The sequence below is a fragment of the Aedes aegypti genome, chromosome 3, assembly GCF_002204515.2.
Source record: "Aedes aegypti strain LVP_AGWG chromosome 3, AaegL5.0 Primary Assembly, whole genome shotgun sequence".
Taxonomy (NCBI): Eukaryota; Metazoa; Arthropoda; class Insecta; order Diptera; family Culicidae; genus Aedes; species Aedes aegypti.
Genome location: NC_035109.1, coordinates 149,641,803 through 149,703,381, shown reverse-complemented (window position 1 = coordinate 149,703,381; position 61,579 = coordinate 149,641,803). Strand labels below are relative to the sequence as shown.

The following is a 61,579-nucleotide window of genomic DNA, read 5'->3' as shown; positions in this document are numbered from 1 at the left end:
CCAATTTACTTAACCTAACTTTTGCCTGAAATTTTTAATTATTTTATTTGACATTTGTTCCAATGTTTCAACATTGGATATTCTATGTATTTCATTGGTACTATACCAGGAAGGAAGCTTCAGAATCATTTTCAAATTTTTATTCTGAATTATCTGCTTTCTTCCTGGTATTACAACAGCTAGTCCATATTGGTACAGCATACAACAATGCTGGCCTGAAAATTTGTTTGAATATCAAAAGCTTGTTCTTAAGACAAAGTTTTGATTTTCTATTAATAAGGGGATAGAGACACATTTTACATATTTATTACGTTTGGCATGAATACCCTCAATGTGATTTTTGAATGTTAAATTCTTATCTACATGAGCCCTAGATACTTAACTTCATCTGACCAATTTATTGGAACCCCTCTCATCGTAACAACATGTCTACTTGAAGGTTTCAAATAAAGAGCTTTTGGTTTATGTGGTAATAAAATTAGTTGAGTTTTGGAAGCATTGGGAGAAATCCATATCCAAACTTTTTTGCAATCGACTACAGATGACACGCAGGCTTCGTCCTTTGACAGAGAGGCCTGTGTCATCCGTAAACAAGGATTTTTGACATCCCTGAGGTAACTCAGGTAAGTCAGATGTGAAAATATTGTATAATATTGGTCCCAAAATGCTGCCTTGAGGAACACCAGCTCTTACAGGAAGTCTTTCAGATCTGGAGTTCTGATTGTTGAGAAACTGGCAACCCCACCAGGGCGAACAACAGCGAGCGAATTGATGACGGATCGACAGAACGACGAGTCATACGTCAAGCAGAGACAGAACAAAAGTGCCTCAATGAAGCAATAGCGCGTGTGATCAGTTAAAACCAAATTTAATATCCTTTGTTATTACGGCCAGAATTTAAATTATTTGGGACCTGCGCTTAGTGTAGGCGGTAGAAGGGCTTGACGCAGATGAGGCCCGTGTAATGTGTAATGACTCCATTTAGCTTTTTCTAGGTTTTAGCCGCATATCCAGCGAAAGGTTAACCCTCATTTATCCCTGCTCCAAGGCCCTAATAATAAATATTTAGATTGTTCTGGAAGTAAGCATAACCACATTTAGTAGTTTCATATTTTCATATTTATTTATCTTCAGATAGTTTGGTTTACAAGAATTCACAAATTGTTACAAAAAAAAATATATATATATACAAAAATTCATAATTTATCATCTTAATCTATGCTTATTTTAATCCATACAGAACATTTTCGTTTAAATTCATTAACAGTTCTTACATTTCTTACATCCAATGGCAACTGATTTGTGGTCATTGTGAACGGCACAACACGCAAATCGTCAATATGTCTTGTCCTGTACTGGTGTAAATTTCTCCCTCTTACAACAATATTACACAAGTAATCTGGCAAAAGATTGTTCGTCAGTTTATATATCAGTACAAGCACATTGAAAATAATACGTTGCTTAATAGACTGCCATTGCAATGTCTCTAACATAGTTCGAACAGGGGTATACTTATTACAACATAAAATAAATCTCATAAATTGGTTTTGCAATTTTTGTAGTCTTTTCAGGTGTATGTCACTAGCGAGGTATAAAACCGATGAGCAATAGTCTATGTGTGGCGCAACTAATGTTTTATATAGAAATATTTTACTCCAGAATGTTAACTGACTTTTCAGACGCACCAACATACCATATTTTCTAGCTACTTTTTTAACTAAACTTTCTATATGAACTTTGAATGTCAATTTCTGGTCAATATAAATCCCTAAATACTTAAATACTTCTACTCTTTCGATTTCAGCGCCGTCAATTTCGAGTTTAAATTCTTCGATATTAATTTGTTTTCTATTCGTTATAATCATAAATTTGGTCTTTTGTACGTTTAATTTTAACTTTTTGAATTTTAGCCATTTTGCCAACGTTTCAATATCCTCTCTTATTTTCCATATTGCTGTCGAAGGATCTTTTTCTCCAATGAATAAAACAGTGTCGTCTGCAAACAGATTGATATCACAATATTTGATTCCTTTTTTCATGTCATTTATGTACATTATAAATAATTAATTTACGAACTTAGAACCCGTTGAATTTACTAAAATAGGTCATTTGTACTGCCAGCTGAAAGTTATTGTTTGGGAACAGGATTGAACTATAATCGAACTGAAATTGTAAGTTAGCCAGCCTTATACTACAAAGAAATTTATTCACTCAAATATAATCCTTCTAGCTTGAAGCAATTTGCTATCCAAGATTCAGTGGCGTTTTACTGGTTCCCCAATAATTTCTTCAAGAATTTCATTATGAGTCGAGTGGGAGAGCAATCGACCATAGGGGACAATGATGAAACCACCAGCCACGTAGAGAGCTTGGGCTCAGCCTCTACCAGTGCTAGTCGGCGAGCCAGGCTGCAAATACATTTACAGCGGCTCGAAGAGGAGCAAGCCATCCAGAAGAAAAAGGCAGCACTCGAAATCGAAGCAGAGTATACCAGGAAGAAGTTCGAGGTTCTGGAGGCGTCTATAGCGGACGATGCAGCTAGGGTCCGCAGCAAAATTAGTAGAGGAAAATCTGACCAGCAGATACGTGATTGGATGGAAAACCTCAACATTCCATTGGGTGACGGCAATCAAGTTGCCTCAAACGTCCACGGAGAGCAGGAAGGCGCGGTCGGTGGGGAGATTGGAAATACGGGTCCCGAGAAGGATCAAGCTAAGACCAACACTCTACCTCCAGCAGCAAAAATGCCAGTGTACTTCGAAAGCTTGAAGAGAGAAGAAGACCCAGGAATGCGCCCGTTAGACCAGACCTCGACCGCCAAAGACGTAGAGGACTTACGACGAATGCTTGAGCATTACAAGACGCTTTATCTCACAGAGACGGAGAAAAACCGACGGCAACCATCGGCACCGGACCGGATCGCCGGAAGCAAAGGAGCCTATCCAAAAACTGTGGAAGTTTCCAAGCATTTTAGCGGTCGTCCTTCATCAACTCCGAAACTAGCAGGAGAAACTCAGAATCGTCCCGAATACCAACAGCAAGCGGCAGCGTACTCAGCAACCGATGGAATTAGCGAGCGCGTCGAAAACGTTCTAGGGCAAACTACTGAAGCTGAACGTGGATCAAGGCAAGAAATCTTAACCTGCAACACCGGTCACGGCAGCGTAACATTCGCCGCAGACATTCGGAACAATGCACTCCACAATGAAGAGCTGCCTGTCGAAAATGTCCGTTTTCAAGACGAAATTCGGATGCAGCCAGAAGCTCCCATGTTTCCGGTATCACTCGGACCCACACCTCAGCAACTTGCAGCACGACAAATTTTTCCACGTGACTTGCCACACTTCGCTGGGAATCCAGCAGATTGGCCGGTGTTTATAAGCCAGTACACCTATACCACATCCACGTTCCGACACACCGTCCTGTCCGGTTGTCACTGTGCGCGCTTTCGAATTTAACGAGGTATTATTCCCTAGTTTTTCGCGGTCGAAACGTGCACGGATTAGTGCGTGAAGTGCTAAAGAAGCGATACGTAGTGAAAGTTTTGAGAAAATTGGTGCGAAAACGGCTGAAAAAAGTGATTTTGTGTGTGCTCTACTTGTCGAGATAGAGCAAAACAAATCCCCGTCGGTCGGCTGCTGGCCGGTTTTCATTCACCGTTTCGGTGGTGTGGGACACAATTTAAAAGAAAAATAAAAGTGCCGAAAAGTTTTGAAAACTTCGAAATTTTCGAAATTGTGAAAAGTGGTTGACTTTCAGTTTGGACGTACTACAGTGCGATTCGTGTTAACGTACTTACAGTGCGGCACGAAATTGTCTGTACACCAAATTTTTTTCACGTTGAAGGAGCAAAAAAGGTAGGATCCCTCTATTTTCGACTTCTTATTTGTTAATTTGGGGTAGGTAACGGGTGACCGTTGCCAGAGGAAGTAAATCCAACGTGAGCCAAAATGGCGGCCGCTAGCAGCGGCGACCCAGGCGGGTCTGCTAGACGAAGATTGCCGGAATATATGGATCCGACCAATCAATTCGGCGAATTAACATTTCTGCAATTGACGGGGAAGAATGGTGCTGCTCTACCGATCAATCCGTTCATCACAGGAAAATCGGTTGAGGCATGTGCTGGTGGTGCTATCGAAAGTGCGAAGTCGGAAGCTCAAGGTACAAAGTACACGTTGAGAGTACGTGACCCGGCTCAAGTCGCCAAGCTGCTGAAGCTGATAAGACTTATCGACGGAACCGAGGTAGAAGTTATCCCTCATCCGAATTTGAACGTCAGTAGGTGCGTTATCAGTTGCTTTGACCTGATTCAAATGGAGGAGAAGGATATCTTACAAGAGATGACCAGCGAGAAAGTTATCCGTGTACAACGGATCACTCGTAATGAAGGAGGCAAAAGAGTTAACACTCCGGCTTTGATTCTTGCCTTTTGTAAGACTACATACCCAGAATATCTCAAAGTTGGCTTGCTGCGCGTTCCAACCCGTCCGTATTTCCCCAACCCAATGTTGTGCTACGGATGCTTCAGCTATGGTCACACCCGCATCCGATGTCCAGGACCCCAACGCTGCGTCGCCCAGTGTATAAGAAAGAAGTGGAAGTTATCAAAATGAAGGTGAGCGAAAACCTGAGTTTTCCGGAAGCGAGGAAGCGAGTGGAGCAACAGTCCGGTAGCTACGCCCAAGTAGCCGCCCAACAAAGTGTGTTCGAGAGAAAACTTAAGGAGCTGGAAGCGGCTATGCTTGCTAAAGATAAAGAGATCGCCAAACTGCAAGAAGAGAGCAAGCGAAAGGACGAGAGGATCGAACAGATGGTGGCCTTCATCAAACAAGTGAAGCAGCAGTCAAACCCAGAGCGAATACACCATGCCAGTGAAACTATCGTCACAGAGAAGCCTTGTCATAGCCGAGAGCAACAAACTACCCACAACACAACTGGCCCAGTGACTCGGTCAAGGAACAGCTCTCCGGCCGTTCAGGAGACGAAACGCGGAAGATCTGCGAAGTTCAATTTCGCCAAACCGACCACCTCACCCGACATCAGTCCCCCACCACCAAAGAAAACCGCAACAAGCACACACGACCTAACGCAAATGGAGTACTCCGGCGAAGAGTCTGAGGTATCAGAGACACCCCCTAACCAGCGTCTTCGATAGTTCTACTCTCCGAAACCTTTTGGACGACATTGACAACCCTCGCACGAATATGGACAACGATATTAATCAGTTCGGAAGCAGGGAAAGTGTAGTACCTCTTCCGACGCAAGTACGGCAGGCTGAAGGAGTCATCCGGGACGTCTTACCCCAACCCGTTGATGACGAATTCTCCTCCGTAGCCGATGGAACCTTAGATCACACCACGACATCTGAAATCCACGGAAACATCATCCATCCTACATCAAAACCAACCAGCAGCATCGAAAGCAACAACGAGAACACCGAAGATACTACACTAAGTCTTTCCCCAGTGCCGGCTGTTGCCGGTGTTTCTGGAAGCAGTCGTGTAGTAGTTTCGGCAACGGCTGGCACTGTGGGACAAGACGTCCCACAGGTCAGTGCTCTCAATTTTCAACCAAAAACAGGTACTGCCTCGCCTGTATTATTTTCAGATACAAACCAAACCACACTTATATTCGCAAAACTTGATCAACAAGCTTCTCCATCAACCAATCGCCTCGCTACCAACAACCAACCCACTGACGATACTACACAAAGCCTTTCCCCAGTGCCGGCTGTTGCCGGTAGTTTTGGAGGGAATCGTGTAGTAGTTTCGGCAATAGCCGGCACTGTGGGGCAAGACGTCCCACAGGTCAGTTCTCAGATACAGCAACCACGAACAAATACCGCCGCGCCTGATATTCTTCCAGGTCATCCCACGTTACTTCTATCTCCCGGAGAAGGTCCTTCCGGTATCCATCGAGTGAACATTACACAACGCTCTTCCCCAGTGCCGGCTGTTGTCGGTATTGGTGAATCTAGTGTAATGGTTTCGACAGCAGCTGGCACTGTGGGGCAAAGCGTCCCACAGGCAAGTTGTATTCCCTTTCAATCCCTACCAGAAGTTACTGCGGCGCCCTTTTCTTCTCCAGCTGATTCGCCCACGCGGAGAACATCAATTTCATCGTCCAGCTCTCGTTCAAACATTGATTGTCGCTCCGACGGCTGCTTTGCCCTTCAATGGAATCTTCGTGGTCTCAGGGCCAACATCAGTGAACTGAAGCTCCTTATCGCTAACTTCGAACCTTGCGTGATAGCTCTACAAGAAACCAAAGTCGGTCAGCACGTGGTACCTCCCGACTTCATCGGCAAGCAATATACACTGTTGCTAGCATCGAACACCGTACACTACTGGCAACACGGGGTAGGACTTGGTATCCGTGAAGGTATACCCTTCGAGCGTGTACAGATCGACACCATCCTGCATCTCGTCGCTGCACGTATCTTCGCACCGATCCAAGTGACCGTGGTTTCGGTGTATATCCCACCGAGTGCAACCCAATGCCAAACCGCTTTGGGAGAACTGTTTGAGCAGCTAGAAGGCCCGGTTCTTCTCCTGGGAGACTTTAACGCGCATCATCTCGCATGGGGGTCTCACCAGTCGAACGCGCTTGGCCGATTCATTGCCGAAACAACGTTGGACAAACAACTGGTGACCTTGAACGACGGCTCCCCTACTCGTATCGACCCGGCAACGGGCAACACCTCAGCAATCGACGTTACAATATGCTCTGAGAGTCTGGCGCGAAGGTTCACCTGGCGGACCTTGTCGGACACCCACAACAGCGACCGCTTACCAATAACGGTGTCCATACCCGGATGGTCCAATCGTCGAACGACACGACAGAAATGGCTGTACGACCAAGCTGACTGGTCGTTGTATGAACGCCTCACAGCGGAAACCATTCTTCCAGATGTCGAGTGGGACGTAGAGACCTTCACGGCGAAGATAATAGCAGCAGCGAAGAGGTCCATACCACGGACTAGTGGCCGTATTGGACCGAAATCGGTCCCGTGGTGGTGCGCTGAAGTAAAGGCGGCAATTTGAAGGCGAAGAAAGTGTTTGTGATCTCTTCGACGTCTTCAACAGCGCGATCCGAGCCAACCCGAAGCATTGGCGAGCTTCCAGGAAGCTAAAGCAGCGGCGAAAAAAGCGGTAATCCAAGCAAAGCAGCAGTCATGGGAAGATTTCGTAGCGAAAATATCGCCTAGCAGCACGACGACCGAACTGTGGCGCACGGTCAACACACTGCGTGGCAACCGACAACAGCGACCGGTGGTACTCAAGAAGGCATACGGATTTACAGACAATCCCGAAGAAGCGGCGGAAGAACTGGCAATGTACTACAGCGAAAGATCAGCGACTTCAAGCTACCCTCCATCTTTCCAAAAGACGAAATCAGCAGCTGAACGAAAGTCCATAGATTTTTCGCCCAACACCGGCGACGTGTATAACACCGACATCACATTAGCCGAGCTTCTGTGGGCTCTCGACAAAGGGCGAGGTGTCTCTACAGGTGCCGATTCAATAGGGTACCCTCTGCTTCAACGACTTCCTTTGTCTGTGAAGATGACACTTCTTGAGCTACTCAACAAAATCTGGCGAAATGGCGAGTGTACCCATCCCGAAACCGAATTGCCAGGATTCCGGACCAGCTGCTTTCCGGCCAATCTCTCTCACCAGTTGCATGGCGAAGGTTTTCGAGCGCATCATCAACCGCCGTTTGATTACGGAGCTAGAGTCGAGTGGACGCCTTGATAAGCGCCAACACGCTTTTCGTACGGGACATGGTACCGACACCTACTTTGCCGAGCTGGAGAAATCGCTGCCAAACATCGACGAGCATTGCCTTAGACTTGTCGAAGGCGTACGACACGACCTGGCGGCACGGAATATTGCGCACCTTAAAGTCTTGGCGAATACGTGGTCGAATGATCAACATGCTGCAAAGCTTCCTCTCGGAGCGAACGTTTCAGGTGGCTGTAGGGGGACAATTGTCCCTCGAACATCAACTGGAGAATGGAGAATGGGGTGCCACAGGGTTCCGTGTTATCAGTAACACTCTTCCTCGTCGCAATGCATCCCATTTTCTGAATTATACCGACTGGAGTAAAAGTTCTTCTGTACGCCGACGACATCCCCTTTGTTGTTTGTGGGCCGAAAAACGAAGGGTTGCACCGAAAACTTCAAGCCGCCGTGAAAGCGGTTGACAAATGGGTTTCGCTATATCTGCGACGAAATCAAACTGTTTCTATTGCAGCCCGAATGCACGCCGACAGCCGGCAAAAGAGATCACCATTGATCGAACCGCCGTTCCGAAAACCAACCGTCTGAGGATCCTGGGCCTAACTCTGGATCGAACGCTCACATTCAAGCCCCACTGCCAGGCGGTAAAGAAAGCGTGTGAGTCGCGACTGCGGATTCTACAAATGATCGGCGCCAAACTTCCCCGTGGCAATCGCTCTACTTTGCTGCAGGTTGGCTCGGCACTGATCACCTCAAAGCTGATGTACGGCATCGGATTAGTGAGCCGAGGAGGACTAGCATCTCTGCAGACCCTCGCCCCGGCATATAACATTCCTTTCGAATTCTTAGCAACACAATCAACAGCGCGAACCACCATTCGAATAGCGTCAAAAACTCGAGAAAACAACAATCTTCCCTTGATTCGGCGCACTTCAGATAGTCTGATCGAACTAACAGGAACAGCGCTCCCTGAAGTCGGTCATCTTAGTAGACCGAGCGATCGTGTGTGGCATGAACGAAAGCCGTCCATAATATGGGATGTAAAAAGAAATATTCGAGCCGGTGATCCACCGGAAAAAGTTCGTCCCGTTGTGCAACATTTGCTATCGACCCGCTTTCAACGATCAACCGTCGTGTACACCGATGGGTCCAAAGTTGGAGACACTGTGGGTGCCGCTTTCTATACTGTTGGACTGGAAGGTACGTACAGCCTTCCAAAAGAATGTACCGTAAAATCGGGTGTAATTGATCAGAAGGGTGAAATTGATCATCGTATCACACAAATTTATTTATTCGTAATGGAGAACAAATATCAATTTAAGCTGCAGTAAATGAACGTTGTTTGTCGTAACTATTGTCAAATTGTGTGTTGTGAAGTTTTTTGTGTTAAAAAATGTTTATTACTATGAAAATAATGTAAAATTTCAAAAACATGCACGGTGCAGTATTGACAAACGCCTATGAACTTCTATTTATAAGCAAGGATTTGAACATGGTATAAACCTGAAAGTTTGTGAGGATGCTTGAGATATATCCCCAAACTAGATTTCATCACTAAAACTCGTACCAATTAGCTCATATGGTTGAAATAATTGAATTTCTGTTAGATATCATTGAATTCCTTAGGAAATTGCATACATTTAGGCGTTTCCCGCGTAATTCTTGAAATGTAACTATTCGTTATTTATATAAATATTGCATTGTTAAGAATTTGACAAGCATATTCGGATCCAGGGAGCTCAAATTTATCATGTAGAGTTGCTTTGAAAACTAACAATAATGGCATTTACAAGTGATCAATTTCACCCCGAAATGAGATCCTCTGATTTTTTTATTTTAGAGATATTTGTCAACACTAAAATGACATTTGTTAGAAAATTTCGGCACATAAGTCGATGAGGCTCACCTTCGTACTTGTTTTCCTGCATTTAGTTGTTTGGCATTGTTAACACTATAGAAAACAGACTAGAAAAACCGTGAAAAATGATCAATTTCACTCGAAATTACGGTAGTGTATTTTCAGCGGAGGCTTACGCTATTATGATGGCAGTTTCGATACTCAGTGTGCATCGTGAAATTGTGATACTGACGGACTCAGCAAGTTGCCTACTGGCCCTTGAAGCAGGTAAATCCAAACACCCTTGGATCCAAGAGATTGAGTGTGTAGCGAGGACCAAACCAGTCCAATTCTGCTGGATCCCTGGACATGCAGGCGTCAGCGGAAACAGTGAAGCCTACTGACTAGCCAACGAGGCTAGAAGACATCCGGTCATCGAGATCAACCTTCCTGGCGAAGACGCAATGAGAACCATAAAGAAAACAATACGTCACCAGTGGGATAGACAATGGCACGAAACCAGAGACGCGAAGTTGAGGGAAGTCAAAGACGAAACGCTTCGGTGGGCAGATCAGAGTAGCGCAGCCGATCAGCGTGTTCTAACGCGGCTAAGAATCGGCCACACGCGACTCACGCACACTATTCTTTAGAAGAAAGAATTTCCACCGATCTGTGAATGCTGTGGAACGACAGTAAACGTCCTTCTAGAGTGCCGAAAATATGAAACAGAACGACGAGAGAACGATATCGATGCAACAAGTCTGCGAAATGTGCTCGAAAATGAAGAAACAAAAACAAAAAATCTGTTAAAATTTTTGCACGCTACCAATTTGTACAAACAATTGTAATGTAGATTGAAGAACACTAACACACTAATAGAATGTAAACTCAAACCCGACGCCGACACGAATGCACCCTTCTGGTGTAAAGTGTCGTAAATACAAAAAAAAAAACACCTATACCACGCAAGCTTGTGGATACAGTGACGGCGAGAACATGATTCGGTTGCAGCGCTGTTTGAAAGGTGTGGCCTGAGAAGCTACTCGAAGTCGCCTAATTCTGCCTGTTTGTGTACTCCATGTGATTGAAGCACTCCGCATGCGCTATGGACGATCTGAACTGCTGATAGAGTCGCTGATCGAGAGAGTTAGAAGTACGCCGAGTCCCAAGGCTGATAAGCTGGACACCATAATCGAGTATGGAACAAAAATTCAAACTCTGTGTGACCATATCACCGCCGCCAATTTATTGGATCACCTGGGCAACCCAACCCTATTGAAAGATTTAATTGAGAAGCTTCCTGCAGAGTAATGCGTTGGGCATCGTACCGGAAGAATCGACCTCTGGTTAAACTTCAAACGTTCGGCGAGTATATGGAAGAAGTCGTCGCTGATATGCGTGCAGCGTATCGTCTTATGGGGGGAGTGAAATTGAATGATTAACAAAACGCGAAAAAGGAAAGGCACCCGACTGGAGCTTTATGCATTCCGATGCTGGGGCAACTAGCAGTACATTTGCGAAGAGTAGCATGAATCGACCAGCAGATTCCAGCAACAATTTTGATTGTTCGGTCTGCAAGAAAACTGGACATCGTGTGAGGGACTGTACGGTTTTCAAGGCACTATCAACCGATGAACGTTGGAAAAGAGTTCAAAGCCTCGGCCTTTGTTGCACCTGCTTGTACAACCATGGCCGACGATCCTGTAGAATCAGCAACAGATGTGGAGTGAATGGTTGCTTAACACGTCACCATCCACTTCTTCATTCCAATGCGAAGGAAGCACCGACTTCCAGTGCACCGGCACCACTTGATCACCATTTCCACAACAGAGACATTCCATCTTTGTTATTCCGTATAACTCCCGTCGTTTTGTACAGTGGACCAAATAAGGTCACTGCATACGCCTTCCTCGATGAAGGCTCCAATATTTCGATAATCGAGCGGGAATTGGCAGCGACGCTTAAAGTGACGGGCTACCGACATCCGCTGTGTCTCAAATGGTCTGGCAATGTGACAAGAGAAGAGAATGGTTTGCATCGAGTAGAATTTGAAATCTCTGGTATTGATGAACAAGCACCGAGGTACATTATGTCAGAGATAGGAACTGTGGACTCGCTCGAATTGCTCTGACAAAGTTTGCCGATCGAGCAGCTAGCTGATGAATTTGGACATTTGCGAGGCCTACCCATACAAGAGTACCACAACGTGACACCTCAGTTGCTAATCGGTGTCGATAACCTTGTTGGCCGTTCCACTAAAGGTTAAGGAAGGGTGCGAAGGTGGTCCAACAGCCGTCAAGACAAGGCTTGGTTGGTGCGTATACGGAGGCCATCGTGATGCAGGACAACTCTCGGCTAACTACCATGTATGCGAGTGTTCTGAAGGTGATAATTTGGACCGAACGTTGGAAGCATATTTTTCGCTAGAAGAAGTTGGAATACAACCGCCCGACGCCGGAATCTCCCGGACGAGGAACGTGCCCTTCGAATCCTCGAGCAAACAACAAAACGGATGGATCAACGTTATGAGTCGGGTCTGTTATGGAAATATGATGATTTCGAATTTCCCGACAGCTATCCAATTGCTGTCAAACGGCTTCAATGCCTGGAGCGAAGGCTGGCGAAGGATCCAACGCTCAACGAGAATGTTCGAAAGCAGATTTATGAGTACGAGCAGAAAGGCTACGCACATCGTGCGTCACCCGAGCGGTGATATTTGTGTTCAGTCGAGGATAGATTACCAACTGGTGAGTTCGTTTCATGCTTATGATAACACATTTTTTCTTGAATGCGTAACTTTTATGTAATATTAAAACAAACTTTGTATGGTTCGTCACTATAAGTGTCGGCATTTTTCTCTTTTTTATACAATTTCAATATACATATATTTTTCTCTTTTTGACATTATTAAAAATATCTTCTGAAGTGTTCGACATTGTGAATGTTGACGTATTTTTTAAAACTTCTACCATCTCGAGACAAAAAATGCACAGTAATACTCATATGTAATTTTCAAACAAAATATGTATGGTTCGTCACTACAAGAGTCGGCATTATTCCTGTTTCATATAATTTAAAATATATACATGTAATTTTCAGTTTTCGCCTTTAATAAAAACTTCTTTTGAGTTGTTCCAAATTATAGATGTTGACGAGTTTTTTAAATCTTCTACCAAAACCTTCTTGAGACAAAAATACAAAACTAGGTGATTATAAATCGAAGCCAAACTTTGAATTTTCAAGTGCACAAGACGAGAGAATCTGACAACAGTTTGCGTTAAAAAACCAATCAATTTGCTTGCTTGCTGGTGGTGACCAATGGGATAGATTTTCAGCGCGGAGCGCTGTTTGGTTCTCAAGTCTTGTGCTCTTGAAAATTTGAGGTGTGGCTTTGTTTTATAATCACCTTAAATATAAGTTGTATATTTCCCCCTTGTCCATGGATCGCATCACCGATCAAAGGTGACTCCCAGATCTTTTCCTCCCTCACTAATAAACACCCTTCTCGTGGTGATTGTGGAGATGCAGAGGTATTCTCGGTCTCTAGAAGCAACAATCATTGCATCCTAACATTCCTTCTCCATCCCAACTGACTGTAAGGACTTGGCCAGCGCCGTTATTGATCAACAATATTAGATCTTCTAAAATTGCACTTCAAGAGTAAGCGGAAACTCCCATCCCTTATTCATTTGGATCGTAGTGCAATTCTTACCAGTTCCGATCAATCACGGAGTAGCAACCATTGTCAGGTACAGTCAGTCTATGCTATGCTATGCTATACCACCCATTAATTCATAGATTCGCCCTTCCTTTTGTTCATGAATGCAAATATGTTTAGTGAGAAAACGAAAGAAGACGTGACCTCCTAAGAGGTATTTTCCCAAGACGGTGTCCAAGAAGGATTACCACCGCTAGCTTTCACTAACGGGTCCAACGAAAAATCGAAGGCACGGATAAGGATAAGGATAAGGATCGTGAAAAGATCAATAGTAGAGAAAATAGTTCTGAAAAGTACTGTTCTAGTTGCTCTTAAAAGTGCTTTTTTTATTTTAACGCTGAAAAGTACTGTTTTGTAGCACTTAGAAGTACTGTTTTATTGCTTTAGATAGTTTAAAAAAAAAACTTCCACGAGCAGAGAGAATTCGTGTACGCACAGCACGAAAGTACGATGCGCACTACATCTATCTTCTTCTTTTTTTCAGTATTTCGAGATATAGCAAATTCTAGAAAATTTGTTGTTTGCCTTATTAGAATGAATTTATAATTTAATTTGTCACTGCCGAATGATCCTTGATCTGCTGAACAATTTTGTTCAGCACTCATGCACTTCAGGATCTTACAATACCGAATATTGATGAAAATTTGTCACTAGTACCAGCCAGTGGATACATTTCAAATTTAATTTGTTATTGCTAGATAGCCCTTGATCCACTAAATCACTTTGCCGAAGACACTAATCTTCTAGCTCATCTAGGTCTTGAGATATCCATTGAATGGATGATTTGGCCAATTTTCGTACCCCAAGACAATCCGGAATAACTCCGGAACCACTTGGACCATATTCCCGGATCATAAACTAGAATAGTTTTTCATGAAGTTCTGAAAATTATTTATGCACATGCACTTCCAGCATGTGAAAAATATGTTGGCTGGATAAAGGTTAAAGAACGAATATCCTAATTAAAATTGTTCAAATTGTTTGGCTCTATTAGAGAAACGTAATCCGATAACAATTTCATTAATAAATTTCACACCAACTTGCACAGCTTAGAAAACAAGGTATGTTTATTCATCGTAATATTTGGAAAATGTCATAACTTCAAGTGAAAATTTGTAAACAAAAATCAAAAATGTTTTTATCAAAATACCAATGAAGTAAGATTAACTCATTGCCTTTCGATTGCGAAAGTTTCAATTAGACGTGTAATTCCAGAGCTATGGACAAAATTCTTTTGTGTGTTTTACGGGGTGACCCCAAACTTTTGCACGAGAGTGCAGATACAGGAGATAGGCAAAATGATTGAGATAGGCAAAATTTTGCCTAAATTCAAATGCTCATAACTTTATGAAAAATTGATGAAATTGGATGCATCTAGAAGCAGTCGACGGCAAATTTGGTCTACTTTCAGGAACTTGCTTGGCCATGCATATTGGCCACTGGACACCGGAGATGTTCCGGATTTTCCGAGGTCATGTCTAAATGTCATTTTTTCTGTCACTTGTATTTTTGTGCGGTGTAAAGTTGGATAGATGTTTACTATTTTCCTAGAAACTAGAACTAATAGGAAGTCGAATGCCGTCGGACGCATCAAGATTGGTTGGAAATCTTCAAAAATATGACCATTTCCGTAAAATGGTTCCGGAAAACATGGTCAGTCATGTGTGTATTTCCAATTATGTAAATATTAACCAGAACTATATCCAAGTGGGCAACAACCTTAAAAATAATGTTTCCAGCAGCATATTCAAAACCATTAGATACGTAGACCACTCGACAGAAGGTTCCAGGTGCCCTGGGGAAAGTGGTCAATTAGGAACATATTTGGGAACCATATCAATATGGGCATTAAACTTCATGGTTTTCAAAGCTTATGCTATCCGAAGCATTTCCAGCACCACCGGCTGCCATGACTACTTAATTGTAGGTTCCAGGTGCCCCAGGGGATTTGTCCAATTTGGCCGTTCACCTGTTAAGAATCACCTTCTACCATGAACAGTAGGATCCATGTGGATGTGGAGCATTTTCAGAATCACAAGATTAAATAACCACTCTATAGTAGATTCCATGGGCTCCTAGAGATGTGGCCAATTTGGAACATAACCACATCCCCAGGGCCCATGGAAACTATTACACAGTGCAGTGGTTATATAAATATGTTGCACTGTAAATGCTTCTAGTAGCATAGCCTTCAAAAAACTTGATGTTTATACCCATACTGATGTGTTTTCAGGCATGTTTTGAATTGGCCACATGCCCGGGGGCACCTGGAACCTACTATAGAGTCGTCATGGCAGCCGGTGGAGCTGGAAATGCTTCGGAAAGCATAACCTTTGAAAATCATGAAGTTTATTGCCCATATTGATATGGTTCCAGATATGTTCCTAATTGACCACTTCCCCCAGGGCACCTGGAACCTTCTATAAAGTGGTCTATACATCCAATGGTTCTGAATATGCTGCTGGAAACATCATTTTAAAGGTTGATGCCCACTTGGATATAGTTCCGGATAGTATTTACATAATTGGGATTAAAAACATGACTGACCATGTTTTCCGGAACCATTTTACGGAAATGGTCATATTTCTGAAGATTTCCAACCAATCTTGATGCGTCCGGCGGCATTCAACTTCCTATTAGTTCTAGTTTCTAGGAAAATAGTAAACATCTATCCAACTTTACACCGCACAAAAATACAAGTGACAGAAAAAATGACATTTAGACATGACCTCGGAAAATCCGGAACATCTCCGGTGTCCAGTGGCCAATATGCATGGCCAAGCAAGTTCCTGAAAGTAGACCAAATTTGCCGTCGACTGCTTCTAGATGCATCCAATTTCATCAATTTTTCATAAAGTTATGAGCATTTGAATTTAGGCAAAATTTTGCCTATCTCAATCATTTTGCCTATCCCCTGTATAAGAAATATAGATATTGTGTTTGAAATGATATCAACAAAAACCCCGACATTATCTAGTGCATGATTCGACCCATCTACAAAGTTTAGTGGGTTCTAGACTTTTGATTCTGTTTACAGAAGATTGGAAAATGCTGGCTGGGTTGCACCTTGATTAAATTTTCGAATCATCTAACTACCCGCCACAGTTTGCCAGGCTTCTTCTAATAAAATTTCCATTATTTCAAGCACCATCCATTCGACGCACTGCTACAGCATCCAAGGGCAACAGATCGGATTCCATATTCTCGATAGACTCCGCCCCCCACAAGGAGCACATTCCGACGAGCTGACAGCCAATGGCGAAACGTGTTCACCACCCGTGTGCCTTGTGAAGCGCAGACGGTGCGACGTCGTTGCAATATGGTTCAGCTATCCTTGGCGATTGGTGTTTGGTTGTGTGAGTTTTTGTAATGTGCGTTAGGATGGTATCGGGCGGGGATGAAAGCTATGAAATTAAGGTGAAAGCTGATATTATTCATTGTTTGAAAAGAAATTAAAACCTCACCACAAAAAGTAAGTGTCTTGAAGTGATCTAACAGGTAATAATAATCAGATTATAATTAGAAAGAACATACTTTTAATTAGTACTAGATTGAAAACTGCTCTGTTGTCAGGAAAGTAGGAAAAATAATATACAATCACACGTCATTTCGTGTTCCTACATTATATAGAATCGCAAAAATCTTGTCTAGTACCTATTCTTTGATATTGGGCAAATCGACATATGAAGAAAAAATCAGGAATGAAAATCACATCGAGATATGGAGAAATCTAGATAAGGAGGATATCGAGGAATGGAGAGGGAAATTGTATGGAGAATAGTCCCTTCAGTTCCTTTCCCAGAAATCATCGACATAGGGAGACATATCAATATGTAGAACATCTCGATATGGAGAGTCGACTGTAGTTGAACTGTTCATTTCGACATGATGCTTCTGATCTGCTTTTAATTTTAATTTATGATACTTTATATCGTTGATATGCTCCTTAAATCTAAATGAATTTAAATTTAAAGCAGCTCACGGTTTAAATAATGTATCGAACTTCAGTTCACATAAAGTTTATTTAATAGCTTAAATAGAATGATGTTTACCATAAAGTAGGACACTTGCGACTCTAACTTGTTCTGATCATTCTTGTTTCTAATAAGTACATGAGTTACTTTTTCGAGTATGTATTATTTCAAATAAACAATCAATATCTTATTCAACAGTGCGAAAGTCGGTTTGGAAAAGAATTGTTTGACATCGGTTTGTATCAGCAACATTCACTATAAAACTGGCAAAATTGCAGGTTCCCACTAGGGTTCCTAGTACCGACCCCTTTTGACCAGTACCGGTTCTACGGTACTGTAACTCTCAGTACCGGTAGTACCGGTAAAATACCGGTAGCATACCGGTAAAATGCCGTAAAGCATACAGTATTGGACAAACAATTCACAACTTTTTCAAATTCGTCAATTAATACAAGTTTGCTGGAGCTTATTGTCTATTTTTATGAAAATTGATCTTAGAATAATTATGAGTTAACTTATGAATTAAACAAAAATATGTGTTGAAATGCAAGCTTTGTTTAGCGTGGTGGACCATATTCATTCAAATCTATCCTTCAACCATCCACAGTTGTCCGTTTTATAGGAAATTAAAAAAAGCTGCTGATGTCATGCGTAATAATGTATATGGTGCGATTTTGATTTTCCGTTCAAAATTAATAATTTATGGACTATTTTCATGTTATCGCCATGCTTTTCATTCATGAAGTAGGAGTAAAAAATGTAAAGCATGTTCAAATTTCAACGTTAACAAAACTTAACAAAACTTCAGGCATGGAGAAAGCTCTTTCTGGATCCATTTGGAAGTTGCTCGAATTGTTGCCCAATGCCCATGCTTCGTGAAATGTCAATAAATATTTTGCTTTGAATTTGGCAGACTCGTAATACACAAACGAATTATCCCGAACAATTTCTATCAATCTTTGTGCCTTATTGAAGCACCTTTAAATGCTTCAGTATCCTGAAATCATCGATAATTCGTGCTTTTATGCAAGGAGATAAACCATGATAAGTGCTGAAAGGGTAAAAGTTAGAATAAACCTTTATGTAATACGTCCCTTGATTGACCTAAGAAGTTCGTCGTACACGAACTTTACCAAAATTACGATCCATTTATGGTGGATAAATTCATTGATTCAAACGAATAAACGATTAGATTTTTCATCAGTACCGAAAGTACCGGTACTCAATGCTTTCGAGTACCGGTATCTCGGTACCAAAAATTGGTCGGTAATACCGGCACTTTCGGTACCGGTACTCCCGGTACCAAAACCGTAGTTCCCACTCCAACACTTAATACGACGGAAATTAGCACATTACCCTAATCGTGTCCCAAGCTACTATGTAGGCCATTCTACTCTACACAATATCAAAGTATAGAAGTTTGATATCAGATCAAAATAAATAACGATTTGGTAACCCTATACCTCAACAAAAAAAAAACAGCGTCATATTGTGCCCTGTTATCCTTGGCATAGTGCGGGAAATTCGCAAAAAAAGGGTGGTGGCTTGGGCGCAGCATCACACAAGGGATGAAACATTCGAACAACCTGACGTCCATTCATTGGCGCATCCCGGCCTGATGGTCCTTGCTTGTTGCTATGTGTGAGTGCGAGCAGCCTGTGTGCCGAATCGGGCCAAGCGCAGATGGGACGATATTAAAATTATATTATTGAGCACTGCGGGGATGAGGGTGGTTTTGGAAATCTGGGATAAGATTTAATATCGCAACAACCGTCTAGTGCAGCATCCTGCGAATCATGAGGTGCCAGAACAGAATGAAACATTTAGTCCTTCCGCATACTTTGAACCGTTAGGAACAGTTTTCGATTGGGAAATTCGTCGCCGACGATTTTATATCAGTAGTGCAACAGGGAAAAGTGATGACCACGTTCCCCAGTGATCCGCATCATCATTGGGAGAGTGCTAATGGAGTATGTGATCAGAAATTACTCCTTTTTTGAGTGCATGTTTTCGTGAATCGCAAAATATCAAGTGTCACAAACAGTGCAATAACCAAACTACAAATAAATTTATATCTATTTCACCATCCTGGATTAATTCTGACTGAAGCATATGGAGCCACCATTCCCGCCGGAGGTATCACCGTTTACGCCAATTTGGGGACAAGAAAATCCCTCGCCGATGGTACATTATCCTGAACTAATGGCCGCCGGATTTCCATGTGCAGATTTAGGTAATGTATTTCACAATATTAGAGAGTATAGCGAACATTAAAAAAAATAGAGCTTACAGTTTCTCGAAATGCGTTTACTTTTTTGTATTTCACGGATTTAATTGAATGAATTGCATTCAAAGGAATAGTACAATTTAATCGAAGTCATATACTGCCCATAACTGCATATTTGTAACATTCGACAAAAGTACCTAGGCATTGAGTAAATTAATTTTTATGCTTTATTAGAGACACTTTACCACATATATGAGTGGCATTCGTGTCTGTGTTGAGTAAATGGAATACCAAGTTTGCATTTTTTTAAATTAAATTTCTAAAAATTATCAAGAACTTAAAAGTGCTTATTTGAGGTTGAAATTTTGTACAGCTCATAACGCATACTGGGTGAATAGTCAGAAAATAATTCTGATAGATATTTCATTGCTGTTTCATTACGAGGCTCATGAATAATCTCAATTATTATTATTATTATTATCTTTATTTACGAGATTTGCAGCCCGAGGACTATAATCTCAATGTGACTGTTTTGCGGTTACAATTACCAATGTGACAAAACAACTTGGTATTTATTTCGTATTTCCTAGAACAACCTCACATATTTTAGTAAGTTAATCGAAAGTATATATCATTTGATGACACTCCCCGGTATTGATTCGAAAATGTCAAAAATGTCGAATGTGACAAATATGCAGCTATGGTCAGTATAGCACTTAATTGAATCTAATTTGATTTTTCTTGTGAACCTCATAAGTTCTTGTAAACCTACTGTAGCCTAGAATTTCTCTAGATGAGTATCAACATCAATGAAAGTTGCCAATAATCGTAAAATATAGACTATCAATATTGTTGACTGAATGGGCAAAATTTTAGCTGGATTTGGATTATCTTCAATTTAGCGTCAGCTTTTCAAAATTTGTATGGGATTTACTATGGTGAAACTTACTTTTACGAAGAAAAAACGTCAGAGGCCATTCAATCGTAGACCTCGTTAGGTAATTTTACAACGAAAAACATCACTGTAGATCGCGAAGTAATCCGAAACTACCGGCAATGTAAAATCACCTATCGGAGTGTGTGATAAGATATTTTTTATGGAGTTCAGTGGGTAAACCCCTGCATTTTTTTTTGTAAATGTGAGTTATTATAGTGAATCCCACACACCAAAAAATCTTAGATTTACACGTAACGTTATTTTAGTTTCAATCATGTAAAGCCATCTCTCATGTATTCTTCAATGATAAAACCTATAAACACATCTATTATATACAACATTGTTACCAAATTCCTTAATATTGAACACGAAACGTCTTCTCTCAAAGAATGTTGCTTGCAAAACGGCACGGTTTACATGATTTTCTCGCTGAAAATTCAATAATAAATAATGCACATGGAATGACAAGCCGTCGATCCATCCATGTGCATTATTTTTGGTAGAATATTCAGCGTGGAATCATGTAAACTGAGCGATGTTGTTTTCAATTTCACTTTCAAGATGCAGGAAAGTATGCAATATTGGCGAATGTTGGATGAAAGATCATGAAATGTTTCAGTTTCACTCAAGATTGCAAGCATTTTCGAATGCAATGAGACAGTTTACATTATTTATCGTTGAACATTCAGTTATAACTCGTTTAACATGATTATCATGGAAGTTTACGTGCCATGTAAATTTAAGATTTTTTTTGCTTAATGGTCGGAAATAATTTGCTCGGTGGGAAATTTATCCTTCTTTGAAAATAGCTTTTCAACCCTTTGTCCCTCCTTTTTTGTTCTTGGAACTTATGTCCATTCAACCTTTTGTCTTTCGACCTTTTGTCCTTTCAACCTTTTGTCAAAGATTCAAATTGATTACTGAAGCAACTTTGATCACGTGGGAACCAAAAGGTTCTAATCCTTTCAAGGATATTAGTTATTTCGTAGGCATCATGGGGTATATATGTTTTCTAATTTTTAGGTGTCTGCTAACGGTTTTGAGTCATTTTGTAAAAAACGCTTTCCTTAGAAATATTCACACTTGAAAGTAGAAGCAAAACTATTGGAAAGATTATTATTAAACAATCCGCTGACGCTCAGCCTACATGCGATTTTTGAGATTTATGAAGAAATAAATCCGTTCTCGTATCCGTGAACAGCAGTCATGAACTCGTCAACAAGCAAAATACACCGTGAACTAGATCATGTTTAAAAGAACGCTTTGCCTTGTTCCGAGAACGTTCATGTAAACATGACGGTAGTTCACGGTGTATTATTGACAGTTCTCGTTTTCGAGAACTTTTTTAAGCGTGCAGTACCATATCAATCAAGATCCCGAGTTTCCCAATTTTCACAACCGCTTTTCAGATAGTAGATCAACAATTTTCTGCATTATTTGATAGTTATTACTAGATACACTCCAACCTCTTTTTACAACCGTTTTTTTTACCAACTGTTCTTTTTACGACCGAAATTCAGATTAACGACCGTTTTTATAAATGATCAATAACTTAAAAAGTATTCAAAATAGAGAGCATGGACATATAATGGTCATTGAATTGCGTAATTCTGCCAATAGGTGGCGCTAGTGAGCATGGAATCTTTGTTTTGCGAATATCTTAGGATCTTGGCCACTTAGAGAGATGGCGCCTTCGGCAAAGTTGTTCAGTAGCTCAAGCGCTATTATTATGAAAGCTATGAGATTCAAAATTTTGCCACCAGGCGGCGCTAGGGGCATCGTATTGTTATCTTTAAAAATTTTTGGTATATGCATATCACACTCCCATAAAATTGGTTCTTTTGTTCACAATAGAGCAGTGTTGCCATCTATTACCAAAATATGAAAAATTGAACGGCCATTTTGAAAAGTTCTCTACCCATGCTTCAACTTTGCCGAATATCTCGAATTTGCTCTGGCAACCCTGCCGCGAACAAGCTGTTTTGTTTCTGTGCTCCACTTTAAATCGAATATTTCGCAGTGAAATCACTAAACATCACTAACGATTTTTTGTGAACCAATATTTATGGTGCCGCTGTGTCATTTGACATATTCTGCTAAACATTGTGAGTAGAATTGCTACAGTGCTGATGAAGCAAAAACCACTCTGCTGTTGTTGCTTCAACCGACATTGCCTGTAAAATTGCCACCACCTCCGACCGCCCGCCCACCACCGACCGCCCGCCCACCTTAACCGCCGCTCGCTCCAAAAGTCGTATGTAAACATTACTATAAAACTGCTGCTGCTGCTGTTGCACCTGAGAAAGCCTGATACCAGAGAAAGCCTATATCGAACCAAATCTTAAGGAGCTCATACCTACTCCAAATTGTAACTGCATAGCTGCAATAAACAAACATTCTGCTGGTTGTTTTATTCATCCCACCGCCGAACGATTGCCCCCTCACCTGCGTGCCCCCTGCTGACCTGCCATCTATTGCTGCCCTATCTTTGAAATTGCCGCTTCGCACCAACCGCATACTGAGATCATCGCTAATTGTGCTGCATCCACAACGAGCCAGATTGTGTGAGTAAGAAAAACATTATTCTCTCACGTCGATAGAAATCGTTGTATTGAACCACAGAGAACAGACATGGAGGCTCGAACAAAATTCCATCAACATCATGTGTAAAGGTTCGAGTCAATCATCAGCGCCGCCAACGCAGACAGCGCGACATACAAACTCGTTTCGACCACATGATGGCACTAGTGAACGTCAACATACATTGGCACACTAGGCAACGCTAGCGACAAGTGGCAATTTTTGATGGTGACACTAGCGCCAAAGCGTAAAAAGCGGCAAAATTGATGCTCCTATATTCTGATGACAGCGCCGCGTAACAGGAGCATAACGACTTACTTTGAAATGACCAGTACAAAGATTTACACACGCTGACAATTTAAGATGAACGTCTGTTCTCTGTGATTGAACGGCAAAGCCGCACGTTCCTCTGTTTCTCTGAAGCGCCATCTATTGGCCGGTACTAGAAGCATGGCGCCTTCATCACGCGTAACGATGAAAGAGTTGCCAGATTTTATTTCGAAAGCATTAATTGAACAGTCAAATAGGTTTTTTGCAAGTATTGAGCATAGCCAACAATTCTTGTCGACTAAGTTGGATGAGTTCAGTGATCAAATCCTGAAACTCAAATCAGAGGTCGTTAAGCTTAGGGCAGAGAATGACTATTTGAAAAAATCTTTGGCGGACCTCTCATCGAAAACAAATACAGTAACTAAAGCTGTCCATAAACAGGAGGCTGAAATAGACCTACAGCGAAGATCTGAATTATCTTGCAATGCTATCGTGTTGGGCGTACCCCGTATACCGAACGAGGACATCAAAGCGCTAGTCAATATTACATGTAAAACTATTGGTTTTAACGACGAGAACAGCTCTATCGTATCATGTATCAGACTCCCTTCAACCAAAGCAGACAAAAACCCTATACGAATCACGTTCAACAACATCCATGCTAAAGAAATCTTTATTGCCAAGAAAAAGCAATTCGGCTCCTTGACAGCATCCATGATAGCTGGAATACGTTGGCCCTTCGGTTGGACAAACAAGGTCTTCATAAGAGACGAGCTATCTCCCCTTAGCCTGGATATATTTCATGAGCTTAAGGCGCAACAATCACTGCTCAAATTTCGTTATATTTGGCCTGGACGGAACGGAGTTATCTTTGTGAAATATTCTGATAAATCCCAACCAATCGCAGTACGATCGCGATGCGATGTACAAAAAATCATTTCGAGTGCACAGCAATACCGTTAAAAACTATTATGCTGTCTGTACTTGACTTTTAAGAGCAATGAATTCATTAAACTTCGCAAAAAACCTACGTCAGCCCTCGTTTGTAAACACCAATGATACGTTGGGCTTGATAATGATGCAGCTCAATATTCGTGGGATGAACCGAACTGAAAAATTAGATTCTCTTTGTATCATTCTGCAAAATCTCACTGTTGCTGTCGATGTTCTTGTAATTGGAGAGACGTGGTTAAAAGAGGAAAGATCCAAATACTGCAACATTCAGGGATTCAAAAGTGTACATTCGTGCCGAAGTAGCTCATCTGGTGGCCTGGCCATATTTGTTAGAGACGGATTGAACGTTGAAGTTAAGAAGGTCACCACAGAACACGGTTTTCATCACATAGAGATTGACGTACGTCTTGCTAAATCTATTGTCAAAGTCCACGGTATATATCGTCCACCTGGTTACGATATCAATCAGTTCCTTTCGTTTTTGGAGAATTCGATATCAACATTAGACGCTGCAGCCCCTTGCTTTTTTCTTGGAGACATTAACCTCGCCGTAAATAATATGGAATCACGTGGTGTCCAGCAATACCTACAATTGCTAGCGTCCTACAACTTGGTTGTAACAAACACCTACAGTACCCGTCCCGTGAGCAATAATGTATTAGATCACGTTGTGTGTCACATCGATACATCTGACCGCATTACAAACTACACTGTTGATTGTGACCTGAGTGATCACTGTATCGTCTTGACGCATTTCAAGACCACGATTGCGAATGTCAAAAGAACCTTGAAGAAAACCTGGGTGGATTATCGTCAGTTGAACGCACATTTTCGATCGTTTCTGGATTCTCACGATTTCGCATCGCTGCAACCTAATGAAAGACTGGTAGCCATTACTGACTCCTATGCGCGACTCAAGCAGGTTTTTTCGAAGACGTATACGGTTAAAGTTAAAGTGAAGGCGAATTATTGTCCTTGGTTTAACTTCGATATCTGGAAGCTAGGAAAAATTTCAAACAGTATTTTTCAAACTTGGAAACGAAATCGTCAGAACCAACGGATCAAAGATCTGCTAACCCACGCAAACAAAAAGCTGTCTGAAGCCAAGCGACGTGCTAAATCTGTCTATTACCAACAATTATTCTCCTCGCGTAACCCTAAGCAATTATGGAGTAGAATTAATGACATGATGGGAAAAGGAGCTGGTGAACAAAAACAATATAAACTTGAAGTAGATGGGACATTAGTTAGCAGATCCGATGCAGTTGGAAACGCCTTTAATAACTTTTTTTCGTCGATTGGAGCAAACATCGCCAGCAACCTACATTCGGATGGCAATATAAATAAATTCCGTACCATGGAGACATCGGGCAGATCCATTTTTATCAGACCTGCTGTTCAATCGGAAGTGTTGAACGTCATCAATAGGCTAGATGACTCAAAAGCCATTGGATTTGACGGTTTCCCAATAACTGCACTCAAACAACATGGTTTGGTCCTTTCGCACATAATTTGTTCCTGTTTCAATGACAGCATCAGTGAAGGAATTTATCCTGAATGTTTGAAAATAGCGCTTGTTCATCCGATCTTTAAAGGAGGAGATCCTGCAAATCCAACTAATTATAGACCCATATCAGTACTACCAGCGGTCAACAAGGTATTCGAAAAACTGTTATACACACGTCTATTTTGCTTTTTGGAGAGCACTAAACTACTCAATCAGCGCCAATTTGGTTTTCGACAAGGATCATCTACTGAAGTGGCTGTTTTGGATCTTGTTGATGACCTGGCACAATCGGTGGATCAGAAGATGATTGCTGGAGTTATGTTCTTAGACCTTTCAAAAGCTTTCAACACTATCAATCACAAAATTCTGTTGAAAAAGCTAGACGCGTATGGAATCCGGGGTATTGCCAATGACCTATTGGGTAGCTACTTGCTTGATAGACAACAACAAGTTATAATTGCAGGAACAAGAAGTCAATATTGTACTATCAATTGTGGCGTACCGCAGGGTAGCAATCTCGGTCCCTTCTTGTTCCTTATCTATGTAAATGACGTCGCAAACCTGCAAATCGTAGGTCAACCTAGATTATTTGCTGATGACACTGCAATATCATACAAATGCCATACTGTATCCGATCTCTATCAAACTATGTCAGAAGACCTGCATCTTATGATGAGCTATCTTGAACAAAATCTTCTCTCGTTGAATTTGAAAAAAACGAAGATAATGCTATTGGGAGCCAAGGATGAACAAGCTTTGCCGTACCCGATTCTGACGATAAATGGAGAAATTATCGAGAAGGTGTCTAGCTTTAAATATCTGGGTGTACATATAGACGAAAAACTACGCTGGGACGTACACATACGTGAACTGGTAACAAACTGTTCATCGTTATGTGGAGTTCTATGGAAACTTTCACGGTTTGTACCGAAGCAAGTGCTACTCAAAATATATTTTGCATTTGTGCACAGTCGGTATCAATACGGCATTGCGACCTGGGGTGCGTCGTACAATACATTTTTGAAGGAGTTACAGATTCAACAAAACCGATGTCTGAAAGCAGTTTTCAGTCTACCGTTCCTGTATCCTACCAGCGAGCTGTATAATACCATGGAGCATAATATTTTGCCAATCGGAGGGCTCTTCACCTACAGAATATGCATGACTATGTTTAAAATACTGAATACCTTCAATCTTCACCACAATTGGTCCTTCAACGCAGCTGTACACCAACATCTAACCCGAAACGCCCACCTGTTACAACGCAGTAGCTTCAGGACAGAGATAGGAAGGAGAAGATTTTCGAATATAGGACCTCATTTGTTCAATCAACTGCCAGAGGATATTAAAAATACTCAGACAATCAGTAGCTTCAAACGCAATTTAATAAGGTACATCAAAAACAATATTTATAGATTTATTGTGCGTTAGTGTTGTGATGTTTTCTTTTTTTCTTGGTTTATGAAGCTAGTCTAATATTGTACTATAGATCGATAAGATAATATCTCCAACAACCCTTTAGAAGAACATTAGTTCATTGGGGTTTGTAGCTGTAACCATTAATTGTATACATTCGGAAATAAATTGAATTGAATTGAATTAGTATTTCCGCATCTAGACGTTGCATTTTTCAAAAACATAATTATAACCCTGATTTTTTTACGACCGATTTTTTTTACGACCCCCCGATTACGGTCGTAAAAAGAGGTTGGTTTTGAATGATTTTTATAAGCTTTATGCACATGCCAACACATATAGGCCATGTAAAATCAATGATCGCATGAGTGGCCTTTATTCTAGAACTGCACATTTCTTTGAAACTGTGTAAGAATACAAATAAAAATCAAATATATCACTCTATTTTTTCAAAGACGTATTTACAAAAAACTCTGGGTTTTACAAAACTACATGAGTTTATTAAATTATTGAACATTAAAATTCAGCTCAAATTTAAGGCTCTCGTGTAAAATTTGACAAAATTCGGTAAGTTTGAATGGCTTCTTTAATGTATGTTTCTGACATAGTAAAGCATCTCATAACGAATAAACAGCAGCCAAAAGGGCAAACATAAACAGCTATATCTCATGATCCATAAATGCGACCCGTAATTTCGTAGAATACACAAATGTTTAGAAGTTGAGCATGATATATGCTATAAACCTGCATTATAAAATCAAAGGAAATTTACAGGATCCACCTACTGGTAGACTCAAGTGGACTGGTCGCACAACATGGATTCCTTAGAGGTGCCCTGATAGCCGTAGCGGTAAACGCGCAGCTATTCAGCATGACCATGCTGAGGGTCGTGGGTTCAAATCCCACTGGTCGAGGATCTTTTCGTAAAGGAAATTTTCTCGATTCCCAGGGCATAGAAGTATCTTCGTACCTGCCACACGATATACACATGCAAAAATAGTCAATCGGCAAAGAAAGCTCTCAGTTAATAACTGTGGAAGTGCTCATAAGAACACTTATCTGAAAAGCAGGCTTTGTCCCAGTTGGAACGTAACGCCAGAAAGAAGAAGAAGAAGAAAAGAGGTTAGTCTCCAGTTGAAATACTGGTGCAGATTAATGACCTAATGAAACGTTGCGAATGCATGACCAATGACCATCCCCAACTAAATAAGCGCGTATTCTTAGTAGTTGGTACGATTTGGGGGAATATCGACGAAGATGGAGTTCTGGGATGAAGTCGGTGTGATGCTGACCTGTTATTCAAATGATATATACAAAAACTAACAAATTTTAATGGTATTGAAAAAACAAATTTTAATGGTATTCAAATTGTTGCCAAAAACGTATTTATTTTGTTGCCGAAATCGGGGGTGCCAAAAACGTAATCCTACTGTACTTAATTTAAGCTCACTGTATCCGAATATGCTTGCAAAACTCAAAACAATACAATATTTATTGAAATAATAAGTAATTAAATTTTAAGAATGCCGCGAAAATGCCTAAACGTAGAAAATTTCTATAGAAAATTTGTAATATCTAACAGAAATTCAATTATTTTAACAAAATGAGCAAATTGAGACGAATATTGATGATGAAATCTGTTTTGGGAACTGTTTATTCATCCGTACAAACTTTCAGGCTTGAATTCCTTATTTAAAACTTGAAGTTTATAGATGTCTGGCAATACCACACCGAACTTAATTCTAGAATTTTACATTTTTTTATATATATAACAACTCCTTAACACACAAAAATCATGCCATTAGACAATAGTTAAGACAAACAAAATATTAGCTGGAAATAAAATCGTGTAACACGGTGATCAATTTCACCCGAAGTTATGGTACATATCTTAGGGTACAGAATTTTACTCATGTTCGATCATCCACTTTTACAACCCAAATAGGTACACCGAAGCAAGTTAGAACGGTTGAAAAATATGAAATGCTGAGTTTTGAATATAATGTTTTTAAATGTGAGTAGATGTTTCGTCCAGAATATTAGGTGTTATTAGTTAATTAACTTTACTTTGATGAGAGTCTGTTGTGAAAAAATTAAGCAATTTGGTGCGTTTTAGAGTTATGTGCATGTACGTATCTGGTCATCAAAAGATCTTAAAAACTTCAATAAGCATTATTTTGTATTTTTAAAATTTCTGAATTCGCAGGCCCCTTTTCTTTATACATTTTTAAGCTGTTCATTACATTGTGATAAATTGATTTCAGATGAAAACTGTGGTCAGTTGGATGGATGGATGGATGGATGGATGGATGGATGGAAGGATAATAACTATCGCATAACACAAAAAGCACTGAAAAAGTCCATTCAACTGACGATAAATTACACCAATTGCTTAGACGGGGTGTATAGCCTTTCTCCCTACCGTGAATCGCATATTTCGCGATATTTGTGCCTTCAAAGTTTAGGTACCATAATTTCGGGTGAAATTGATCATTTTTAACGGTTTTTCTAGTCTGTTTTCTATAATGTTAACAATGCCAGACAACTAAATGCAGGAAAACAAGTACGAAGGTGAGCCTTATCGACTTATGTACCGTCATTTTCTAACAAATGTCATTTTAGTGTTAACAAATACCTCTAAAATAAATCACTAAAATGATCACTTGTCAATGCCATTATTGTTAGTTTCCAAAACAACTCTATATGATAAATTTGAGCTCCCTGAATCCGAATATGTTTGTAAAATTCTTAACAATGCAATATTTATATAAATAACGAATGGTTAAATTTCAAGAATTACGCGGAAAACGCCTAAATGTATGCAATTTCCTAAGAAATTCAATGATATCTAGAGTAGGTGTACCAATTATGGATGCAATATGTCAACAGTAGTGATAAAAATCAAGTTGTAACCGCGTTTCTAAAACGCAAGCATGACTTGTTGGTGTCAATTACTAGTTTAAAGCCTTGCGAATCTGTTGATTTAAACAGTTTTAGTACTAAATTGACTTTAAGCTTCTAAAAATGGATTTTAAAAAGCGTTGTCTTTGTACCAATTATGGCAATAGCGTTCCTAGCTTTCGACATAAAAGTGTACCAATTATGGACTATCGAATATTTGCACGAAATGAACTCAAACGCCATGAAGAGCGAATGATAATGTAACGCTAATAAGTAATGAAGATATCGTCCATAAAATTTTCCAAAAAATTTGGGTTAAATAGATGATAAATCAATTTTTTGCAATGGGTTCATGGGAGAAAATTAATTTTCGAAAAAGAAGTTAAAATGTAGTGTAAATGCAAATTATGATACAAAACAGCATTAATGATCTCACTTAACCTTTCCAGTGCCAATTTTTAACGAAAAAAGAGAGAAAATTCAAAAATCGAGTGTCGCTGAAAACCCCTCTCTACATGAAATTAGCATCTTCCGCTTGCGAACGTTTTCGAACGTGTGATTGAAAAATCTTTGTAATTGAGTACAAAACATGAAGATAATGCCTTACCGAACCGTCCCGTCGTGGAAGTCACCCGTAAAATAGCTTTACTTCTTTTATTTCACTAATCAAAAAATGTAAACAAACCGCCTCCAGAGTATTGCCATAATTGGGCTCTCATATACTCTTTGTACCAGTTATCGACATAGTGGAAATAACACGATTTCCAACTTTAAACAGTAGAATTGATTGCATACCAGCTAAATTTATTCATTTGTTCTCACTAGGCAACATACATTCATCGGTTGAAACAGTTTATCAGGATGAAAACATACATTTCGTAACGGAAGTCCCTTAGCCAACTGCTAAGAAGGTGACATATATGTGAGGCAAAATTTTCAAATGTTCATTTTTCGAAGTTTATTGCACGAATGTTCTTTTCAAGGTTTAGTTACCATCAAAAACAAATAGTTTAATCATTCCTGTGAATATAAGCCATTATAGTCTAGTGAAACAATAAGAGAAATCTCTTTTTGTTCCCACTATTGCCATAATTGGTACTATAGCCATAATTGGTACTTCTACCCTATAGATTTGTTGGATACTGAACCGATTCAATGCTCGAAAAGTAGAAGTCAAACATAATTGTGCACTAAAATGCGTTCCCATAGGCTTGGCATAGATGTTTAGATACAAATTGACCACTTTATTGTAAATTTGAAGCGTTTCGGGACCCAAAAATGGTCCTTTGTATTATCCCAGACAACCAGAATGTAGGCATAACGAAATCACCTTTTGCGTTATGCGATGTTTATATGCGCAAAGTTTTACGTATAAGATGTTGCGAAAAGGCCTTATACGTACAAAAGTGGAGGCGATATACGTGCATATTTTAAATACTGAAAAATAACATGCAATGCGAGTGTGTAAATTTTATTGCGAACTAGTCTGTACTCTTATGCGACTTAATTTGTGATAACAATGTTGATTTGACAGCTGCTACGGATTGACCCGACTTACTTTGTATGGGTATATGGAACGAAACGAAATGTACGTATGAACTCATAAAACAGCGTTTTATGCGAGGAAACTCATCGGTCGAACGATAGCATCCACCATGTAATGCGGGTGTAATGAAATTTGTGTAACTAAACGACTTTGTTCGTTAACTGTTATGCGACTTCTGGTTGTCTGGGATCATTCACATGCAGGACCCATAGTTATCCAATTAAATCGTTTCTCAAAAGGTTTACACTGATGCAATTTTCTTAAAATTCCATGATATAGTGGCCACATTATTGCCGATTTTGGAAATTATCTGTGACTTGAAATTTGCCTACTTCCAGGGGCACAAACGGGCACTACCCTTTTCACCCGACCTGACCCAGTGACCCACCGGAATAACTCTGGCCACAGGAATATTTCCGACTTCCTCTGGCCACTTCTAGAAACTAGATATGTGGGCCAGTATACTGACAAAAAATCATTTGAATCCGTTAGGAATATGCGGAACGGTGAGGGTTTTAGTATTTTTGCTTTCACTCAGGCCTATACGGGTTAAAAGGTGGTACCTATTTGCTTCTTATTTAATAAATACAAGAAAGACTGACCAGGGGCTACAGGATTTGGTTAGTGTGGACAACCATGATTGAAGGGAGCAGACGAATTGAGAATCGTTTGTTGTATTGTGATTTTACAATGAAAGTGATTGAGTTGGCAATGAACCATTATGCCTGAAGGTATAAATATGAGACACTTCAAGAGTAAGTAATATACAGGAGATAATCGTTTAGCATTGTTACCAATTATGGCGTTACGTTCCTATTGGAACTGGAACTTTGTCTCAGTTTGGTGTTCAATAGAACAGTGTGGGCCTCCTCAGCCGAGTGGTTAGAGTTCGCGACTACAAAGCAAAGCCATGCCATGTCCATGATCTTTTAGTAATGGAAATTTCTTTGACTTTCCTGGGCATAGAGTATCATCGTATCTGCCACACGATATACGAATACGAAAATGGGAACTAAGGCAAAGAAATTTTTCAGTTAATGAGTATGGAAGTGCTCATAAGAACATTAAGCTGATAAGCAGGCTCTGTCCCAGTGGAGTCGTAATGCCAAGAAAGAAGAAGAAGAATAGAGTGGGGAAAAAGTTTCTTTTTGAGATTTCTAGCTGAATTCCAAACATTTATGTTTACATTCAAATGGTGCAAATTATTCAGGTATGATATATTACCTAAAAAACTTAAGATTTCGGTTGAGATTTGCATAAGTTCATTTGCTGTTTTTTTATTTTGAACCTAGCTTCCATCGTTTGGGACAAAATAAACGTAAGGCGTAAGGTTGTGATGCCTATATTATATATGATCTGAGGTGTATTAGATTTTGCAAAAAAATGTTTGGCAACCATTTTTAGCTCATCTTTGGACAAAAGTTCGAGCCAAAGTTATCCCATGGGAAAAGTTGAAAATTGTTAAGATCAGGGTTGTTAACGTTAATCAACGATTAACGCCGTTTCGTTAATTCGTTGACGTTAACCTGTAACGGTCAACGAAGCATGCGTTGAAATATGATTTAACGATAACGTCAAAGTACAGCATTGATTTAACGTCAACGACTTCGTTATTTCTAGCGTTAACGTTTTAAAAATTCTAATATTTGAAAAAAAAACCGTCTTATTATTGGTCGTCTTATTCGATAGATTAATAGAAAAGTAAATGTAGAAAACCAGAAAATGATTCAGTTAACATAATAATAACGAGTGAACAATTTATTACAACATTAGAACAAGATAATTACGAATTGTGAGGGCAGTTTCAACGGTTTCAACTTAGGCACTAAAACATGCCATGTTCATAAACGATTTTTAGAAGAAAATAAATGCATAATCTCAATGCAGTTTTTTATGGAATGTTAACTGACTTTCTCTCAGTCGGATCTGGTGGTTTATAGTAAATGATGTTTATAGTAGAAGTGCACAGTCACGGAAGTGGGAAAATCTGCTCTATTACCATTGCCACTTTTGATTGAAAACTTTTGTCTGCTATGGTATGATAGGGTAGTATGGCAACTTGTACTTGAAAATGCGAAATCGGGTCATCCTGGGGGCGGTCACTCAGAAACATCTTAGTTGTTGGAAGGGAAGAAAAAAGGACGCCGTGCGCTGGCTGGAAGCAAAGAAAGGCGCTCTTCGGTAACGATTTCAGCTCATTGTTGTGGGTTGCTGTAACGGCGAGAGGTCATACGATGGTTAAAATATTGCTAGGAAATCTTTGCAGTTTGTAATAGTTCTTCCAAGCAGAGCTGGGAATGGTAAAAGTAGTAGGCTTGAGTTTTTGCGAAAATCACGTGGCTCTTCTAATACAGTAGTTCAAAATTGTGAATCTCATCAAGTAGCCTATGTTGGGTACATGAATTTCCTAAATCAGTAGTGTCATTGGAGGCTCTAAATGCGGGAAAAAGGCAGCGGGAAGTAGAACATTTTTCTACAGTAGTTTTGGGTTGCCCTTAGCAACGGGTGTTTTGTGATTTTCAAGGCCTTTTGCCTACAGCAGCGAGACGCGTGAGTTTCACTAGTTCCGCTGACGATTTAGATGGAACTGAAAAACTGTGCAAAGTTTCAGATATTTTTGAAATGGTCGATCAGAATCGACATGCATGCCTCCGTGGAATCCCTCTGACTGTGATTTGTTACGCTTGCCTACTATAGTGTGAATTTCAGAACTTTTCCCAGCTCTGCTTCCAAGCAATCAAAACTGACGGTCAAAGAGGCTGACTGTTGGGTGCCATAATTGCTCTGCACTGTGAACTTAGATTTCTTAATCAACTTTCCATGGATACGGGGTATCAGCATAGAAACGTGTTGTTTATTGGTGTTTCGAAACATTCTCTGGGAACCTGTACGAAATAAAAGATTAACGCTTTGCTTAGCGGAGATCGTTGCACGGTGTGCTGGAACACACATATTATCGAACTTGCATGAACCTCCGATCTTTTTTAACTAAAAGTTAGCCTTGATAGTCAAGAAAAGCTTGCGGAATATTAAAAAATCTTTCATCGGCAAAAAATTGATAAAAGTCGATTTTTGTATTTTTACCCTTCTCTCATATATGAGTTCATAGGAGAATATTAGAGTTATACTAATTTTGATGCATTGCAGACTTATTTGATATACCTAGATCACAAATCGATTACAAGACGTTTCAAATTGAGCATAATTTCTACCTACATTCACACAATGTGACCAGCCCATTGTGGTATGCCGTTTATTAACGACATCGCATTTTTACATAAATTTATTAAGGTAAACATACTACAACTTATCAAGTTTCAATCAATGTTTCCTATTCTACTGAATAATTGAAATTATTGGAGTTCGTTATTGAACATGAAGCTTTTTTAAGATAACAGACAATTGTATAATTACATGCAACCATTAAATAAACCGTCATACAATTATAAAGGGCAATGTACTGTTTCAATTTTGTATGGTATGTTCACTCTAGCTGATCTTGTTATTCATATTTGTTTTGATTGAAAGATATTCCTTGTATGAGTAACTTTTCAAATATTATATAATATATATTTGAAAAGTTGTCATGCCGTTTTATATTGAAATCTTGCAGCCGCTGGTTGGGTGCGTTTGCTAAAACCTCACATCATTAACATATCCTTAGTTACCTTCATATACTTAAAAATAAATACATACCATAAAACGGGGTAACTTTGATAGTTTTTTGAGAGAAAATCGAAATTTTTTTTATTTGTAAAACAAGCACTGGTTTGTTAGTTATCGATTGTACATGAAAGATTGCATAACGGTTCGATCTTAATGAATCTATAGTTTTTCATATAATCGAAAGTCAGTTTTTGGTAATGGGGTAACATTGATAATAAGTAGATAGCACATGAAAATCCAAAACAAACTATTGTTTGACATCATCACAGTTTGAATTGGATTGGAGAATGTTAATAGAGAAACTGGATTAGATTTTATCAATTAAAGTACAGAATTTATTGAACAAAAAACATCTTTAAAAGGGGTTTTCAGTCAAAACAAACATAATAAACACCATTATAAGTTGATAATAATGGGTATAAACATATATCTCTGAATAGATATCTATCGATAATCATGTTTCGACATTGAATTCACCATAAATCAATCGTTTTTGGAACATGAATGAGTATAAATCGACTGAATCCCGTAAAGTACATGAGGCGTTGCATACCTCTAGGTTTTTAATGTTATATGGGAATTTGTGACTTTGATTACAAAAATGATTCCAAATTGTAAAACTGTTTTTCGCTATGAGGTTTGATACCGGATTCATGTTCTACTATAGCTAGGCCATCAAGCATACGTACCGAATTCATTATAATTTCATGAAATAGTGATAGTAAAACAGATTGTTTGTGAGCGTTTTGAAAGTACCAAAATCTCATCATTTTTTAATATTCGAATATAAAGCCTCACATACTCTTGATTGGCACGAAAACAGCTCAGAGGTGAAGTGTCACACTGATACTCCTTAGTTTCGTATTCGTTTTGCTTAACTGAATAACATAATTTTGGTTATTTTGTTTAGTGTACGTTGCGGATCCCGCACTATCAAAGTTACCCGCATTTTCAAAGATACCTCGTTTTACGATTATAAAATTTATGTGTCTATGTTGGTTATATAAATTGTTGTGTCTATTTCGCAAAATGTGCCCTCCATAAGTGCGAAGTCGTGAATAAAAGGGCTGGATTACGTTGGATCGATTTGTTACCGTCGCCACATTTATCCGAAGTAATCCAGCCCTTTTACTCAAAATCAGGCACTTCAAACCCCAAATATAATGTGCGCATTGCATATGAGTAGATTAGTGACTGCACAAAACTTGTATCACGATGAGCTTGAGACCACCTTAAGGCTATATAAGCCATTCACTGTTAATCATGTTATAGTGAACCCGCTTTCAAGAAGTTTGCGTGTATAAGCACATGAATACAGCTTATACTGCCATGTGTATCAATTTCTGGGAATTCCTATTCTGATTAGAAAACTATACCACATACGTAAAATATTACTGATTTGATTCAGAAAGAAGAATACAAAGCGTTCGTATGAGCTTTTCTGAAGTGAAAAGTGAAATTTCCATTATATAAAATATGGCATACCACCATGGGCTGGTCATATTATGTCAGTGTATGTAGGAAATGATGCTTAAATCTAAGAATTCATTCATGTTAAAGACATGTCATGTCAAATTGGTCATTAGGTCGTTAAAAGTCATCATATTAGTGTATCTCTAATATTCTCCTATGAACTCATATATGGAAAAAGGGTAAAAATACAAAAATCGTCTTTTTTTAATTTTTTGCCGATGAAAGATTTTTTAATATTCAGCAAGCTTTTTTTGACTACCAAGGCTAACATTTAGTGAAAAAAGATCGGAGGTTCATGCAAGTCCGATAATATGTGTGTTCCAGCACACCGTGCGTTGACGTTGATTCAATGCAAACGCGTTAACGTTGACGTTGATCCAGAGCAGAATCAACGTTAACGGCGTTTATCGTTGATTAACGTTAACAACCCTGGTTAGGATGTTCTTATTGTATTTATTTTTGGCGAAATATATAAAATTGTCATGTGAACAGAAGCACTCAAACTTCATTTTTATTTTATCATTTTAGGAGAAAAATGCTATTCTTGAGTGTAATAACTTAATTTCTATTTAGGAAAAATCATTTAACAAATTTTAACGTATATTTTTGGTCGGAGATTAACAAATGGCCGATTTTAAACATTTATGTCTCATAAATATCGATATTTTGTGTTTCTGTGAGCGAACCTTTATTCCACTCTATTTTCGAACACATTAGTTTTTGTTACATCTGTGGAGTAAAAACTCGTTTTAGAAAATCTATTTAAATTGTATTGCGGTTCGGTTAAAAAATTTCCGTTCTGCGGTAGCCGCCAACTTCTACCGCAGCTGTCAAAGTTCTACCGCAGGCTTGAAAATCATTGTATCATTGAACGAAACTAACCAATCAAAGTATGCTTGAAGCATCCAAAGCTTTGAAAAACAGCAGAAAGCAATCATCATTAGTGTGGTTTCCAAGGTATCATTGCAGCCAATCGATGATACTTTGTGAAAATCAGTAATGTGACATCTGCGGTAGCTTTCTGTTCAACCGTAGAACGGAAAGTTATCTCTAAAATTGCAATACCTCGATATCGAGTTAGGGAACCATAGTAAAAGTTTTCATGGCTACCTCGATGGTCCTCGGATCACATTTGCACTGGTTTTGTGTTCTATATAGCTCGAAACCTCCCTAATTCGATAGTCCCTTCAATATCAAGTTATGGAGAGTTGAATATATAACTAAAAGTGGACACATATTTCGACATGAGTTTGTTTAGCAAACACATAGCTTATAGATGAAAGGTTCATTGTGTACGATATATTTTTTTCTGGAAATATTGATTTTTCGAGGTTGAAATTTTGTCTCACCTTAGTTTAAGCACTTCCACACTTATTGACTGAAAGTTCACTTTGCTAATTAAGCAATTTTTGCATTTGTACATGGTGCAATTGGGCATTTGTGCTTACGAAGAAGAAACTCTATGAGAAATAGTCTTGGAGTTCAAAATATCCAAAACATGTGGTGTTCTGGAGATCTCCTTGCAAAGTTTATACATATCACACAAATATCGTAAAGTTAATTCCAAATATTTTTCTTTACTCTTTACAGCAATTTGGCCTCGTCAGCAAGTGGGCAGCTTTGTTAGTCAACGCCTGTCGCCACGAGGTGCTCAACCTGCTCCGTCTCAATCGACCACAAAGAAAACACGCCGCCGGGTGGCATCGATGGCCCAGAGACGGGCAGCCAACATTCGGGAGCGCCGCAGAATGTTCAATCTGAACGAGGCATTTGACAAGTTGCGACGAAAGGTATTCCGCCTATCATAATTCGTTGAATATGACATATATACGAGAATCGTAATTTTAGGTCCCAACATTTGCCTACGAGAAACGGCTTTCCCGCATTGAAACGCTTCGTTTGGCTATAACCTACATTGGATTCATGTCGGAATTGTTGAACGGAACACCAACGCACCATGATGGCCGGTCTCCTGAATTGTATCCAAATCTTGTTCACCCTCACCATACAAACCATCTTCATCCTTCCTTCCATCAACGGGAGTACATCACACCTTATGGAACTCATACTGGTTGATTGTTCAAATCATCGAAAATTTCAAAACCAAAGAATATCATATGTGTGATGATTTCATATTTAGATAAAATCCATTTGTTCTTCCATTAAATTAAGTGTATCTTTGCGTATGACTAGAAATAATAAATTCATAGATTCATTATGACTTTTTTTCTCTTAGTGTACTCTTTTCTAATAGTTTTTGTTTTTACAAAAACTTCTGAGGAAGGATCTGTATTCTTTTTTTCTTGTATTACATTCCCATTATAACACAGTATGATCATCAACATAGTGTTCCAAGTCAGTAGCGTACCTAAAAATACACTCAGGTAGAGTTTTTTTTTATCAGAATTGTTTCATAGTATTGTACAATGGCGTAACATCGATAAGTGGGGTACCACCGAATGATGTAATGCCATGGATTGAATCCTGAGAAAATTGAGAGAATCTCTCACGCATCGCTCTCTGTAACTACCATCATATGAGTGGCTGTTTATCGTATACTGCTACAACTTTGATCAGATTACGGGGATAGTAGTGCATGATAAAACCCCTCTAAACATGCTCCAAACCTGGGGGACACTATTGCTATTGGAAGTTCGTGTATTGTTTATAATGCCAGTTAAAAAAAAACACCTACCCCCAACGGTAAACAAGCGAAAAAATGGGTTTTTATCATCGCTTTCTCTTTGGGGCTCTCGCTCGCTGCTTCCAGTTATCAGACTTGTTACAACTTGCGATACATTGACGATCGTGGACCGCAACAGATGGGATGTTTTTCTTTACTTAATTTGATCGTGCTTCATACTCAAATGAGAGCGAATCCTGTAATGCCTGTATAATGCTATAATAAACTGAACCAGGAAGTAGATGTTTTTGTTTAAAATGGGATCGCCCGAGTCGGTTAAGTCATGTACATTTTCTGTTTTTTTTTATTCATTTAAATAACACTTGCTTACATTCAAGCGTCTTCAGCGATTTATTGTGATTTTATGAAACTAGTTTACTAGAAAATTTAGGAAGTGCGAGGAATTCACCTTCATATTCACATTAAATTTTGAATTTGTGTGACGATGTTCTTAACAATTCTGAATATTCTCTATATGACTATGAGTGATACTCCAGAGTTACATAAAACTAACAAAATTTAAATCTAATTCAAAATAAAATTCAAAATAAATTAATAAATAGTAACAATTCATGTAAATCAACATTTGTTTAAAAATATTAGACTTGCATCGTTGGCTTTAAGCAATACAATATTTTTAAATAATAATAATTCAAACAATGTTTCCTCAGATAAGAAAAAATATTACATTTAAATTTATTTACCTCAACAATTTATGATAAAATTAATTCATTTATGAATTCCTTATGTGGTTTAAACTTATAAATTGAACCCAATCAATTGTATGAAAACGGCACACAATTTGACTCAATGTTGTAAACTAGTGATGGTTGCGTCACTTCTGATGAATGCACAAGTAAAGAAAAATGACAATAACGATTGTTTATGATCTTAAGCAAAAGGTCGATTCAAAAATAGTTACTGCTAATGTTTGGAGTCTAACATTTCAATTGAAATTCTTTTTTTTCTCAAAATTATTTCAAATACGAGCAATAGTAAAAATGCGATCATTCTGTAATAATTTGAACTGTGTAGCTTTTTTTTCAAGTGATAACAAACTGATACGTGCTGATACACACTTATAATACATATTTAACTTTGTTTCATAAAATATAATTCAGAAAAAGCATGATGGAAAGTTTATTGTATTCATATTAACATTACGTCAATATTCATAAATAATAGTTCAGCTGAAATTTGGGTCGTGCTTGAAAATCAGTCTACTGCCTACAGGTCAATTCCAAAGTTGCTATTGAAATAGATCACTATAGTCTAGAGATTTGACGACATCTGTGGTAGCTATATTTTCAACTCAAAAAAAAAAAAAATGAATCCACAGATCATATCCTCCATAAGATCTACAGTAAAGAGACGCTATTTGTTGCTTGCACACCTGCTGCAAGCATTGCTCGATTCACATGGCAGATCTGCATTCAACAAATACCGAGGAATTAGGTATATTTACAAAATATGGACGCAACTTCAATTTTCAAACAAATATTTTGGTTTTCCCAGGAATCCACTTTTCTCGCAACGTGTGATATTTAGTAGAGATGGTCGGGTTTCACATTTTTCAAACCCGAACCCGACCCGAACCCGAATCATCACGCATGAGATTTTGATGCAAAATGATTCGCTCACGTTCACACCGTCAACAATGATTCAATCATACAACCCATCGAAAATCTGTCAAAACCTAATGTTGTTGTTTACATTAGAAAGGTTTGTTATATTTCTAGCAGAAAATCAAAAAATACGTGCTTTGCGTTCAAAACCTTATGGAATACAAGCCAATGAGCCAAACTCATGCATGATTTTTTGGCTGTTAAGTTGTGTGAGTTACATCTCAAGCGTGAAAAATCTCATGCATGAGGAATTAGAATTTGACATTTTCGCAACGCTAATTATAGCACTATATTAGCACTCATGGCGAATTAAAGTGCTTTTTGGTTACATGGGCATGCTAACCAGAAGGATAATGACTGCTTGAGACGCCATGCGGCATGGCCCATGCCACAAGAACTGGAGCCAAGCTACAAACGGCGTTTAGCTTACTGGCGAAAAGAGCCGCTTAGCATGCTACGCGTTGCTTCTCTCAGAGCCAGAAGGTGTTCTTAGAGAACTAGAGATATGTAGCTAAAAGCGCAATGTGGCTTTCTGAAAATCGAACACCATACGACGACGATGAAGACCACCGAGGATTGTCAAGTATCCAGCTACCAGCTTGGGGATACGGCGAAGTGCATTATAGCATTGATTCTGGATGACACACATACTTTTTTTTTTTTTTCTAAAAAACTCCTTTTCACTTCCCTTATTTATTCATTTTCAACAACATCCATCACTTACATCATCTTTTTTAAACTAAACCACTACATTTCTTGCGTCGTTCGTCCTGCTCTTGTAATGGCTCTATTCACCCGTTCGATATTCTTTTTTTCTAGCAATAAGTGCATGTCCATTCAGGTTCCATTGAGGGTGATTCCAGAATGCCGATAATAAGAGCCCTATAGTAGATAATATAGGAAAAGCAAGAGTATGTAGAACAAACCATTTGCAACAAAGTGAATCCTCAATACCTGAATGACGTGTTTCCCCCGGCTACCAAACATCCGTGTGCGGAATCTTCCAGAGTTGCGGAAATTGTTTAAGTAAAACTAACGTTAAACACCACAGTACGGAGTTTGGTTTTCACATCCATATTTCCGAAATGGGCACAAAACGATGGCATCTGGAATAAAAACGTTTTTTTTATGAAGAAACATAGAAATTTTATCTCACTTACTTTGCCAAGTCATACGCAATAATTTTCAATAACGTTAACAGCTCTATGGATACGTTGGAAACTCTTGGAGGGCAAAATACACAAACATGTCGACCAGCCCACCGACTCGCCAGCTGTCACTTTTTACCCCCTCTCGGTTTACCGGGCCCTGCTTAGATTGCTGTACCTGTACTTTCAATATACCTTGGAATCAACCGTAGCAGGTTGATGAGCTACATTGAGTGGACGTTGGTTGTTGAGGATGAAATTTTGATTATGTAAAGGCGCATTTCAGTAAATGCTGAAAGTCGAATGGTAATGTTCACGGTAGAAAGTCTTGACTGTCTGTGCCCAGTTCCAGCGTCTTCAATTTTTGTTTAGCTAAATATCGGCATTTTTCATCGAGATTGGCTGAGTACACAGATTTTTTTATTGAGATTAACTAGCCAAGGGTGTAAGGTAGAGCTAAGGACGAACGAATGGCCGCAGTCAATGCGAGAGAGAGCAAACGTCCTTCAATGTTTCATAACGTTTCGCGCACTCTTTGAAATTGATTGTATTATGTATTCTTGACTCTGCGGAAGACCAGTAATGTAAGGCTTAGTGGTTTGACGAAGATCTAGATATGTCTGTAATGGAGACAACATACGTAATCGGGTGCTAGATGAACTGAGTCAAACTGCAGATAGCATACGGATGGAAGTTTTGATACCATTTGATTGAAATGTATACTGAAGCGCCAAGGAGTGATAGTCGATGGTCGGCTAAACTACAGCAGCCATGTTAATTATGGCTGTGAAAAGTCGGCAAAGACAATGAGCGGATCAGTAAATGTTATAGTGCCCTCACACTGAACAGATTATCCGAACAGCGAGGAGACACCGCCATTTGTATTGTTGTACTGCCCAAGGTCAGCGAATCAGAAGTTATATTTTAAGCAGAATCTTGGCATCTCATTGATTCGATCGAAGAGAAAGACAAGCAGCGCAGTCGAAATGGCATTACCTACGCAGAGCTATGGCGTATAGCAAAGATAGTTAGGAACGCCGGAACACGAATCAATAGGAGTTGTGCAGGGCCTCATGGTGAAGTCCAAATTTGTAATTCTTTGTAGAAGAGATACGCTCCAGTCAGATCGAAGAGAGGCTACGATAAGACGTAGACCAGGGATGCGAAAAGTACTGTAGCAAATATTTATCACCTCTACATTCACATGTTTTTCTCGATCAGCAAAATCTACAGCAAACTATAACCGTTGAGAACAAAAAAAAAAAAAAAAACACTAGCGAAATAATAGCGATTGAATTTATTTAACATTTTTTTGCCTCATTCACCTCGGGCTAGCTGTCCGAAAATGATCATCAAGGAGGAAAAAAAAACATTCAAGCAGTGTGTGAATCGTTGGCAGCGTAGCCTGATGGCATTGGTGCTTCTGTGCTTTGTATTTTGGATGACTGGCAGAACCGATGAACGGCGGTAGAAAGTGCTAACAGTTCGCATGCCTGGCGTAGACACTTACAAGTCCCCTGTCCCGCGAAGTAATACTAAAAGGTACTCCTTGGGCCACATCAGTCTTGTCCAGAAAGCTGAACGAAGGTGACATGATGCATAGTTCTTTGATAGTTCGAATATACATAATACAAACAGTGCTTTATAAATTAGGCATTTTTACTCAAAATCCAGTAACCCTCGAGAATCAAAAAGCTTTAACAGCGGCTTCAAATGTTTGTAATACAGTGGGTTATTATAGACATCCCGTCGGAACTTTTGGTTTTCTTCGCTTTCGCCGAAAAACCCGTCCATGTTGGCGTTCTCACTTTTGTCCGCCAGTACAACTGGAAGGATTCCGTACAAGCATTGCATTCCAAAGTAGCCACGTTTCAACATATCTATGTGAATGTCCCTCAGACTGGGAATGGTACCCGGATATGCTAGTTTCTTCAATGCTTCAGCCAGTTGAGAGTGATAATACTGAATCATTTCATCGAATCGCGTAGATTTCAACTCCAGCGAAGGCGAACTTATAATGTAGTAGAACAAATCTGACACCGGCGAGCCATAGAATGGGCCTTGATAATCGATCTGAAAAAAGCAAAACTCATGAGTCTCAGATGACCTGTAGATTGAGAATACGACTTTACCAGTAGAGCATCTTTAGGAGTGCCAGACTTGTGATAGCTGTACATGTGGTTGTTCGTCCACATGTCTGCATGACAAAGCGCTACGAAATCTGAATCGTCAAATGAGAGAGCTGCAGTTGTCTTCTCAAAATCATTTTCCATACTCTTTTCCTAAAATGTGTAAAATTATAATCAAATATCTACATAACCAAATCGAATTATAAACTCACCATTTTCGATTTATACCGTTCATCTTCCGGCGTGGAAGATAGAATACCGAAAAACACCGGTTTGATTACTTTGTAATATTGTTCCATAAAACTTTTCCCTGCTGGATCAATCAGCATGCAGTCATACAACGGTGTGGCTGGTCCATTCTAAAATACAAAAGAATTAAGATCTCGAACGAGTTCAATAGTCAAACAACAATTCAAACCTTCCGATAAAGCACGGCACCAGCAGCATGAAATTTGGCGAGTTTTGACAGCAATACTTGCGCGTGCTCCATCCCTACACCTTTCTGCCGATTGGCCACACTATATCCTTCAATACCTAGATCATCCAGCACAATGATGTCCGTGTCGCCTTCAACTGTTTTCCAACACCGCGGGCCAAACCGGATGGTTTCACCGGTCTCTGCCCAGAGCTGCTCCATTGCCGGGAGTGTTTCCTCGTAGACGTGCTTCTCCCGAGCGAATACGCTGAAACTCTTCATCTCCGGCATGGTGATGATGGCTTTGATGATGACCGCGAGGGTGTTGGTGCTGCCATCTAGGAGATAAAACAAATATTGTGATTATTCACGCATTTAATTAATCGATTTATTTGATTGAACGTAAGAATACTTGTAAGAATACAAGGTAGGTAAGAATATTACAGCGTCAACCATTCCGATCGTCAATAACCGATTTGTAGCTACCAACCCTCATTTAACGCTGTGCCCTACACTTTCCAATAGCTGTAGCACCTGATCAGAACATGTTCAATAGGGTAACGACTGCGGCAAAAAGTACAGACAACAACCTTTCGAACATTCAGTTTCTCTCGCTGGCCGCCGAGCGGGGACACTGATGTGTGTATTCCACTCACTGATCGCGCTACGCTGGAATCTAAAATTTCTCAAACTTCCTACACAAGCGCATGGAAGAATGGTAGTAGAGAACTGTCAAATCGCATGGAAAACAATTAATCATTAATGAAAAACGTTAATTACTAGCAGTTAGGAAATTGGATCGAAAAAGTAGTGATTAGACATCAAGCATTATGTGAATACATAACTTTTTATGTTTAGTTAATCTTCCATTGTGCTTTCTTTGCTTCAGGATTTCGTTTTTACTACCACTGGAAAAGAGCCATCTATTGTCATTTAAGTTTTGAATATCACCCTATTCAGTGCTGCAAGCCTTCTTGTCATTGGCGTAGGAACAGGGGGGGCAGGGGGGCAATGCACCCCCACCCCCCCCAGAATCATCCAGGCCCCCTTAAGAATTTTGGATAATAATATTTATAAAAATAAAAACCAATTATAATAATTTGAATTATTTTGAAATAAAGAAACATTACCTGAATCAATTGACAAACAAACGATCTTCAGTAGTTACGTTCTTTTATTTTGTTCAGCAAGAGTAGGAAAACATCGGTTTTCGTACACAGCATCAGTGTGGCGGTTCTGACATCGGTGAATCGTGCGACAATCAAAAGATTAATCCTCCGACTATCACTCGACATCTCCGTTGCAAAATACTGAGATACTGAAAAGCAAGAGTATCCTGGAATTTCGATTCCTTATATTCGAATTATATGAATAGTGCAAACAATACTATTTCAAATGTTTTAGCATAGAGCATTTTAACTGCATTATGATTTTCAATTTTCTTGAAGGGTGATCGAGGGTTTTTATTCCAACAATATGTTTTTTCTTTGCTTTCGCTTCATTTTTTTAATAATTTCGCAATGAACTTTTGCTTAAATTCTAAACTACGTTCTACCAAGAAAAATAATTACAGTCTGAATAATTCTCGTTTAGTAAAATTTGTTAAGGTAAATCGAAGAGTGGCTTTAAACCTTTTGCTACAAATCTCTTAGAAATTAGTCAAATAATATAATGAGATTTGTTCATGTTAATGTCGATCCCAAAATGAAATGGCTTCAGAAGTGCTTTGGTTAGGAAGTTTCTTGACTTGCTGTTAGTTCAAACAACTGAGCAATTTTTTTAGCGAAGCATTTCTTTTCTAAGCCCTAATTAATGTGTCTTAATGGGTTAAGCACAAGTTCTGCCGAAATTATTCATAATATTATTAACTCGTGAGATATTCCTAATTTTGTATCGCAGTGTCAAAAATTCGATTATACTATGGTAAAACCACAGAGAAACAGACGTAACACTTAGAACAAATCGCTATAAAAATCATAGTCGCGAAAACATGTACGCCCAATGCTAAAACCACTGTAGTTGGCCGATTGACCAACAGGTGGCTATAGTGAGCAAACGTCAAACACGAACAAAAACGACGCGAGTGCTGCGGTTGGTCGACCACCTACCATATATTCGAATCGATCGTTAAAAAGTTGGTCGATGGACGGCGATGAGAGTGTGACGTCTGTTTATCTTTGGTAAAACATTCACTGACAGAATATTTTTTATCTTCCAATGACGAATTCATAGCCCGAATTCTGAAAGTTTTCGTAAAATATGCGAGGAACACTGAAGCTCAATAATGATCGAGATTTTGACACCGTGTGTAAAATACTCGTTAAAACTGTGTTTTGTCATCCAACATCATATGATTAAGGTGAATTAAAACCAACTCTAAATTTTCAAGACCACAAATCTATAGATCAAATTCGGTGATCGATTCTTTTGTTCTTCAATTTAATACTTTTGAAAATTTTAGATAGGGCTTGAATTACTATATACTTTGATGGTATTTTAAGGTAAAAAGCTGAGGTATTTCAACACTGTTCCTTCATAAATACATGACATGATCGAGTTTTTTCGCTAATAACTTCACCAAATTAAAGAGATTTGAAAATTAATCAGTTATTTGACATAATGCAAAGAAAGCAACTATGAGCAAAATCGATCAATGAAGATAATTCCTCATGAAGAATCAGTGCCAATTCAAATGCATTGATGCAACTATTCAAAACTGTCGCGGAGTATCTGCCAAGGTGCATTTTTGGTGAGATGTGTTTAGTCGAGAATGACCAATTATCTTCTGCTTTTCTTTTGATTAAAAATCATTTTATCTAGTTTTAGTACCTTGACACTAAAGACTATCTCTAACCTTTTTGAACTGCATCACTTTTCGAGGAAATTGGTCATTCGGGAAAATGGCTTTCGGGGAAATGGGTCATTCGGAGAACTGGCATTCGGGGAAACATACACAAAGTGTGCTGATACTTTTTCAGCTGTGTTAGTGCAAAACCAACTGATTTTCTTTGATTCTAAATCGTGAGAGGAATTAGCAACAATCATCAACGGCGCGTATAAATTTCAATGACGGCCTTCTTCGCCTTAAAGCATTTATAATTACCGTGGAGGTACCATATTTGCCGCGGTTAAGAAAATTCTCAATTCAAACACTGGTCAAATCGTATAAATCTGTCCGATTTTGTTGAAATTTCAACCTATGCTAGCTCAATTAGGGAAAATCAGTAAAAAATATTAAACGTTTTTTTTTTCTTCATGTTTGATTGACTTTTTGAGGAACACATTAGGTTCCTTAATTGACGCATCAATTCTTCAATGTGCCTAATTTGACGCACTATGTTCCTTATTTGACGCACTCACAAATAATTGCTTAAGTTTAAAATATACAAGAGTTTCAGAATTAAATTGTTCAATTAATTGAAAAAAGCGCTTTAGAGTGAACATAAATGTTAGAACCTTTGGCAAATGTTTCGAATGGCGTCCGGTAGTACTTTTGCTATGCGTTTTGTTAGTGTAGAAAATAACACCGGCGATTCAATCCATAGTTAAGCATTCAATCCATAGTTAAGCATTATTGTTTAGTTTAATGTATCTTCGTCATGATATCAAACAATGGAAAGGTTTGAAACTACGTTGCGCTGGAACGGGGAAGGTAGTTTATAAAATAATGACAAATTGGTCAAAAACTAGAACGAAACCAACCGGTTCCAAAAATGGCCGTTTGAGAATCTTCGTTACTTATAACACGTGAACTACGCCTACTTGTCCCATGTTCTATGTCACCCTTATGGACCGCGGGACAAATATGCGTAGAACCAACGGCAGTATAGGCCTCGAAATAGATCGAGAACCATATATATGGTCATACATTAAGTACGTCATGTTATTAGGCGGAAGGAGGTGTTGTGCAAGATGTGACGAATCATACAAGTTTTTTGAAGGCTCCATATAAAAAGTATGACGTAGGGGGGATGGACGGAGTTTTTGTAGAAAATTGTATGTTTTTGGAACACGTAACATGGACACCCCCTATTGTATAAATTATACGAAACAAACCATTGAACCTATTACCTCACCTCCTGACGCATTTATTGAAGCTTCCTTGAAACATTAGGGGACGTCCATAAACCGCGATAAATTGTACAATTTTCAATCCCTCTCAACCATGGGCACATTTATTTTATGGAAGGTGCGATTATTTTGTATGAATCGTTGCGTTTCCCTGAACCTCCACCTTTTCCTAAAAACGTGACGTAATCTATGGATGACCCTTTATATGTGATTACATAAAGCATTGGGTTGTTCTGCGGACGGATTTTTTTAATGCAAGCATCATAAATATTTCTTTTCCTATTTTCGATTCAACAAAACATGCTGAACAAAATAGTAAATAATTAGGAACATTGTGTGACTAACTTGACGCACAAGATTTTCATACAAAAATATGTCTTGAACCTTAAAAACAGAAAAATTTCGACGTCAAATTATGAATAAAAGAATATTACTGACTGTTGTTGATGATATTGCTGTAAAACAGTACAATATTTTCATGCAAATTGATTAACAATATTTAGCACATTCACTAAGGAATGAAAAAATTGACGCACTTGTCGGATGCATTTTCAAATATTTTTTTATTTTTTGCCTATTATTAATCAAAAAATAACTTTTTTTAATTGAAATCTTTCAATAACATGTAAATGAAGATTTAGGAATAAATTTTTGAATGCTATTCTGAACTAGATTCAATTTATAATTAAATTAATTAGAAAATGCGTCAAGTTTGGACCCGCGTCAAATTTGGTACGTTCACGATAGTAGACGGTAATTGAAAGTATTTTTATCTTCTGAATTCTCAAAACAAATGATTTGACGATGTTGATTCTTTGGGGGTAAAAATAGCCACTCGATATTGTGGTAATATGAACTCCAGGGCTGAGCGAAAACTACCGGATTTTATTTTAGATGCCGAGAGTTTACCAGAGAAAAAAACAAAGACACACATCCAAATGGCCACGGCTAAACGTTCCATCGATTGCGGAATGTCTGTGAGATCTGCATTGATCATGTATCAGATTCCGAGAATTTAAGTGGTGTTAATTTTACCCTTACTGCATGTTCATTTTACCACCAATATATATTTCCCTCATAACATGTTCATATTACTCTCATAACAGGTTCATATTACCCCCGTCACATGTTCATTTGACCCACATCGACTCAGTGGAAAGAAATTTTCAATATTATAATAATGTTGTTGAAATGCTATTTCCATCACAATATTTCAACTTGTTAAATTACATGAACATTCTTCTTCAATTCTTAGCAATTTAGAAAGAATCTGTCAGCTTCATAAGCAAGAGAACATGAACATTGCTTACAGTGCTCTATTCCCTATGGGATTTGCTACTGGAAAACATAATTTTGTAAAGAAAAATGGTCAGAGGTCGCTTATTGACCTCTATAAAAATTCTGAGCACAGACCTCGATAGGCATTTTTACGATGAGGAAGACCGCAAAACAATCCGATGCTAATGGAAAAAGTTATAAGGCATCGAATATTCGAAAATTTTGCTCAGTTTTGTTATAATTGTTATTCTTTCACGAGTTAATCAATGTTACCTTTCCAATAGGTTTTTATCATGATTTTTATTGAGTAACTTTTTTTACAAGTATCGAATTAATTGCTTTGCAGGCTTGAGCAATGTTTTTCATCGTAAAAGTAACTTTTGAGGTCTGTGTTCAGAATTTGTATAGCCTTCCACACTATATCTTATATATTAATATTATTATTTATCTTTATTAGGGAGATTTTCAGATCTTATATATTATTTATATTTGTACTTTGATTAGGGTGTACCAAAAGCAACGAATAAAGTGTTATCATTTTGCAAAATTGAATTAAACGGATTCAGCCGAAACAATTGGGAACCACTGAGATTGAAATTATGCAAATGCCTCGTGTAGCCAATCTGAGCCAACTGATATTTGCTCATTTCCGACAGTTTCAAACTTAAACCTCAATCAACAACAATAGTTTCCCGTGACTTCACTCGCTCTAGCAGATAACACTTACCATCACAAATGGCATCCACATTGGCGCGATACAGCGATGAAGTGTAATTCTCCCCTGCGCCGCCCGTCGGAATGATACTGTTGATTAAAACCTTGAACTTGCCCGGAGCTAGACGATGCTGGCTGACAAAAATGTCCTCGAAAAACGCTTCGTTCAACCATGCGGGCAATTTCGGTGGCTGCTCGTCGACTGTTCCGTTTTCTGTGGATGCCATTTTTTCGGATGCTGGAGCTCTGCGACACTTGCTTAACCGCCTGAACACCCGGCCGCGTCAACTGCGTATGATCAACTGTTGACCGTGCTAGACAATGCGAAAGCATTTGCCGGCTTGAATCCCATCCAAAGTTTTTATCTAGCGTCTCATTCATGGCCCAGCCGACTACCGGCTGGTGGATCACAGACTTTAGTAGTGTGGTTTGCAAATAGATTGATTGTGGCACGTTTCAGTAAGGGCTCATTCAAATTAGACGTTCATCGTTTTTCTCCCCCATCTCTCACGCTTTTTCGAATAACTAATACATGTACTGGAACGTTCGTAGATATCTCCCTTTCAAATGATGGACGTCATTTTTTAATATTCCCTGATGGGATGATGTGGAATCGTGTGTTGATGAGCAGGGTCAAAGCGAAAAGTTTGAATGATGACGTAATGAAGAACACAATTCATGACTAGCTTCATTCCATATTAGGATGTAATTGAGTTTATTTGGTGATTTTTCAATGCGCATCGTGCTCTCGTGTTGTGCGCACACCAATTCTTTATGCTCTCGGAAATTTCTTCGAATGGTGAAATAGTTAATGTTGATAATTGCATTGAAGTGAGCAATCAGTTCGATGCTTTAGACGAATTTTCCTAACATCCAATCGAAGCAGATCCTAGCCCAGTCTCTACGATTCAAGTAAGGGAGCAAAGGGTGCCGCCTATCGTGGTCAGTTGTTCCAAATTTGGGGGAGTAAGGCAGGGGATCTTGAACATCATTAGGAGATTCAAGGTTTCCTTCCAAATCGCAAAGAAAGGAGTCTTTCGCGTTTTGCCGGGCACTCCTGAAGATAGCGAAGTTCGTCTCAATATCTTGAATAGAAGAGGCACAATTTTTTACTTATGAAGACAAAACTGAAAACGTTCTCAAAAGGTCTCTCAAGTGACTGCATGGAATAGATGATTTACATGGATTTCAATCGAATTTATAATGATTATTTTAATTGGTAGTAATAATTATGAAAAAGAGAACCCAATCTGGCATTAGTCAGAAAGGGCTTTCTCAAGAATATTATTTATTTTTAACAAAAAAGATCTAAATAATATTAGGGCTTTAGAAAAAGCAAGATTTATGTTCGATGTTCGTATGAATGAAACCTGTCGAAATTTCTAGAACCCCACTTAGTGCTGCACAGTGGTCCAGATTCTAGAATTCTTGGCAAAAATTACGCGTCCTCAATATTTGACAAATTTTGATCATGATAAGTATTGTGAGAGGGGCCCAGATAGCCGTAGCGGTAAACGCGCAGCTATTCAGCAAGACCAAGCTGAGGGTCGTGGGTTCGAATCCCACCGGTCGAGGATCTTTTCGGGTTGGAAATTTTCTCGACTTCCCAGGGCATAGAGTATCTTCGTACCTGCCACACGATATACACATGCAAAAATGATGCCAATGAGTAAGCTCTCAGTTAATAACTGTGGAAGTGCTCATAAGAACACTAAGCTGAGAAGCATGCTCTGTCCCAGTGGGGAAGTAACGCCAGAAAGAAAGAAGAAGAAAGTATTGTGGAACATATTTCAGAATTGCAGCATACTCACCATTTTTTGGTTTTCATAGAATAAAATTCTAACAAAATTGCGCTTTTCCATACATTTGAAGGCTCTCAACTTTTCACAAAACGAATATTTAGGAAAACTTAGGCAAGACCATTCTTGTCTAATCGATTCCGCGGGGAGTGGTGGGGAGCGATTTGTATGATATGAGGAAGCTCTCTTTTAATTATTTTATGTACTTACTATAATAATTGTTAATTTGATGGGTTTGACGACAGGCGAAAGAAAATTTGCATCGGGTAAAGTTAATTCTAGGTAAAAATGAGTCACCGCCCAGAAAAATTTATGCGAAAAACTAAAAATGCGCAAGATTTGATGCATCTCCATAAGAGTTTTAAAGCAAAAATTAAGGTTTTTGAACATGTTCACCTACTTAGGTTCAATATACAAAGAACAATAATTTTCTTTTGAAATTTACGTATGTGTTCTAAACTATTTGATATTGTAGATGAATGTTTGATTTTGTTTTTCAACTAGAAAAATGTTTGGGTTTTGCCAGCTTTTTAGAAAACTGGATCTCTGTGTACCAACGAAAACGAATTGTTGAGGCTCGTACTAGCTATATGAAGCAGATTGTTTATCATAGCCGGAACTCTCCAGAATCGTATTAGATACCCGAAATGCTATGTTTGGCATAAGTACAATATGCATGTTAATTCTAAATTCATTGTGTTTGGTTTAGCTACTTACAACAGTTTTTAATTTCTAGTCACTAGGTTTAAGTTCAATTTCAATAGCAATTCCGTACCAGTATTTATAAGATTAAACAATAATTCAATTAGATTTTAAGTATTAATTAAAGGTGATATTTTCCATAATGGTACATCAACGTGATGACGTGCAAAGATGAATTGCTCGATCGTTTGACATTTCTCCCGCCTTCTGTTCATGAATGCCCGGATAAAAACGTACCATCCAGTGAATGGAACACACCATTAATGTACAATTTAACGCAGGGGTTTTCAGCCTTTTTGGCTCGCGGAGAACCTTTTGAAATAAAAATGTAGCGCGGAGCAGCTGCTCTTCATAACCAATCCGTTTGAAATTCGATTTTTTTTTCACGCTTAAGTTGACCCTATATTTCCTACGAAAATCGTGAAGTAAGTAGAGGCGACGGACCTGGTGTAGTGGTTAGAACACACGCCTCTCACGCCGGGGATCGAATCCCATCCCCAAGATAGTCACTAAACAATTTTTCAGTGACGACTTACTTCGGAAGGGAAGTAAAGCCGTTGGTCCCGAGATGAACTAGCCGAGGGCTAAAAATCTCGTTAATAAAGATAGAAAAAAAATTATGATGTATGATGTTTGTTGATCAATATTTTAAGTTTTTATTTCTGACTAATTGTCCACGCAAACGTTGTATTTCCACGAAGTAGGCTGTCCTTTATTGCTATGCAACACCTGAGAGAGAGGAGACAGCTGGCCTAGCAGCTTTCTGAGATTGTGAGCTCCAAAAAGTCAAGAGAACCACTCACCAACTGTCACTAGAAAACCGATGAAAAGGTGATGCGTTGGGACCTGGTAATCACAAAGTTTTTTGGAGGATTTGCCCTGCAGTAAAGATCTGGTCTGTTATTGATTGGCCGTCAACGAAGCCGGCTTGACAACCTCCCACGAACTTGTTTTTACATGCGAGAGACGACGGTAGATGATCTGGGATAACACTTTGTAGGCTGAGCTTAGGATGGTGATCGCTCGGAAGTTCTCCGAATCAACTTGTCACCTTTCTTGTAATATGCCCCCCCCCTTCCTTCTACTCTTCCGGTAGTTGATCGGTTTTCAAGATTGTGCCTATCAACCGGTGCAGACAAATGGCCAGCCTCTCTGGTCCCATCTTTATGAGTTCAACTCAGATACCATCCTTACCAGAAGCTTTATTGTTCTTGAGCTGGTGATTGTCATCCTTAACCTCCCTCAAATTGGAGACTGGATGGTTTTCCATCGTCCGCAGTACTGACGAAGGCATTTCCTTCATTTTCTCGACCTTCTTTGCCTGCACTCTCATCGTCATTCAAGTGTTCATCGAAGTGCTGCATCTACCTTTCGATCTCCTCACGTTCGTCAGTCAAGATGCTCCCGTCCATATCCCTGTACATCCCGGCTCGCGGCACGAAGTAATTACGGAATACGTTGACCTACTGATAGAACTTACTTGTTTTATGAGAAAAAAAAAACAATCAATTCAATTTAAAAAGCACAAAATCCGGTGGAATACTTATAGTTTTACTATTGGCTGGTTTTGAGCGAAATTCAGTCAAATTTTAGTGATTTTGGCATATTAGAGAGCCAAAGTACTAACACTGCTTCGATAAGCTTGCGAAAATAGGCAGTTTAACTTAGTCAGCTAGTGTAGTTGCAAAACATTTGATTTACAGCTCACGATGGCCCAAAACTGGTCAAAAGTAAAAAAAATTAAAACATATTTATTCTTGATTTCTTTAGTATTGAATAACTTCCAACAGTTTCAGATCAAACGGTATATATGGTAATTTTTCACACCGTGTGATCAGCAAAGATGTCAGCTGAAATTTTACCTTTTGATTTTTTCAAGTTTCGGTGATGTTGTTCTTTCGAAATTGCAGTGTCTGTTCTAAATCATGACCAAATATTAATCAACCAGTCTCATTTGAAAGAACAGTACCATTTGAGAATGTCAAGAAGTGTATAACATAGAGCTTGCTGACAATTTTTAAGATACCTAGAAAACTCTCTAGAAGATCAATGAAAACTGGTCGCAGTGGTTCATCCCGAACAGAAACAAAAATTGATCATTTACTTCAATGTGTTGCAAATGTTCCACAGTATTCGAGGTACTATGGCGCTTTTTTGCGCCAAGATATGATTTTTTTTGTCACACTGCAAATCAATCCATTCGATTACCATACTTGTTGTAGAGATCGCCTTTTTTAGCATCATCAGCTCCCGAATAGATTCAGAAACCCTCAAAAGCCAGATAGGCAAACAATCAATAACTCCTTAATAAATTGCTATGTTGATACGAGCTTATTCATATGCTGTTTTAAAACAATTCAGTCAAGTGTATCGGAAGTATCGATTTGATTTATTTCAGAGAATATTGTATTTTTGACCTGCTTTTGTATGGAGTGCGGCCACTGAGCTGCTGTATTAACGCTAATTGTTCTATTTTAGACAGTCTATACTGCTCAAATTTAACTGTTAGGGTAGTCGGGGTGGTTTCGCCAATGAGATGGAATGAGCACCTTAAGAACAAATTATTAAAAATTCATCTGAAATAAAATGCATTTTCAAAGCTTACAAAGAAACGAAGCAATAGGCATGTAATAAGTCAGTGTTCTAAACTAATAAAAGAAACGAATTTTGTTAAAAAGATTTGCCCATGTAGCCCTGGAAGGTTTTTTCAAATTTCATAATTTCTGAATGATGATGTTTGACTGTTAGAAAGTTCTTTTAAACATAATCTTTTTGCACGGAGTGTTTATGCATACTAATGACTTTCAAGTGTAGTGAAAAAATAACGGATTTTCAGATTATATGAGATAATTTTACAACCTAAAAAAAGGTGGTCATATCACCCCACCGGTAATCGACGATCCGGCAGCTTAATTGCTGCGGAAGTGAATGCCGTGTTTTCTTAGTCACCATTTACACAATATTTGAAATATTTATAAATATATTCCTGCAAGTGTCAACGACTTTCTACTTAGGTAATTAGTATTAGGGCGGTATGCACGAAATCGATGACTTGAGAATGTTTATCGGTCATCACTGGTGTCCGAAAAAGGCAAACCGTTATCGGACTGAACCCCGCAACTAATGCCCCATACAAGGGGCGTTGATAACGGAATGATAAGATGATAGACAAAGCCTCGGGTGCTTTTCATAAACAACGTGATTAAGTTTGCGCCTGGCGTTACGATGGGAGGAAACTGTTTGTTGTAGTAAACCATGAAATACCGTTACAGGAGGACGCAAAATGTGGCGTCGTTTTGAGCGACGTCATTGATAGATGGCGCAGCCAAGTCATTACACAAACCTGTTCTCGGGTGGCTCGCGCCATTCATACATAGGTATCTGAATTAATTTCTTCGAGGTGTGAATTTCTAACACAAAGAGTGTCGCCGGCGATAAGACTTCAATCAGGCATATCAGTTGGTATGTCTTTATATGTGTTTATGAGTTTATCTCGATTGTTGATACCGTCGATATGAGACGTGAGTGATGAACAAAAAGTGATTTTAATCATTTTTGAAAAATAAATCAACATTTCCAATACTTGTATGATAAACTATCCACCTTTGAAAGCTTCTAAGAGCAAATAAACTTTTAGGCATCTGTAAATATTATGACTATTTGCATCAGTTTTCGAAATACACACAGTTAAAAATAATGAAGAATACACGTCATGTAAACTTCATTTATGCGATGTAAACACTACGTCATGTAAATTTAAGTTTGAAATCATGTAAAAATATGTTGTATGCCATGTAATCACACAGGATCCTGCTGGATTACATGACATATAATTGAAGTTTACATGACATATAATGTAAATATGCATGATATTCCACGCTCCAATTATGTGCATTATATGTCTCAGAAATTTACACGTTTCGTTCGAACTGTGCAGTTTGGAAAGTCCTAACTCATATACACAGCCAAAACTTCAATGACGGGCAAATATAACAAGTCTGGCACTTCTATCACCATTCTACTTTGAACTGTGTCTATAATTATCGTTAATTGGTGATATCATTCAAAAGATATGAACCTGCTAATTCCAAACACATACGTGTGTCCAAGCGTGTGTCCATGGGGCATAACGCACGCATGCGCGTAGCCCGGATTTCCAACAGGTGGCTGGCGACCTCAAAGGTTTAATTTTCTCGTAGGTACAAACAAATATTATACACAGCTTCTTTCCCATGCAATTATTGGAAACTATGAGCTATCTTCACCCTCTTGTCATTCTAACAATTATCATCAAAACTTCGCTGAACTTTTTCACTGACTCAGAAAGATTGTATTTTTTATTGAGAATAGTTAAAAAACGAAATTATACAGTGATTATATTTTTTAAATGAAGGCAATCAATGGACTTCGCCTTTGCCTATGAAAAAATCAACTCCGTCTAACAATCCGACCGATTTTTATGATTTGAAAGATATTACAACAGTATTACAAACATTGGAAAGTAACAACCTTATCCATACCACATTAAATTCTCTTCCAGAAAAAGTTTTGTGAAAAAAACTTACTAAGATTGGCTTTGACCAAATAAGAAATTAAATATTATTGTGATATCTTTCCAATCATAAAAAAAACCCATCGGATTGTTAGACGGAGTTGATTTTCTCATAAGCGGTTTGGTGCGAGATCAATTGTATTTAATTTAAAAAACTCTGTATAATTCCGTTTTATTTCTTTGAAGTACTCCCAATAAAACAAATATAATCTATTTTGTTATTAAAACTCATTTATTGCTTGAAAATATGATCATACTAGACTATTTAAAGCGAAATTAAAATATAATAAAAAAATCATTTTGGACTTAAAAAATTTGATGTTAGAAAAACTTTTTTCCCTAAAATATGCCCAATTTGCAATGTATGGACGACGCTTAGTAAATTTAATTACGAAACTTTTTGCTTAAGGATGATCAAAATCTAATATGGCCGTTTTTTAAATCGACTTTGAAGTTTCGAATCATAGGTTTTTCAGTGTAGAAAATGTTTTTTTATTTTTTCAATATTTTTTCTAAAACTTTAGGAAATTTCACGACAGTCCCCCATACAACACTTTTTTGTGGGTCTTACCGTTTTCGAGTTATAAGGGTTTATAAAAATAAGTAAAACAAACTTTGACCCTTTCCAAATGTTAGTTTAGATTGATTTTGAAAAAAAAAACAAAACATGCAGAGTATCTTAGTGTCACATACTTTTAACATCCAGAAAGTTTCATTGAATTCTGAAGGGGTGCTGCCAATCGCGTGTCGAGTTGGCGTGAAATCCGTCGTATCCGGCCGAATTGGTCATTTGGATGAATGACATTTGGCCAAATTAGGACCTCAATGCTGAAGTTAGGGTTCAGAAAAGCGACCCAGAGGTGATCCCTTCTTTCAGCGTAGAGCTTTACTTAGCTACACATTTATTATCATTATTAGTTGCTTTGAATTTAAAATTTGCTTTTGTGATGTCACGAAAAGTTCTTTTAAGAAAAATGGGTATGGTGATTATTTGCGATACAGCTGCTTTAAATTTCATCATAGTTCATCCAGGGTGTACACTAGCTTGGGACACGGTTGTATGAAAAATTTAGATTCTCGCTCCAGTTCACTTTTTGGATTGCATTTGGGTCCCATAACAACTGTGCAAAATTTCAGCTTGATCGAAGAAACTGTATTTTAGCGCCAGCCGTTCAAAGTTTGTATGAGATTTACTATGGGAAAACTTACTTTTGCAAAGAAAAATCGCCACAGGTTGCCCATTGACCTCTATAAAAATTCTGAACACAGATCTCGATAGATATTTCTACGATAAACAACATTTCCGAAGACCGCAAAGCAATCCGATGCTTGTGAAAAAAGTTATTAAGCATAGACTATTCGGAAAATTTGCCCGTTTTTGTTATTATTGTTATTCCTTTACATGTTGTACAACGTCGCCTTGCCAATAGATTTTCATTGAATAACTTTTTTCACAAGTGTCGGATTGTTTCGCGGTCTTCGGCAATATTCTTCATCGTAAAAATGCCTGTCGAGGTCTGTGTGTGTCAGAATTTTTATAGAGGTCAATGGGCGATCTGTGGCGATTTTTCTTTGCAAAGTTAAGTTTTCCCATAGTAAATCTCATACAAACTTTGAACGGCTGGCGCTAAAATATAGTTTCTCCGATCGAGCTGAAATTTTCAACAGTTGAGTGATTCCAAGCAACAGCACCAAAATTTGGTAAATTTTTAATTCATTTTTTTCTATTGAGCTGAAACTTTGCACAGTTTTCCAGTTCCATCTAAATCGTCATTTTCCGATATCAAATCTTCAAGTTGAGTCACGATTAACTTTTCAAAAGGGTGTATGTGAAAATGGTTCAAAAATAGCAAAAACGGTTCATTCGATTGTTAGACAACTAAAGAAACAAAGTTAGTCAACTAAATAAAGATTCCAAAAAAAAATACACACAGTAAAAAAAAATTTTTTTTGCATTAAAAAACATAATTTTTGACACAAAAACTCAAATATCTCAAAACTCTATCGGAATACCAACGTAAGTTTTTGAGGGAAAACGGTCCATTATAGTAGCTATCTACCATAAAAATTTGGTGATGGTAAGCCAATAAACAAAAAAGTTATGACATTTCAAACATGTCACAATTTTCACATTTAGTAGAAAAAATTTTTTTTTTCGGTGTAAATTATTACGGGAGCCGCAGTTTGTTGCTGATTTTATTGTTAAGGGCCTTGCGTGAATTAAACAAGTCGTTTTCATGTATTCATTAGTATTATGTATATTATATGTATAAATATTATGAATATGTATAAATATTATATGTATATGTATATATGTATAAATTAAAATGAATTAACAGATTACACGAAAATAATTTTTTTTTTTACCAGGATATTTTTTTTTAGAGTATGATCGATGAGTTTCTAAATGTTATATATAAACTTTAAAAGTTTTGGATTTGGGTATGCGTTATGAGATCATGAAAACATTTTATTAATACTTATTTATTTATTTATTGTTATTCAATTTTTTTACAATATCGAACACTTTTGCATCATTATCAGTACAGTTCGAGTATAGTTTTGCTTTAATTTTATTTTCTGACAATGGAATGAAACAGTGAAATTTTTGGGTTCCTTGGATCGTTTTCGCGTTATTATATTGCTCGCTGAGCTCTGATGCCGTTAATTCGTACTCTTCAGTAGTAGTAAAACAAAATGGTAATTTTGTTAAATCTTCTTCTTTTCTGCGATTCGCCCAATCAAATAGTTCTTTTGCAGTTTTAATTGGATGCTCACGTTCTTTGGCTAAACTTGCTCTTGTGGCCATGCGCTTTATGGTTCCTCCAATAGCATCACAAGGACCTTTGCCATGTGACGTAGCAAAGAAATGCCATTCTGCATCAATTCCGTACTTTGATTTAAATTGACATAGGCTCGAAAAATTCTTACGGTTTTTGTACTGCGATGCTGCTCCATCAGACATGAAATATATCTTTCTGATTTCTTTATCCTTATCAACGCGTAAAAAGTTAATCATTTTGGCAATGAACAAATTTACAGATACTGAGTCGTGTCTTAAATCTTCGGAAATTACAATAAAACTAAAATGTTCAATTTGCGTACTTCCATTGAAATAAATAACGAATGGATGAATTGTAGCTTGGTGTACGTTCCAGTGATGGGACTGCACTTCATCTTGCAATACAAAGCTATAGTTTTCAGAAAAATCACAAATGACTAAAAATTCACCATCTTGTAATGTATTTTTCGTATTTTTAAAAAGCGGGATTGCTCTGTTTTAATAAAGTCGTGGGGAATTAAACTTTCTAATTTCATGCAAAAATATGACACAAACTCATCTACAGGTTTTACACAGGTTTTTCTAGGTCACACCTATCCGTGGTCACCCATTGCTCAAATGATAACTGATCAATATAATTTTCTTCAAACTCAGCGAATAAAGTATTTTCCAATGATGAAGAATCTGGACAATCCGAACAAGATCGTAGATAGCAATTTGATGTTGTATTTTCACACAAAAGACTACCAGTTAACATTTTAATATCCTTTGATAAATTGATTCTTTTCAAACTATGTAAGATTAGGTTAATATTTTCGTGTGTTGTGCACACACAAACATTATGTGTTCCTGAATTGGATAGAAGCTTGCATTGCCTTGGACGAAGGCTTGCAAATGAGGAAAAACCTACCTTAATATTTTCGTTAATTTCCT

General features: G+C 38.5%; 2 protein-coding genes and 1 long non-coding RNA gene across 3 annotated transcripts; 1 reads left to right on the top strand and 2 right to left on the bottom strand.

Moving 5' to 3' along the window:
• Positions 1–18,935: 18,935 nt before the first annotated feature.
• On the top strand, positions 18,936–38,946 carry LOC5567604 (protein Fer3). Its single transcript, XM_001657532.2, has 4 exons — positions 18,936–19,241; positions 19,381–19,504; positions 38,339–38,538; positions 38,597–38,946. The coding sequence occupies exons 1-4, from the start codon at positions 19,191–19,193 to the stop codon at positions 38,822–38,824; spliced, it is 603 nt and encodes a 200-aa protein (XP_001657582.2). The 5' UTR covers positions 18,936–19,190; the 3' UTR covers positions 38,825–38,946.
• Positions 38,947–41,660: 2,714 nt separating this feature from the next.
• LOC110679016 lies at positions 41,661–42,750 on the bottom strand. The gene is made up of 3 exons (XR_002502138.1): positions 42,217–42,750; positions 42,011–42,162; positions 41,661–41,938 (listed from the first exon to the last, which is right to left on the bottom strand). It is a non-coding gene; the product is annotated as an uncharacterized LOC110679016 (long non-coding RNA).
• Positions 42,751–43,842: 1,092 nt separating this feature from the next.
• Positions 43,843–51,137, bottom strand: LOC5567605. The gene is made up of 5 exons (XM_021849158.1): positions 50,825–51,137; positions 44,752–45,086; positions 44,546–44,692; positions 44,337–44,486; positions 43,843–44,277 (listed from the first exon to the last, which is right to left on the bottom strand). The coding sequence occupies exons 1-5, from the start codon at positions 51,036–51,038 to the stop codon at positions 43,864–43,866; spliced, it is 1,260 nt and encodes a 419-aa protein (XP_021704850.1). The 5' UTR covers positions 51,039–51,137; the 3' UTR covers positions 43,843–43,863.
• Positions 51,138–61,579: the final 10,442 nt, after the last annotated feature.

Excerpts from the sequence above, each read along its gene's own strand:
- LOC5567605 (XM_021849158.1), bottom strand. The coding sequence starts at position 51,038 with ATGGCATCCACAGAAAACGGAACAGTCGACGAGCAGCCACCGAAATTG. Across the intron at positions 45,087-50,824 it reads TGTGGATGCCATTTGTGATG|ATGGCAGCACCAACACCCTC; the intron begins GTAAGTGTTATC and ends TTTATCTCCTAG. Across the intron at positions 44,278-44,336 it reads CTCCTAAAGATGCTCTACTG|ATCGATTATCAAGGCCCATT; the intron begins GTAAAGTCGTAT and ends TGCTTTTTTCAG.
- LOC5567604 (XM_001657532.2), top strand. The coding sequence starts at position 19,191 with ATGACCACGTTCCCCAGTGATCCGCATCATCATTGGGAGAGTGCTAAT. Across the intron at positions 19,505-38,338 it reads ATTTCCATGTGCAGATTTAG|CAATTTGGCCTCGTCAGCAA; the intron begins GTAATGTATTTC and ends TACTCTTTACAG. Across the intron at positions 38,539-38,596 it reads TTGACAAGTTGCGACGAAAG|GTCCCAACATTTGCCTACGA; the intron begins GTATTCCGCCTA and ends TCGTAATTTTAG.